At 42.2% G+C, this 71,122-nt stretch overlaps 5 protein-coding genes and 1 pseudogene across 6 annotated transcripts in view; 3 read left to right on the top strand and 3 right to left on the bottom strand.

Annotated features, from left to right (window-relative positions):
* The window catches only part of lmf1 (lipase maturation factor 1), a 19,783-nt gene extending 11,935 nt beyond the window's left edge, over nucleotides 1-7,848 (bottom strand). The window contains exons 1-4 of the mRNA XM_029528218.1: nucleotides 7,610-7,848; nucleotides 6,663-6,972; nucleotides 6,173-6,183; nucleotides 2,643-2,791 (exon numbers count right to left, since the gene is read on the bottom strand). Coding sequence (XP_029384078.1) covers nucleotides 2,643-2,791; nucleotides 6,173-6,183; nucleotides 6,663-6,972; nucleotides 7,610-7,817 — 678 coding nt within the window. The 5' untranslated portion in view covers nucleotides 7,818-7,848. The remainder of the gene's footprint in view (nucleotides 1-2,642; nucleotides 2,792-6,172; nucleotides 6,184-6,662; nucleotides 6,973-7,609) is intronic.
* An 812-nt stretch (nucleotides 7,849-8,660) lies between these two features.
* LOC115060330 (transcription factor Sox-8-like) lies at nucleotides 8,661-10,967 on the top strand. The gene is made up of 3 exons (XM_029528220.1): nucleotides 8,661-9,077; nucleotides 9,790-10,040; nucleotides 10,135-10,967. The coding sequence occupies exons 1-3, from the start codon at nucleotides 8,695-8,697 to the stop codon at nucleotides 10,875-10,877; spliced, it is 1,377 nt and encodes a 458-aa protein (XP_029384080.1). The 5' UTR covers nucleotides 8,661-8,694; the 3' UTR covers nucleotides 10,878-10,967.
* A 3,499-nt stretch (nucleotides 10,968-14,466) lies between these two features.
* Nucleotides 14,467-40,487, bottom strand: LOC115060332 (arf-GAP with dual PH domain-containing protein 1). Of its 2 annotated transcripts, none has more exons than XM_029528223.1 (11): nucleotides 40,272-40,487; nucleotides 29,424-29,551; nucleotides 25,523-25,614; nucleotides 23,387-23,469; nucleotides 20,277-20,389; nucleotides 19,992-20,138; nucleotides 18,470-18,553; nucleotides 18,163-18,225; nucleotides 16,732-16,803; nucleotides 16,423-16,651; nucleotides 14,467-15,481 (listed from the first exon to the last, which is right to left on the bottom strand). In XM_029528223.1, the coding sequence occupies exons 1-11, from the start codon at nucleotides 40,360-40,362 to the stop codon at nucleotides 15,453-15,455; spliced, it is 1,131 nt and encodes a 376-aa protein (XP_029384083.1). In that variant the 5' UTR covers nucleotides 40,363-40,487; the 3' UTR covers nucleotides 14,467-15,452. The 2 variants fall into 2 exon arrangements, with proteins under 2 accessions (XP_029384083.1, XP_029384084.1); XM_029528224.1 differs by having other exon boundaries at nucleotides 29,424-29,507; nucleotides 40,272-40,349.
* A 736-nt stretch (nucleotides 40,488-41,223) lies between these two features.
* On the top strand, nucleotides 41,224-42,256 carry cox19 (cytochrome c oxidase assembly factor COX19). Its single transcript, XM_029528229.1, has 3 exons — nucleotides 41,224-41,407; nucleotides 41,749-41,860; nucleotides 41,973-42,256. Exons 1-3 carry the CDS (start codon nucleotides 41,326-41,328, stop codon nucleotides 42,064-42,066), a joined length of 288 nt encoding a protein of 95 aa, XP_029384089.1. The 5' UTR covers nucleotides 41,224-41,325; the 3' UTR covers nucleotides 42,067-42,256.
* Nucleotides 42,257-43,299: 1,043 nt separating this feature from the next.
* On the bottom strand, nucleotides 43,300-47,256 carry LOC115060335 (RNA-binding protein with serine-rich domain 1-like). The gene is made up of 7 exons (XM_029528227.1): nucleotides 47,212-47,256; nucleotides 46,554-46,700; nucleotides 46,175-46,354; nucleotides 45,961-46,063; nucleotides 45,514-45,667; nucleotides 45,250-45,391; nucleotides 43,300-45,097 (listed from the first exon to the last, which is right to left on the bottom strand). Coding segments are annotated over exons 1-7 (828 nt in total). The 5' UTR covers nucleotides 47,214-47,256; the 3' UTR covers nucleotides 43,300-44,997.
* Nucleotides 47,257-48,391: 1,135 nt separating this feature from the next.
* Nucleotides 48,392-51,564, top strand: LOC115060327 (solute carrier family 2, facilitated glucose transporter member 11 pseudogene; annotated as a pseudogene).
* Nucleotides 51,565-71,122: the final 19,558 nt, after the last annotated feature.

Here is a 71,122-nt window from a genome sequence, read left to right as displayed (position 1 = left end):
AAACTTAAGTCCAAGACCATAAACTCATTAAGAAAACATTTACTGAGCAAATAACTGAAGTGAGAGCCTTAGGGACATCTTCACATTCGATTCAAAACAATCTGGCTTCTATACACAACCAGCGGAGTCGCCAAAAGATGGCCATTAAATAGAATGCAGGTCTGATGCTCTTCATCGCTTGTGACGCAAAGCGTACGCTCACTCTTATATAGAGTCTGTGCTGCCAACACACCATGTGTGGAGCTCAATCCAAACACCTACCTCAGGAAACCCAACCTTGGTGTCAACTATGTAAAGAATATTTTACATATGGCCTACAGCCCGCATCTCATCGCAGCATCCAGAGTCAGCATTCACCTTAAACCGCTCTCTCTATGGGTGAGGCAAGCTCGTCAATAGACTGATGGTTTGCCTTTGTTTGCAATGCAGCCAACTTAACCAAACACCTTAATTCGAAGGCATCGTTAATTGGCGCGTTGATTGTTTGGTAAAGGTTTTAAAGTCACTGTCTGAGCACGAGTCTTCCCTTATTCCTAAATCCAATAGCGAAGTACAATGTGTTTAAGCCAACTGCCACAGCCACAATACATTGCAAGAGGCCATGTCTGTGGTGGGGCGAGGCTGATCCAACCTTGCAAAGTGGGCCAATGTAGTTGCTTGCAAAATGTTATTTTTTCAGAATTCCCCCCCCCCCCCCCCCCTGTCAAGTAAAAAAATACATATTAAGACGGCATATGAACATTCAGTCAGTTAAATCAGTTGTTATCATATATTTTCAGGGTGTGACTGCACTGCAGTCTACAGTGATATCGATATATATTAAATAAAAGGAATGGGAGGCTAAAGAACTGCAAGGCCGCAAATCAGTTAGCAAAGAAAGATGCAGCTTCTTAGCCTTGTGTGAGCCAGTATCTCACAATCAGGTGCTAATGACAACAAATTTAAAGGCATCCATGTAGCTTAATGTCCCACCACAGCGTTTTACTCTGATCGTGCCAATCGGGGGGCACAGATAAAAGTAACATGGTACTAAGTACACAATCTCATTTGCATCATATGTGACATCTGATATTTTTTTTTTCATTTGAATATCCAAAATCTGATCCGCCAAAGCTGTGCGGGAAAAGTCACGAGACCAAGTTTTATTCAGTCTGCTGAGCAGAGAGTCAGTAAAGGGAAGATATGGCACCAGCAATTTCCATAATCTTATTTGAGTATATTTGAGTTTGAGACCAACAGATGCCACTGTGACTGTATGCACCAAGCTGTCAGGACAAATAAAGGGGCATGTAAACAGTAGCCAGTGAGCCTTAGTAATGCATCATTTCACTCATTTTCTTTAACCCAGGGCTCCTTTCAAGCTCATGTTAGGGCAGATCAGTTACTGAAGGACTGTATGTCTCCAGTCAAATATTGTAGATAAAACAAAAGGAACTTTGCCATCATAATCTCATGTAATATCTAATAATGTTCAGTAAACCTTTACCTAGGAAAAAAATAAAACAGCAGAACCTAAAACCAACAATTTACTAACTTACTCTTTGACAGTGTGTTTCCTTTGTTTATGGTGATGTGTCTGGAGGTGACTTCTTCACTAAAACACCAACTGAATGTTATTTTGGCCTTGAAGTTGTGGATGTCGGAAATTCTTGCCAGTACTCGAACGCAGCTTTGTTACAAATTACCCCAAAAATTAAATGAGAGATCAGGTTTATCAGACAATCCCACTAGAACAGATGGTGCTCTATCTATTAAATCTGTTAATTGACTGCATAACATGGTACAGAAAACACACAAACTTTTCATGTCTTACTGAAACTCTCACTTCAGTTTCTTCTACATTGATGAAGACATATTCTTGCAGTTGATGAAGTGTTTTAAAACAAGAAGCACATAACTTTCAACAAAACTCCACATATCAGGGAATAATCCGAAAAGTCTGGACTTTTCAACTGTAATCTAGAGCTGAGGTGCTGCAGCTCTCTTCATGCTCCTAATAGGAAAAAACCCCACTGGGTTTGTGGTAACTGCAGTGATTGGCAGATAAAACCCAGTCGGTGGTCTGAAATTCACCATGGAAACTGTCAAACAACCAGACGTGTTGTTTAGCCGACCATATATTTGGGTTGGATTTCCAAATACTGGCAGGGTTTTATAGCAAAGCTCAGCTCCAAAAGTAACGGTCTAAAATGAGGAGCACAAACACTGGAATATCCAAGGGAATTATGCTATTGAGAAATAGTTTCATTTCTTCACACTGCCTTGCTGGATGTATTCCGATATGAGTGCGTGTCTGTGTTTGCCTCTCCTGAGACAGAAATATCCACGTCTGTGCAGGGTCTCCCCACGGGAAATGTGTTAGTCAAGGTGCTGCTGGCAGTGAAGGGCTTTCAGAGACACTGAAACATTTAATTTCAGTAGTTTTGATTGTGTTTGACAAAGTCAATGACCGCTTTGAGGAGCTCAACGCACAGACAAAGTCAGCAGAAAGCAAGAAGGACAAGTTGATAAAATAATAAAAAGCTTTAAAAAGCTATGAGAAATGCATTTTTTGTGTTGTAATGGTCATGACCCTCGGCAATGTTTTTGACTCTGTTCAGCTGCAGTATGCACTGTGTATATTTCTAAAATGTTTTACTCACAGCTCCTAGCATGATGCGGACAATGAGCCATCTGAAGGTCCAGATGCAAATGAGTGAGGGGGGGCAGCTGCGGGGCACCTGCGACAGAGTCCAGACTGGACACAAGAAAATGGCCAGAAAGGCTGTCTCCAACAGCTGACTCTCCCAACCTGGACACATCAGGTTAAATGTTAAGGTCTTTTCTCAACGTTTATGTATGTGTGTGTGTGTGTGTGTATATATATATATAGTAGCAGTCCAAAGTTTGGACACACCTTCCTATTCATTTGAATGGGAAAGTGGTTCCAAACTTTCAACTGGTACTGTGTACATTCACATGCATATGGTGTGGCCCGTGGTGCTTTAAAGGAAAACCAAGAGCATAAAAGATGGACAGATCCACAGAGTGGAGGATAAAAGGAAGGATCCAGCTTTCTCTGAACTCTGCTCTTTGCCTATAATTTGGGGTATATATTTGTTAAATACTGGTACTTGCAGCGCATATTAATGACATAAACACACTGGATCTATTGGACGTGTTTAACCACAGAGTAACCTGTAACCACTTAATAACTTATCATAGACATATGACAGTGGCCTTTGTTCAGCAGAAACCCATGCCTTTCATCCCAAGGGCGACATTATTCCAGCGTTGTTGTGGTGTTTTAGTGTAGACCAAAGTGGTTCAACTGACCCGCACACCATTTCTGCTATTCCTGGAACCATGTACCCAGCATGACTAAAACCAAATCCAATATAATTTGATTATATTCAAGTTTTCTTTAATAAATGCAATTTTGTAGCTTTGAGAGGGTTTGAGTGAGTGAACAGATTCTGCCACTAATGACGCAAACAGCACAAACCCCTGGCCTCTGGTTTGTAGTCTAGACTTGGGAACAATTGGAGGAGCTCAGTCTGCAGACTAAAAGTTGCCCTGTCAGCCATTGGGTGATAGTAGGTCCAAAAAGAAAAGAGGGAGCGCGGGAAAAAGACAGTGCGAGTGAGAGAAAAAGAAAAAAAAATAAAATAAAAATGTTTTTAAACGAGAGAAATAGAAGCCGCAGCTTCTAACCACAGACATCAGCCTGGCGTCTCTGACTACAAAGTGTCATTAACTAGTCAGAGAGCTGTCACTGACCTCCCCACTTATCTGCGCCAGCGCCCGACTTGTAGCCTCCTCCTTATACTTTATACTTTTCTCTCTGTCCTCCTCCTCTAACGTTACTTTCATAAGGTTTACTGGGTTCACCAACTTAGAGGTAATGTACTGTATCTCAGTGAACTTCAGCTCTGTCAGGAACTGAGTTTTGATTCAATAACTGGCTGCAAACACTCACCAGAAAGTGTGATTCACAAGCATGGGTAGATTTCTGGGCAGCGATTATACTGTACAATGATTATCAACTTAAAGTTGAACTTTAACTGATCTTGTCTCTCTCATATAAAATCATGTCTCTAGGACAGCCTTTTTCCTCCTGAGGAATAATGTTAAAATCAGAAACATCCTGTCTCATCAAAAGGATGCAGAAAAACTAGTCCATGCATTTTTTTTTTAAATTCTAGATTGGACTACTGCAATTCATTACTATTGGATGTCCCGACCAATCTATGAAAAGCCTTCATTTGATTCAGACTGATGCCACGCAAATATTAACAGGAACTTGAAAAAGAGATCTAATTTCTCCTGTGTCAGCTTCTACTCACTGGTACTTCTCTGTGGTAAGATTCAAAAAAGAACTTAAAATCCTTCTCCTAACATCTAACAGGTCTTATGACGAAGCCCCATCACATCTCAGAGACCCTGAACCATCACTTATTTATTCCTTAGTTATGATTTGATTTGTTATGATTTAGTGCTGTATAAATAAGTTTGATTTGATCAATGACTCTACATCTACATGATTACAAATGATAAAGTGATGTTTTTTTGTTTGTTTTTATTTGGATTCAATTCCAAAGAATCCCAGCCTTCCTGGAATTAAGAATTAGAAATACACTGCCCTATATATATATATATATATATATATATTTGATCTTGAGTTTCTACTCTGAAACTAGTCTTTAAAAAAAAAACAAAAAACAACAGCCTGCAGCCATGGAACCAAGTGAAATAAGTGTTGTATCTGGCGTCCGCAGACCACAAACCACTTCAGTCTCCTCAGATTGTGAGGCGAAAAGAGAGGACCAGCTGCAAATATTTGTGACCTTGCTGACAGTCAAAATATTGACTGAGTGTCACGCGCTTGAGTGCCAGAGCGAGGAAGAGAGGGCCACCCGTGTCCGAAGCCTGGTGAACCTGACCATGAGGGGCCTTCCTGACACAACTGACGACAACTCTCCAGATATGAAACACATCACGAAGACAGGCAAGGCCATCCTGATCGACCTGCAGAAGAAGCTCTGCGACAGACGTCTGCTGGAGTCTGCCATTTTACTACAGGACCCAGTCGTAGATGCAGCCATCGTACAGTCGTTGCAAAGTCAAGTCAAATGCCTCTTGGCCAGGCCTCCGGAGAGAAACACGCCCAGCGCTCTGTGGAAGGATGTGCTGCAGGTGGTGGCCCTCATGGCAGGCCTACTCCTCACCCTGGTTATGTTAATGGTCATCCCATAAAGCTTCAGCAACAGCAGAAGAAGCTGCTTCTCGTCTCTCTCTCCCACTTTCTTACCCCCTAAGCTCTGAGCCTCTTTCACCCTCCCCTCCCCCAACACTCCTCAACTCCTCTCCAAACTCTACAATATTGAGATGTTTAATTTTGCGCTACACATAAACCAGCTATTAAGTGTCTTATGTCAATTATCTGCTTTTTTAATGTATTTCTCCTGCATTAATCATAAATAATCCGATTTAAGTTGATATTTTTCCCCATTCTGTTTCAAAACAAACACACAAGCAATTAGTTGAAGCTTGTCAAAGTGCACTTCAGACATATCTGGAGAGTACCAGTTAATCAACATTTGTTCATTTTGCATCTCCATTTTCATCAAGCGTTTTGTTCAACCAAGACCCAACACCAATGCTATTCACTTTGCAATGAACCAAAGAAATATCAAATTTTGCATTTTTAAAATAAATATTGAACTTTTTAAATATGCTATAATACAATACATTTGATCTTCTGGGTAAACAGTTATGATTGGAAATATTGTAATTGAAAACATGGGCAGATCCACATGCAGTCCATACTCTAACCTCCCTAGAGCTCCAGTAACAACAGTTCAATACAAAGAGAGGTTCACAAAAAACAAACAAGGAGCTGCAGAGGAAAACAGCTTTTTGTTTTTTTTTTTGATGATACAAAAAGCCCCATGATGTCTGAGTTTTGGTAGTAAAGTAGATATGTACGCATATGCACTTTGCGCTTAAATTGAATGAATAACTAGCTGGCTACAGGGGGACTGCTCTTTGAGAACAGTGAAAAGTGTCCAAACCTTAGTGTTTAACATAAATATTTTGCCTCTAATCCACTTCTTCTATTCGACACAGAAAATGGGAGACAGCGTTCCTGCATTCTGGAAGTCACTGTATGATGTTCACGAAGTTCACTTACCAAAGGAATACCTAAGAGTAAGAAAAATAAAACAGAAAGAAAACCACAATATCAGAATTCTGATGCAGTCTTCCATGTGATCAAATAGCCAGGATGAACAAAATAAATTAACTTAAATTTACAATAACTTAAAAATGCAATAAATAATGCAATAAATAATTGATATGGTGACTTTTTTTTTTTTTAAAAGACCTCTTCATAATGAGCCATTTTAAAAGTAACATCTGGTTGGATGCTAACGCTATTTTTTTTTATTTTTAGAGAGTTACAGGTGAAGTCACCACATTTAAGCAAACAGTATGAATTGAAATTGTGGGCCAACCAGAGCATGGGTGTGAAGGAAAGGCATTCAGCTTAAAAAAAAACTGCTATACACATGAAAATAAAATAAATCTTTCCTCTGCATTTGTTTTTGTTGGGAAAGTGTAGAAACAAACTCAATTAGCTGCTAATGAACTCAGTTGTATATGAGCAGAAAGCAGTGCCTCACCAGAGCTGCCCCACGTTGACCAGCGAGTGGTATAGCACCCACAACGTCGCCATGATCACCATGTTGGCCATTCCTGTCACCAGCACAAACGTAGACAGAGCCATCCCCACCAGGGCGATGCCATCCAGGTTGGCGTCTATGTCGTCCCAGTCCAAGAACCAAAGAACGGACGGCGTGTACGCCAAGGCTGCCATGCCTATCTTCCCTCCCACAAAGCGCTTGACGCTGTTGAGGTAGCTCTTGCAGGGCATCAGACCGTGCTCACCAATCAGCTGTTTGTTCTGGTTGAATGCAACGCTGAACGCCACCACTACAGAGGCGGAGGCAAAGAACACACGATGGAGTATCAAAGAAACACAATTCACGACTGCACAAAATTTTGTCTAAACTTCATTTGAAGTTATATTTTAAAATGTGGCTCCTATGTCTTTGCCACCGTTATTTTGAGAGGAAGGTGAACTAACAGTAAGACCTGCGTGAAATGAAATGAAGGCAAACACCAAAGTCTGAAGAATGAATGACACGGTGGCCCTGAAGGATCATCATTCTTTTTGCAGCAGTTGTCAGTAATTGTTTGCCAGTCAGTCCATCCAGGTGTTCTCTACTCTGCTCATCCATCCGGGGTGATGTGTCCCTGAGAGCTGCATCTGATTGTGCCGTTGGTATTTACAGCACATGTTGTCAAATTTATGTAGAACATTTCTGAATCAACTCGGGTTTTGTTTTCAATCTAAATCTACGAAGTTGTGTTGAACTCTCTGGGCCACCGTACCAACATCTTCACAGAGACAGGCTGTCACTTAGTCACAATGTGATGAAATACAACTTTGTTTAGGAAAGCACAACACGTGAGAAGCATATCTACTAAAATACTGAATGTCTTCTCCCACAGCAGACAGAAGTTGACTGCGGTTTTAAAGTAACAACCGTAAGTTCAACACACTTACAGTAAATAAAGGCGACGGAGCGCAGCAGCACGATCCGGGTCAGCCAGTAAGTCCCGGTCTGAAGGGAGTCAGGTCTCTGTCCGGTCTTTGTGCCCGTTCTGGACTCTGCTCCATGTTCACATGTGTCTGCGGAGTCTGTCTGTGTCTTTCTGCCGTCCACCCGTCTCCTCCGCACGGAGCTCTGTGGACCCTCACTGTTCACCGCCATGTTAACTAGGCTGGCGGTCACGTGACTCGACTGACGCGGAAGTGCATTATTATTAATATATGCAGTCTCATATGGCCGTAGTATTGATTTTTTATGCAAGAGTGAAACCAATTTCACAGACATTTGAATAACACTGAAAATGTAATAAATAATAAGTACTGCAATAAAATTAATTATATGGATGGTGCGGTGATGATTTGTTTTTATAAGTTAGCCTACAGGCTTTACGATATGTTCAGTAATTTCAATGTCTTAAATTTATTTAAAGTTGAATATTTTGGGGTTCCAGAAATTGCACCATAATATAATATATGAACGTTTTACTTGCTGTGTCACGTGATGATGATGATCTGAAGCAATTCTAAATGTTAGTGGGCATTTTAATGAATAGCCTACAGGCATTTTGTGTATTAAATATCCAAATACTTTTGTCAGCTAAATATTCAAAAGAAATGCTGCATACATGGAATTTTTTCTCTTGAACTTGAGAAATCAAAACCAGCCATAGCATTATTCATCCAGATGAGCCTACTATAGAAGCAGTCCCAAATGTGAAATTGTAAATAACGATTAATATCGATCCTCACACTACCCCTAAAAACGTCTATCCCGAAAAGGAGGAACTCTGGTGGTCAAAATTTGCGAAGGCCAATAAGATACGAGGGGTGGAGAGATGCAAGTGCTGAAGAGGGTTAAAGAGCAAAAAAAGAAAACTGAAGTTCGTCAAACTGTGTCAGAGGAAAGGATTAGCAAGGTCCATGCAAGAAATGTGGGATTGACGTCAATCGGGTTTCCCAAAGGGCTGCGCGTCTTTACGCACCGGAGAGGTCTGCGGGAATTTGGGCGGCGGTGAAACTTTATCGCAGTTTTGACAAACATGACAGAAGAGGTGAAGCCATTGATGGAGCATCCATGCAGTCCAGCAGGCAGCGACCGCTCCATGTCCCCTGCTGGGTCAGATCCAGGGTCGGACGCGCCAGGTACCGGGTCCGGCATTACGCACCGTCCGGAGAGCAGCGCGGAGGACGAGCGGTTCCCGCCTTGCATTCGAGATGCGGTGTCGCAGGTGCTGAAAGGTTACGACTGGTCGCTGGTGCCGATGCATAGTCACGGGGAGAGAGGGCTGAAAAACAAACCTCACGTGAAACGACCGATGAACGCGTTCATGGTGTGGGCCCAGGCGGCGCGCAGGAAACTGGCAGACCAGTATCCTCATCTGCACAACGCAGAGCTCAGTAAGACTCTGGGCAAACTGTGGCGGTGAGTACTGCAGCTGCAGATCAGGAGCCGACCACACTTTGTTTCCAACCCAAACTTTGTTTTCTTTGCAATGAATTTCAATTTCCAAACTAAGTAACAAAATTACTGAAGTCATATTCAACTTAACTTAACTCGTGTAATATCAGCCATGTTAATGAAAGACACATAACAAACAAAAAAAGGAGAAATAACTGCTCTATTTTCAATTTAAGTGATTGACCTCCATTGGTCGGTTTCTGCTGTTCGAATGAAGAACAGAAAAAACTGCATTTGAGGAGATTTATTTAAACGTTTCAGTCTCTCAAAAAATAGCAGTAGTGCAACTGCCAAAAATAAACAAGCAAATAAATAAATAAATTAGGAGAGTTTAGTAAAAACATTGAAAGTAAAAGTGCAAATTAGCCTCTGAGTGATTGACATCAATGTGAATTATGATTACTGGATGTTTCTTCCTTGTGCTTAATATAGCACCTGTTGCAGCTGGTCAAGATGGGGCATATCTGAACTATTTAATACTGTTGGATGGTTTCATCTGTAACTGTGGATCTTATTTAGGAGATTTTTTTAAGAGTCATGCTGTTTTTCAATAACGACTAAAGAGGAAACAAGTCAACATCTAACTGTTTGGAGTGAACATATTCTGTAAGACAAAAACATTTTGCAGTAGTTAAATGAACTTCCACTAATCCAATTACTCTCCTCTGCTTGTCAGGCTTCTTTCTGAAACAGAAAAACGTCCTTTTGTCGAGGAGGCAGAAAGGTTGAGGCTGCAGCACAAGAAAGACTACCCTGACTACAAGTACCAGCCTCGGAGACGCAAGAGCACCAAACCGGGTCAGCGGGACTACGGACCTGGTCCTGTCCAGCAGCAGTATCAGGAGGGATTGCATAAAACAGAACCTGGAGCAGTCAGGCTGGCTGGATCAGGGGATGGACACCATCACTGCCATCCAGACAAGACAGGTGAGATACACTTTTCAATAGGGCATGCATTACGATTGATCTCGCTTTTTTTCTTTCACCTTGAAGGTGTTTCTTTTGTTTTTCTTCCCCCCAGGTCAGTCACACGGACCGCCAACGCCTCCCACAACACCTAAAACTGACCTCCACAATGGAAGCAAACATGACACTCCCCCTCCCAGTCGGCAGAACATAGACTTCAGCAACGTGGATATCTCGGAGCTCAGCACCGACGTCATCGGCACTATCGATGGATTTGACGTTCATGAGTTCGACCAGTACCTTCCCTCTAACAATCCCAGCCCAGCAATTCTCACCCCTCCAGATACATGCAGCACACAGACCTACCCCCCTGGATCATTCATCCTACCCAGCATCCACTCTCACTCCCACACTATTTCCATTTGTACGCCCAAAACCTCTCTTGGCTCTTCCGCTGGAGTGCCACCGTCGGCTTTCAGTCACGACAGCAATGGGCCCCAAGAGGACATCAGCCACAAGCCTCAGATTAAAACCGAGCAGATGAGCCCAGGGCACTACAGCAGCTCCTCCTCCTCCACTCCTCCTCCACCACAACCAGAGTACACCTCCCTCAGCTCAGGTCCCTGCCCTTACCCCAGCTCCTCAACATCTTCGTCCAACCAGTGTGAACTTCAGGGCTCCACTTTCTACAGCACCTTCTCTGGATATCCGGCCAGTCTGTATCAGTACCCGTACTTCCACTCCTCGAGAAGGCCCTATGCTACATCTCTTATCAACAGCCTGGCTTTGGCACCACCTCCACACAGCCCTCCCTCGGCCTGGGAGCAGCCTCTCTACAAAACGGTCACCAAGCCTTGAGGGGGAGGATACAATAAAAATGGTCACAGAGACAAAAACTGTGCACACTGTGTGAAGTGTGAAGGAACACAAAAGACAATCAACAGAGATTTGCTGGCATTTCGTCTTAGAATGACTTATTTCCAAAGATTTAGAGCAGTTTGGATTTCAGAAGGACAGCTTTTAGCAGCTATTGGCCAAATGGCTCATATTGTATGTCAATGTCATGTTACAATCTTTCATTTTCATGAGGGGGGGTGGGGGGGTGGTTGAAAGAACAAAGATTCAGTGTTTTTCCTCTTTTCTGAAGACTCCAAGATGTCATTTATAACCCTGATGCCGACTAATATGTTCCATTAACACCAAATGGCTGGGTGTTGCAGATTTTATAGCAGTTTTTTCCACACTTAATCTGCCTGTGGTAAAACAGTTACCTTCCCCTCATTTTGATGGCATTCTGAAAGTTTTTTTTTTTTTTTTTTTTTTGTATATTTCAGATAAGTGAATGGTCTACACTATTCACTAAAGATAACTTAGCCAGCAAGTAAGCTTGTGGACCCTATCGGCAGATTGTATCGCTGTCTCATTTTTATTACAGAGGGGTGTTAATGAAAAAACAAGCGGTGGAATGAAAAATGTTTCCTACGTCATGGTAAAAAAAAAAAAAACATTGTTCTTCATTCCTTGAAATGTCTCTCAGCATTCTTGCTTACAGCTGTATGAATTAGTTCCACTCTCCTGTGTGCATACTAATTTTTAATTGCTACAGCTAGCAGGCCATAGTTAACTCTATGAAGCTACGGCTAGCATTTAGCTCGAAACAATCAGTTACAGCTGGCCTTACATCTAAATTTGAAATAGCACTTCGCTCTAACTTGAAAGCTTGAACTAGCAGCTAGCTCTAAGTTAAACGTATAAAAACCACAGCTAGCAGGCAGGAGCTAGTTGTTGAGGCCAGTTGTTTCCTGGAGGTTTGTGATAAGCTCTTGTTCTGATGTTTGTTTGTTTGTTTTCTTTGAGATGTAATCGATGAGATACAGCATATTTATCAGTGAGATTTGGAGATGTAGGCAGGCGAAATGTTTGTAAGTTTTACTTATGAGAGTGGCATTCTCGGTGAAGAAAAATGTCAGAGCATTAAATTTTAAAGCAAAGGAACGTCATGTCATCTTTCATTTCCTTTGTAAATCAAATTGTTCTATTATGTCTGTAGCTATAAAAAGATTAACATCAAATATCATGTGATCATCAAATGCCGTTTAGTTTAACCATTGCAGTGAATTTAATATATTTTCCTCCCTCTCGACATGCTTGAGGTCACATTAGGGTCCAATTTAGAGTCATAGCAATAAGCACAGGTTCAAATCCGATATCAGGGATTAAAGGCATGTTCTCTCCTGGATGGACTTCTGATTTCAGATTTCTGCTGAGTCATCCCTGGCTGCTGGTTCACTCTCAGTTCGCTCTCAGTCCAGCAGCTGCTCCTGTGGGCTTTCCTGGGGAGGGGATCAGATAATTTCACAGTCCCAGCTCTGGTTGGATTATTGACTACAGGGCAGCTGGTTTGGGTTTTGCAGATTCACTGTTGTTAATTAAGTGAGACTTCAGTGTGACTTCAGGAAGGTGTAATGAGTTAAAAAAAACAAAATCACCTCAAACAGCAAGTCCTATTATAAACTAAATTAGTATAAAAGACAAACATTTAGAACATAAAAACAACCAAACAATACATTTGGGGTTTTCTAAAAATAATCAGTTCAACTAATATGTTCTGAAGCAGCAGTTTTACTGTGACTAAATGCTGCTTGTGCCAGCACCTTTCTGACCATATTATCTTCGGGACAAACACGGGCTGAGCTGAGGTCCCACCCGCTTTTTAAGACTTCCTGTGCGGGTGCAATCTGGCTGCAGCCGCTCAGTGGCTCACTGTCTTTGCAGTTTGCCATGACAACCTGGGTGCCAACGCTAACACAGCAGCCAGACAGAAGCAACATTGATTTACCCATAAGGCCCTGGAGCCAGCATGTGTATGTGGAAGTTTGTGGAAGAGTGGCGAGATCATCAGGTGACATTTACACCAGCAGGCCTTCAGTCCTGCTGAGAGTGTGCAACTCCACACGTCTTTGGTCTGCCTCTCCAGTGACCGATGAGCGCCATCTGCAGTAATACGGAGCAGGAGAACGCCCTCATGCCTTTTACAAGTAGGACAAATGCTGCATCTGCCATGACTGTCTGCATATACATCCACAACAAACTAATTTTTAGTGATCCAGGAGTCCTAAAGTTGATAACCTCTTGCTGCATTGATTGCAGTTAAGGAAAGCATGGCCTCTATTTGGCTTGAAATCTGGGTGACCCTGGCAGCCACGGCATGTGTATCACTTCATTTTCATGATGTGTGACCCCAAAAACCTGGGACGCCCAAGTCCCAGGTTTTCCCTTCCTTTAAAAGCATCGTTATAAATATGCCTCCTCACTTCCTTGCCGCCGGCTGAAAAGATTGTTACCCCTGTGCATCTTGGCAGGTGTGAAGCAGGAGCTACAGGCCTATTCACCAAGGTTAGCATGAAGAGGGTAAAATGCTGTGCCTACTGATGTCTCAATGGCACATTCATTCATATCATTTTTTATATCAACAAACAAAATCTGAAAATGATAAATCCGCCTCCCAGTGTTACAGTCTACTTTATATTTACCCTGGAGCTCAAATTCTTTAGACAGTGCCCAATTTGCACGCCAGCGTCTGTATTATAGTCTTGAATATACCTACAACTTAAGTAGAAAAAACACGAACATCATCACGTGTTTCCAGAGAAATCTGGATGATTTCTAGCTCCCTCTGCTGGACAAAGGACATGCCACTATTTTTATTAAGCCTAAACAGTACGTTAGACATACTCTAAAAAATATATATAATACGTAATTTTTGCTCATGTAGTGAGTACATGTTATACAGAAATAATTCTGTTTATGTTAACCAAGGTCTTAGTTTGACAGCTTTGGTTGTCAAAGCTTAATTTTAGGTTTGATAACTTTGAACTCACTAAAGTAGCTCTTGTCTGATGATACCATATTGTCTTTGTAGGGCAGCACAATTAATTGAAATATAATTTTAATTATTTTGTGACAGACACCTTTTTTTTTTTTTTTTTTATAAGATAAAGTGCTACACCATTATGGTACATTGTTAGCACGTATTGTGACACCACGGCCTACAAATCCTATTCTCCAGACATTAAGGTTTGTTTGGTGAAAGACCCAATAACAATCCAATCATCATTTCAGTATTTTTCTCAATTTAAATACATTAAAAACATTATCCTCCTAGCTGAAATCACAAGTACAATAGACTCTCGTCGTGTCATGTATAGCAATGAATGCTATACATGACACGACTTTGACTGTATACTATACTGCCTATTTGCCAATAAATATAAGCATTAAATAAATGAAATAATTGTAGTTCTTACCAATCAGAATGATTGCCCTAGTAAAACCCAAGATTTAATAAACCTAGGGTGTTACTCCCTGTGTACTAAAAACACATGTGAAGCTGCTGAAATGTTGAACACAAATCAGACACCGTCATTTGATTTCAGACCCATCTGTATTGATGTTAAGATTTTTTTTTATAATGAAACAACCTATCACTGTGATTTCAGGATCAACACAACAGTGTGTCTTTAAAACAAGATGCAAAAAGTAAATCAAACAGCTGTTGAAGTGTCATATAAATTACAATCCTGTCACATTACAATCCTTTAAAGCAGCAGTAACGTTCTACGATGACTCAGTATGTTCAACAGTACAAATAAATACGAGAACAGCTGTCAGATTGAGGTTTGAAAAGAAACCTGTCTGGATGCAGATCAGCCACCTCCGGCTACGTTAACAGCGACGGTGATCACTGAGAGTTTGTATGTGTTTTTATGCATATTTGTTGTTAAAAGCACTTTGTAGATTTAGGTTTAACAGGGTGTCAGTGCCAGAGGTTCAACCTCACAGTGTTCCTCAACGAAAAAATAAATAATAACAAAAAAAATAATAATAAAATCACAATTCCACGCACACAGTAAGCCACTGTCATCAAAACTGTACATTCAATAAATTAACAATGCATTGTCTTTGTTAAGCAACCAGTGAAATGACTAGATTACATAATTACATTAGATTACAGGTAGAATGAACCGTTCACATGATGAAATCCTGGGGGAAGGGGGGGGTTTGCTGCGGGGGAAGGGTCCACAGGGCTGAGGAGACGGGGGTGGTTGACAGGTAATGTGTAGCACAAGGTTGATAGGCGCAGTAGGGATGCCACCATCGACCCTTTGGCCTCAGATCACCAGCATTTGACCCGATGAGGGGCCAGGAATCCATTTAGATTTTGAGTTTCCTACATTTATATAAGACTAGAGGACCTCTGTGTCATTCTCTTCTTTTTCTTCATCATGAATCATCCCAAAATGCCCACCCGTCCCCCAACCCCATCCCTTCTCATTCTCACCATGGTTTGTGGTTGCGCGAGGGGGTTGTCTCTGATCTGACTGAGACTGGCTTTTGGAGTTTTTAAGAGTTGGTTCTGTTTTCCTGCAGGCTTCAGGGCTTGTGTTTGAAATGGGCCTCCACTGCAGAAACAGAAAAATGCAATGAGGTAATGCAGTAATGCAGATAACGGGAGCAGCAATCGTGTTGCTTTTGCATGAATGTTACTGAGGGAGAACCACAGAGAATAAAGCGCAGCAGCTTTACCGTTGCACCAAAACACAAACTGATGAGTCTGAGTTTGCTCTGCAGAGACCTGCAGAATAAACGTTTACACATATGTTTTTCAGCAGAATCCTGCCAAAACTACTGAACCAAAAGGGGCGGTTGTCACACTTGGAGTCACCTCTATAGATGCCCCTTCAATCTTCAGTGGTATAAATGAAGAAGCCTTAATCTCAGTTTAGCGTTTTCAAAAGCTGCGGACTGTCAAATATGTCTGATGCACTCGTGACATTTGAGGACAGAAAACAAAAAGCACTTATTAGCATAACATATTCAAATTGTTGGCGGTCGATTCCACATTGTATCTGACAAGATACTGCAGAATCAGAGTCAGCTTTCATTTTCACGCCACACGCAACATAACACACGTGCTGCACTGAACATTGTCACTAAGAAAAAGCTTAAACTACAGCTCTAATTCAGACTTTTTTATTGTAACGATAGATTTATTATAAACTCGTTGTGTACTGCCAAGGTGTCTATTCCAGAAATGAAATGTAAATAATATAAAATATAACATAAAATAACATTTTATACCAACACTTACAATAGCAGCCACAAGTGAGCAAGATATGATTATTGTGACCAACCAACTGTATGTTTTGGGAAACAAGGTCTGGCTCTTGATGGAAAGTCTGAAACAGGCCCACTGAGAAATTTCGATCTATGACTTTGTACAATTTGGTGCGAATCCAGATAATACTGAGAGAACGGTTAGCTTTGGCAAAGGTGCGCGCTCCACTGAGTGCCATTTTAGTTGCTGAAACCTTCTGATTAACGACCTGTCGAGCCCCTGTACCTGCATACTCCTGTGGCCTCATAGGTCGATTGATGACCCTCTGGAAGGCGGCTATCCAATCACGTTGCTCGGCTTCTGTCTCGCAGGCAAACAGGAACTTCCTGTCTGGCGTGACGATGGTGATGCCGTGGTTCCAGTGGTAGCCCTGGGTAGATGGGGGCAAGCCGGCCAACACGGTGTAGCTGTTCTCCTTACTGCCGATGAACACCTCACCACGGGCGTAGGCATCCTGGGAAAGCAGGGTGAGGTGAGCGACCCTTGAATGCCGACTTATGTGTCAGAACAAAGCAAAAGCAGATCTCTTCTTACCAGAGGGTCTTTAAAATACATGAGTCTCCTGTCATCCATGGTAAACCACCTCTTTTTAAAGCCCTCTGTGTGCTGGGTCAAAGACAAAGAGAAGGAGGATGATGACATAAGGAAGCAGTAGACGTTGGTTTGGTTAGTTCACCACAAAAAGGGTGGTCACTATTTCAATCTGAGCGGGTGTGAATGAATGGATCGCCAACCGACCAGCAAAGCTCAGACAACTTTGTGCTAATTCTATTGGACACACAGCTAAAAGAAGATTAAAATAACATCTTTGAGCCCATTAAAAAATTGCAATGACTACTGAGGATAAACATGTTGTGGGATGGACACGGACATGGCTGTTCCACAGTCTGGCTATGAAAGAGAAAGCACATTGAAAAGTCTGTGATAGAGGGGGGAGATGATCCGTTGAGGCCTTTAAAAAATGACCGATACAGCCTTAAAATCTATCTTAAAGAGGATTGAGAAGAAGCTGAGGGAGGCCTAGACCAGGGTAATGTGAACCCCGACTCTGGAACCAGTCGTAAACTGGGCTGCAGCATCCTGGACCAATTACAGAGAATTATAGTAGTCGAGCTCCGAGGATGTAAGAGCATCAATGACTCTTTATGTTGATGTGAGGAAGGGATCTGTTTTATTGATGGTATGAGCCTGAAAGAATTTAACTCAGGCCTTTTCCTGTTTGTCAAGCTCGTAAGCAGAGTTGAAGATTATGGCTTAGGTTTGGTGTATGGCTTAATGTAGGTGGGAAGCTGGCCAAGGTTATTGATAAGCGAGATGCGGAGTCCGGTGGGCCAAAACAAACAATTTCCGATTTGTGCTTGTTTCGCTGGATGTGGTTTAGAGCCCAACGCTGCTATGTCCTAAACGTGGCCTCATCTGTCTATCCATGCATTCTCCACACTGCCTATCCCTGCAGGGTCACTGACACGGGGCAGGGCGGGGTGCATCCTGGACAGTGAGCCACTCCATCACAGCGTCGAACACATCGACACTTAAAGAGACAAACAACCCCAAGTCACCAATGAACCTGGACTGTGGGTGGAAGCTGAGCGACAAGTTCCGACACATTTTATACATTTATTTCCTGACTTACCCACTTCCTTTGCATTATCCTTGTGAAATATCAGATACTTTAACCCCATTAGGCCTAAAAAAAGACACTGAACTTACACAACCTGCAGTGGAACAGCTCTCAGTTTACTGACACACTGTGGCGCTGTGATGATGCAAGCGCTGCTAATAGACAAGGCCTCGTTTTAATGTGTCATGAGGCGGAAAGGCTGGAAACCACTGTATTACACCACTCAACCTTTGGACATTTTGGTCGGAGATGGGCCAAAGCAAGAGAGGAAACTAGGTTGTCATGAATCATTATTTTGATATAAAGACTTGGCAGGATCCGGTGAATGTAACCACTGCACAAACCTTTGGGCCTGTTTTCTCCATAAAACCTTCCTTCATGAAGTTTCTGGTGAGCTTGGGCACTAACTGGAGGATAAAAGAAAAAAGAATCACATGGAATAAGCATTATATATTAAATAATATTATTTCTTCTAGTATGATTTATATAAAATATATATTATTAGGTGATTTCACAATGATTCCAAGGTGAACCCCCAGAATATTATTCATTCTACATGAACACAATTTCTAATAATCAGACTTGTAGTCATATTTGTTCATGCGTTCACCAAATATACATGTGGTTCAGGATTGAAATGGTCATCCTCACCTCTTCATCACTCGCTCCAGGAAAAGCCACCTGCAGGTAGTGGAACCTGGCTGCTCGAATAGCGTTGAACCAGTCGACCATCTCCTGCAAGAAAACACACGTGCAAAATAAATAAAACACCACTGGTGCCCACATGTCCTGCTGCAAATGCACAATCACCCTTTTCACCAAATCTATTTTGGGGGTGTGAGCGAAGAATGTGAATTTATTTACAGTTTGTTTGTTTTTTTTTTTTAATCTCTGATGACAGTGAAGGTCTCAGGAGCAGTCGAGAGCACCGGTGCCTGGCGGATGCTGCAGCACTGTCGATAACTCCGCCACACAGCAAGAGTGACGGCGACACCGGACAAACCCGGTGAACTCATCAGCCTTCACTAACGTCTGCAAACCAGCAGATGGGGTAGTCGCTGGCTCTCACTCAATCTCCTGAATGGTAATTACTGTCCGTCTCTGTCTTCTTTCTAATCTTGTTGTCCCCTCCCTCCCCAAATCCACCCACATCTCTCTGAGTCAAACAGTAAACCTCTGATATGTAACAGACACACGTCCATGTTTTACTCCATTAACCTTGATCCTAACCCTGACACGATGCATTCCCCTCTCTTTACCATTACCAGGACACCTGAACGCCCCATGCTAACCTGAACCTGAATTGCCACTTAAAGTTCAGCACTTGCTTCTCCTTTAACCTGTCGAACCAACGCACATGAAAACAAATTAGAGATTCAGAATCTGTCTGCCATCTCTGCTGCTGGTCCATGCAGGAGCACAGGGAGGCTGGAGCCAATCCACCGGAAGACGTAAGGTTCACCGACAACAGGCCACCAGTCTACCAAAGGGCCAATAGACTGTATAGATCGATTTTAGAGTAAGTGTTTCACATGGACCTGCATGTGTTTGGCCTATGGGAGGAAGCCGGAGTACAGGAAGAACACGTAGACTCCACACAGGCTGGCTGCAGGCCGCTGGTCTGAACCCAGAGCCTTCTGCAGGGTGACACAGCTAACCATGCTCCAGCACAACACTGATACATGCTGCTCTGTTTTCCATCGGTGCTTCAGCGCAATCAACTTGAAATGAAGCATTGTCTGAGGCTAAAGTGCTGACTCTGAAACCACAACCCTTTTTTTAAAAAACATACTCCTCCAACATTCAAACAATAGGGCGCATTCACACAATTCACAGAATCTAGATGTTGACATCCTCAAATTAAAGCGAAGTCAGCAGTTGAATTTTTTTTTTTTTTTAGCACAAACACAAAATGTTCCACTCTCTAAATACTTTGTGACTTCACTGTAGCTACTGAGGCCACTGACGCTAGTTGGAAAAAGCCAAAAGTGATTAATTATTAAGGGACATTTCCAAGTCCAAGTGTATTCAGTACAGCAGACAGCATGCATATTATACTACTAACCCAGAATTGCTTTAATCTAAGACTTTATATTGTGCATTTGGAAAGTACATCACTTCAGTGTACAAATGATAATGAATTAAACATATATGAGTGTAAGTAACAAAGTACCTTAGCATCACTGTGGTAGACAAAGATGTTCCTTGTGCTGTTGTCTTTCAGGTAGGTGATCTGCAAGCCGCATGGGTTTCCGATCTTGGCCGGCTGGAAAGTGGCATTGAGGGTCTCAATTTTCATCACCGCTTTGGGATCCCTGGCCTTAGAGGAAGCAGACATAAACAACAACAAGACATAAACAACAAGGCAGTAATAAAGGAAGCAGTAATAAAGGCTTTGGCCAAAGTAAAAATGTGCCAGCTTAAATACAGTTAAAATTAGCTGTGTCATCTTGCTTACATCCTGCTTGTTGAAGTACTTTAGCGCTCCCTCCCTCTCTGACAGGATGAACTTTCGGCTGAGAAACTGACCATTGTCTCTTCCTCGTTTCCATAGAAACCCCTCTCGGTACCCTGAGTAGAGAGGGAAAAAAATTGTATGTGGTTGGGAGGCTGGTATCAAGACGCACATCAGAGAAAACGAGAGATAAAGCATAGCAGACACAACAGAAACCATGGAATGCTGCAACTGCTTGGAGTGAAATTATACTTCAGTTAAGGTGAAAACAAATATCGTTTGATCTTAATCTCATTTGGAGGAGGGCGAAGAAAAAGGAGACGTGTGTGGAGCTGAGAAAACACAGCAAAAGATCCAAGAAACAAACAGACAAGAGAGGAAAACGTTAGCAAGGGGAAGCAGCATGAGGCAGCAACCTGGAGAGAGATTTGATTGTCTGCGTACCAAAGAACATCCCTTTCCGTGTTAATGATATGCTGTTCCATTTATAGCCTGTGATGTTTTCTTCTTCTTTAGCCTATTTTGGTCAAATGCTGCCTACACTGCCTCCATTTTTCTCTTTTCTTGCCTATTTCTGTTGCACTGTGAAGTCTTTTATGTCCAATCTGGATCTATTTCTGTGGCTTGAATGGCATAAGATGCACATCAGTGGATGAGTAGTTCATTTACATGCTGGCCTTTACCTGATGTCTTGAGTTTTTTTTTTTTTTTTTTGGAGTGTAAAGTGTCAAATATTTTCCACACTGAACATGAGAAGGGGGATCAGGTGAACTGAATTCTGTCATGTCCCTGTAGTAGTAGAAGTTATTGATGGGAAGTTATTTTGATAATAGCATCTCATCATGTCAAGATATTTGTGAAAAATTTCACATTAGTAGAAACTATATTTGATAAAAAATGGCTCACTCTGAAGTTGGATCAGGGGTGAATATTAAAGCTGAGAATGATCGAAACTCCTCCCTCCACACTTTTCTCATGTCATAAGTGCCTGATGTGTCATTCCGGCTTTTTGGATTGAGAGTAGTGACAAAGTCGGCACTTCAGAGTAAAAAAAAATGCAAAAGACCAAAATACTTTGCAGAACCCTTTCTGATGTCATTTTAACAGTCACACTCAACTCCTCACCTACCAGTCTCTCTTTCAACAGATTTCCCAGGATTGTGTGCTGGTCCTGGTGAACAGCCTGTGGTTACAGAACGTTAATCAGAATCAGAAATACTTTCTTCATCCCCCGGGGGATATTCCACAAGACGGTGTCCTGAATATTTCTCATAACAGCGCAATGATCACAAACATCAACGTGAGTCATTCACCGCATTGCCGTTTTCACCCACAGTTTGTGTACTGACCCGCTGTTTCCCCGTTCTCCTTATTCACTGATTACCTCACTATCTGTCTGTCCTCTGCACTCATTTACTCCCTCCTAGTGGGCGCGTGCGTGCGCTTGTGCACGTTGTGGCTGTGACTTTCTGACATTAAACATTCACCTACACAGGCATTACCTCATCGATCAATAGCCCTGCCTGTCCCCACCCTCGTCTCCTTCCCTTATGCTCTTTTCCTTCATTCTGTCCTTTGCATACTGGATCAATGATCCTGCTGTGGAGGCCACTAAGGCTGCCAACGCTAAGTCTCAAGTGCGCACACATGCACAGGGAAACACACACAGAAAGGCACTGTACAGAGATGCAGTTCAAAATGAGTGCTGTTGTGAACAGAAACGCACAGAGATGACAGCATGACTCAATTTATGATATTTGTGTGTGTGTTAGTGTGTGCGTGCGTGTGTGTGTGGGTGCGCATGTCATCTGTAACAATAAACGGGTGAGGTCACTGCAAACCAATCACAGAAGTCCATCTCCAACGAGATGTGAAATGTATACTAGGAAATACACACACTAAAGGGCCCAGCTAACACAAACACTGTACTCACACACACACACACACACACGCACAGTCAGTGTGTGTAGCAGCTCCATTTTCCATCACTGACAATTACAGTGTCACATTTTGAATATGCTTTTAAATGCAAACATATAGAGCACCACTTAAAAGAGGAAGGATGAAAATGAAAAACACGGGTGGACATTTCTGAGTTATTTAATTCCCAATACTGACATTTGTCCAGGGAGCTTTCAAGAACCTGCTTATCGAAGAGTAAACTTCGCAAACCTGACACACTACCAGAAAAGCCACTTTTGCTCTCTTTTAGATGTCCACACTGGAGTGACGCTTGTGGATCTATGTTTATACTCTTTTCACTTGCACAGTGGGCGATTACACCTGCTACAAAATAACTGTGCACGAAGGAGTCAGCTGTATATATCTACCTACACATTGGGGGTAGCAAAAAAAGGAAGGCCTCACAGTTATGTTTTTTTTTTCTGAGGTGTTACCAGCTCAAAACGATTTGTTTTTCTGAAGTCTTACGGAGTCTTACGGAGCAAAGTCTCATGTCCTCATTTCTGTGAGCACAAGGCTGGTGAGCATCTGGACAGACTGACGGACAGTCATTCCCAATCGACAGATGAATCCTTAAAACATGTACGCTAAAATGTACGCGTAATAATGCAGTGGAGAACCGAGATGGGAGTCACAACTTTGATTTGAATCATTGGCCTCTTTTGAATCTGCAATGGCAGCATCAGGTAGAAGTGTAGCATAATTCCTCTCCTTCAGCTTTTTCTCCTCAGAAGATGTGGACATCATGGGGCTGGGCTGGAAGGGCAAATTTCACAAAGAACACATCTCCTGCACTGAGAGAATGCGAAGAGGAAAAAAATCTAATGCATTTTTGTCCTTGTCCAATTCAAAGAAAAACAAGAAAACAACACAGACAAAAGAAACTTATCACAATATGACCATTAAAACAGTTTTTCTTCTGTTTGTTGCAATGAATTTTCAATCCTAGATTTGATGCAGGTCATAGTAACAAATAAATAGTAACCGATTTTGAGTGGATATATCACATTTTGCTAATACAGAGAATATATTTAGTTGTTTCTGGGCCACTGTTGGCTCTGCCAGCAGAAGGGTTGGTGTTGGGGGAACAATATAAGCAATCACGGTGTTTATAAGTATAATAGCACAAACATGTGAGCGCACACACCAACCTGCAGAATAGGGCTCCTGTTTTTCGATGAACTCAAACTCGTTCCTTTCGTACTTGGCTCGGATCCACTGCTCCCTCAGCAGCCTGGAGACATAATGAAAAACACACACAGTTAGCGTTCACATCAGTTACACAGCCACCACCTGTCCCCATCCGCACACACAACACGCGTTCTGTTTCTCTGCGAGATCGTCACACACCTTTTAACGACGCAAAAAATAATAACAAATAAAACAAAATAATAGACCAGCAAGCAGCAAAACAATAGTGTTACCTAACCCCAGTTAAAGAGAATCGTGAAGGACGCACATTTGTATCACAATGTCTCCGCTTTCCATTGTTTCTACCAAAACTGTATTTAAAGGACGAAATCTCTTCCTCTTGTGTGTGCTGAAACAAATGGCAACAGCCGGCACATCACCATGCCAACAGTCTCTCTCACCATTTCCTTTTCTACTTCTTCCAACCTTTCAGCCTCCCCTCCAGGCTCCGAACTGCTTTCATCCTTTCTCTTACCACACATTTCTTTTTTTATTGGCTTCTCTCAGAAATAAAACGACTGTTCTTTCGGCACAAAGAGCTAAAATGTCTCACCCCTACTGGATAGTTTTTTTGAGTGACACCTTCAAGCGACATCATGTCTTAAACGCTAAACTCTGGCTCTCGGGGGAAAAGTGCAGGTGAACACAACCACAGACTGAGAGACGCTTCTCTTTCACCTGAGCTCTCTCTTTCTTTCTTTTGTTTCTGTCTAGTTTAATGAAATCCTGCAGGACAGATGCTGACATGCTGAGCGAGAAACGAATGGACAACTTCGCTAATTAAAGGCAGAAAGGAGGAGCAAGTCAAGTAGATTTTTAGAGACAGAAAAGTTCAAATAAATATGTTATTAGTATAGAAACAAGAAGTGGCTGCACATTTGCTTGTCATACTTTGAGGAATATTTTGCTGTTGAACATTGTCATTCCAGGCCACTGGACTGCATGATAATATCTTTGATATACAAAGAGGAAGAGGAAGTGATATTTTAGTCACACAGCTGTAGAACAACATGGTGCCTGTAGCAGTTAAAGGACCAGCTATGTCCCTCAGGACAAAGTAACGACCAAAGCGGAGCTGGTTCAACACTGAATGTCAGATATATATTCACCAAATGGCCAGAAACATGGATCCAAACAGAGGAATCTGGATATTTGTTAGCATTTTAGCACTTTTAAAGCAACCACTTAAAAGAACAGTCACTAACAGAGTTTGTCTGTGACCGCGCTGTTCTTTCATACCTTAACAAAAGCGTCTTCTTTTCCTTTTTTTTTTAATTTAGATTCTGTCAATTACTCTTTAAAATGAATTAGTCAGATTACCATGCAGAACAAAATGTGTGACTCATAAACTTTAGGCCAAACTGGGGTTGGCCTAAAATATATGTCCACCCTGTGGCACTCCAGGAAGCAGACCAGATGCAACGGGTGTGCATGACAGCTGTTCAACACAATTGTGGCAGTCATGTTAGCAGCTTCAAGCAAGAAAAACGGACGCCTCCTGGGGCTCATTTTTCATGTGTGACACGAGCCCTGTGACTCACAGGCGTGTTGCGTGATCTACGTCCAGCATTTCACCTAAATTTCACCTGATGCGTGCCTGGTAGAAAACAATGATGGCATGGTGACATTATATACGAATATGAAACATATGCACATAAAATATTCAAATTTCACAGCATTTTCTGTCAAAAACATCATGAAATTACAAAGAAGATAAGTCAACCGTTAAACTGTGCAAACAGACAGAGCTGGCAGTAAGCGGTGATGCATAACCAGGCAACTGTTTGCTGACACATTTGCCATTTGGTTCAGAATGAGGCCGCATCTGATCTTGTCGTGGAGCCTTTATCTCTGAATAGACATTGTCTTTGACTCTGTTATCCCGGTCACAGTTATCCAGTGGCACACTGAGATTACCTGAGGTGACTTGTCCGTACAACTAAAACACCAGTAAGGCCCTAAGCTCTGTGAGTATTTTCACCTATATGACACAAACTGCATCATGAAAACCTCACGAGAACTATTATATCGAAAACAGCGCTGCCCCTTTATTTTTTATACTTTTTATGTGGAAAAAAAAAAACAAACAAACTTACTTGCAGTCAGTGTGTGTTGGTCTGTAATAGAAAGCAGGAACCTTCTGCTCGTACTTGGCCTTGGCTGCATTGTTTCCCATAGCAGCCATTAACTGAAAGAAAGTCAGAAGTACATATAACCAATATTCTGTCTGGTAGAATACACAAATGATGATATACAAAGTGTGCAATTCATATTAATTTTATAATCAGTGTCTACTTGTGTTGTAAGGAATGTAAAAACCAAGATTAAAAAAAAGAAACATAGCCAGGAGGCAATGCATTTCACAAAAGCAGCCGAAGAGCTAGAAAATAGTGAGGAGAATTCCAAAGGGGGAAGAAATTTTGAATATAACAAAATAAAAAAAATAAAAAACTTTTTTGTGACTCCTTCAGTTGACAATGAGGCTTCTGCTCATCTGTAGGATTAATTGTGGAAATAGCTTCACTGCATTGGGACGTGTCTGTCTTCCCTTCATCTTTTCGTTTCATCCGAAGATAATCCCTGAGCCCAATCCATTTGGCTGAATCCCTCCACATGCCTCTCTTATCCTCTGAGGGGCTCTGAAAGGGAAGCAGCTCCAAGACGTCTCTCTTATGAAGGTCAAATAGCAGCAGAAAATGTACAAACCTCTGAGGAAGTCACAGAAATTATGATTTTGTAACAAATTTGCTGCCAAAAATGTGTAGCCTCTTCCACCTCAGATGTGACATTTAGAGCATGACATCAATATCATCACAGCAAAATATCAGGAACTATTTTTGAGCCATTTTGCTTAACCCCCCCTGCTCAGTATCCAATTCATATATTACGCCTTCCGAAAAAAAAGGGTGAAGGATTGAATCACGAGCGTCTATAGAGCATAACATCCAGCGACTGTTTCATAAAAATAAGCGTCTTGATGGGAATGCGGCATAAATGGTGACACAGGCCCTTTTTTCCTTCCTACGATGACATAATAGGAAGAGCTGGGTACTTTTGTGTTAAACATATTCACTCCCACCTTCAAACAATAACGATGATAAAACTCCTTTGTTCTGCATCCCTCTGCACAAAGAGCCTCACCTACACACGTGCCAAATGTGGCCAACCACATCAAAAAAAGATGGAAAATAAAGGGTAAGCTTGGTAGCATGCAGCTTACAGACTTCTGGACATTAGTGTCATTAGTGACTTCACTGAGGTTAACCTCACAGCACCCTGATCCTCGCTTCCCTTCAATGTCCCCTGATCACTTTTAAAGCACGTCTGAGCCTGACTCCCGTCCTCCCATCCCACATGAGGCCGGTAGGCAGCCTTAGATCCTCAGGCAGAGCCCGTCTGCTCGTTCCACAGTCGAAGCGTAACTCCAAAGGTGGTTCTTTCGGCTCCAGAGCGACCTGCCTGAGGAGATACAGCTGACTTATTTTGACTGTCTTCCGAAAACTCATTTTTATGGACTTGACTTTATGTGACGTTATCTTTGACCTTTTTACTCTGTTATTCATCTATTTATTAGAATTACTTATCGTATTTTTTCAAACAGTTTATAATTCTTCTATGTGTCACCCTTTTATGGCTTTGACTGTGTGTGTGTTTGCGTACATACATATTGAAGTATGTGTTTGTCTTCACTCTGTAAAAGCACCTCATTTTGATTTGTGTGTTAAAGTCCTTTGGAAGTGCTTTATAAATAAAGGTCTGATTATTATTATGTCAACTGTGCTCCTGTTATTGTGTTTTAAATAAAATTCATAACACTTCTTTGTGAATATAGATTGATTATTTTGTACTGTCGTTAATAGCTTATTAACAAAAACAATGATTGGGAAAAACAAAATAGATGCAGGTTTTCTCAATATAAACCTTATGGACTGTCTACGTGTTATGTAAGGATTTATTTCATGCCAATAATGTTTCATGAGCACCTAAATTTGATAATATTGTGATGTAAAAAGATTTTCCTGTTCTTCAGCTCTTTGATATTACTCCAAAGACATTTTATTGTGTCCCTTTCAAGCGTTTTCACTTTGACTTTTCCATTCTTCTCCTTCCCTCTCAAACTGAAGATAATATTATCCTATCTGTAATACTTCTTCAAACCATTAAAGTACTTTTCAGATGAAAACGCATATCTATTTTCAGACAAGGTCTTCTCAAGATAGTTCCAAGGACTTGAGAGTGACTTTACGTCATCCCTCAAACAGCTTTGGTAGGAGACCAAAATTTATTTTTTCATTTTTCATAAAACTGTACATTCTAGGTCTATTTAATGAAGCCAATTCTGAAGAGCCTTAACTCTGCATTCTATGTAATGACCATTAAAGGGAGACACCAATAATGATCAAAAAGAAAAGTCAGATTGTATTGAAGTAAATGGGAAAATGTCCCTACTTCTCCCTTTATTTATTAGCTCAGTAAACATTTTCCAAATGGGTTCATTGTCTAAGTCTTCAGTATGACATGATGTTCATGTTTTAAATGATGGTCCCAGTTAGTAGAAAATGGATGGATTAGGGCGTGGCTACTGCCTGATTAAAAGATTGTACCACACAGTTAGGAAGGAGTGCAGAGCAGGTCAGATCCAGCTCTCACTCCAGCTCCACTTTCTCTTTCAAATATGGTTTTTAATGGTTTCGAAAAACCAAGATGGCTGCCAGCCAAATTACAAACTGAGGGCTTCAAAATGGCAGCTCATAAAAAAAATAAAAAATAAAAATGGGTGGAGTCAAAGTAGGATAACAGTTGGTTTTATTGAAAGTCAGTGTGAAGGATGACCCTTGTGGGACATCTGTCTTAGCTTATTTAAATCAGGATGGCTAACGAAGCAAATATTGTTGTGACTGTTTGACAAAAAATGACAAAAAATTATTGAAATGGGACCATAAGAGTTCTAGAAGTCTCAACAATAAATGCCGGCATCTCAAAACGAACCGAAAACTTTCCCAATAGGGGAATTGTAGAGGCAGGAATTTATCACACGCCAACACACAACACCCTCACAGGGCTTTATTTTTTATGTTGCAATCAAATCTAACCTGATGGATAAGCGGTTGGAGATGAAATGAAATGAATCAAATCCATTCATCCACACATCTAATTCTCTAATGCGTCTGCTTGGTTTTAATCAAACACGGATAACTGGGCTGTATCATTCCTTTTGCTTTATATCACCTCTCCACTTTCCTCTTAAGTCAAATCCACTTTACATCCCAATCATTGCTCTCCTACATCTCAACAAAATCTTTTTTTGACGTTCAATGGTGGCATTTTAATGCTGGTATGACACATTCGAGGGGCGACTTCACATCTCGACTACAGATCCAAAGATTGGAACCGGGTCTCACCTATGACAAAGCTTTGCATTTCAGTGATTACACTTTAGCACAGAAATCATATTTCTTGATGACAGAATGCTGCATGCATGAAGGGGTCAGCGAGGGATGCAACAGCTCAGCTTCTTTAAACACCCAGGAGAAAAGTGTAACCAGTCGCACTAATGAAATAAAACTTTATTGATCCCTGGGAGGAATTTCTCTTCCTCCACAGGGCCTGGGGATCAGAGGTCAGGGTCATGTGATGGTCATTGTTATTCAAGCTGATAACAATTCATTGTCTTGGGACTAGAGATACATTTAGTGGCCGGTATCACAGACAGTGAAAGCGTTACTAAATAATCAATATTGGCTGTGTTCAGCCAGATAAAATGCTGATTTTTTTGTCTCGATGCTAATCTGCTGTTCCAACTGACCAGTACGCCTGAAAAACAACAGCAAGCTAAAGAAAGGGCTACAATATACTATTAAATACAGTTAATGTGCAGCATGAGGCCCAATGTCACATATAATACACAATACACAAATATCAAAAAGAGGGGTGATGTTAACATTCTTTAAATTTCGAGACTTTTCATTTTATTGTATATTTCCGTGACTGCCCTACCTCCACCTCACTGGATTCCCACGTGTCCTGGACAGACTTGACTCGGCTGATGTGGGGGATGCTCCGGTGGAGGAGCGAGCAGGCCTGGCAAACAAACACACCCAAAGTCAGCGACGCCCAGTCTGGCTCTGCAGGAGAGAGAGAGGGAGAGCCGGATTTGAAGAAAGAGAAGATGACGTGTAGGAAGGACAAGCGTGGAGGTGAAAAGGAAAGACGTGAGTTTGGGGAGGGAGAGAACAGGGGGGAAATGAAATTGGGTAAAGGAGGATGATGGACAGAGATTAAAGAGAGATAAGAGAGGAGATGCGAGAAGGTCTTGTGATAAAGGTGCCACAACAAAAAGAACAGCAGCTCAATGTTCAGGCTATAAATACTGAAAGTTAGGAGGTAACAAGAGCAAAGTAAATGAAGCAAATATGACAAGGGAGTTTATCTGAGTGTGTCCCTGCTCGTAAAGCAGAGCAAGGCAGCAAAATATAACTTTGGGGAAATCCTGTTTGGCTTACTGAAACGAAACAGATCACCAGAGATGTGATCAAGTTATTTTCATCATCAAGCTCCGGAACATGCTGTGATCACATCATCACACATATGCAAATGAACACACCCCGAAAAAGAGAAGATGCAGTATTTTATGTTTTGAAGATGTGATTTACAGTGCCAACACAACCTGGCACACACACACACACACACACATCTGTTGCTTACTTCCAATAATACCATATGATTAAACACGGTAGAGACAATGTGCGAATAAGTGGGGGAAAAATAAATAAATAAATAAATATACTTTTCTCTGAAGCAGGACCCATAAAAAGCATCTGTGGGTGTTTCCGAAGAGGAACATCTGAGTCATTGTATCAGAGACTTTGAATAGATGCAAAATTGATGAGTCTGGGGGTGACTGAGTGTGTCAGAGAGAGAAACACAGAGGGCAGTGAGAGGTGAGTGACCACACAGCATCATGACGATTGAAGCTCAGTTGTTGTAACTAAAGAGCTGCTCATTAGGAAGCTGGTTAGAATACAGGGACAGACAATCCTGGTGAGAAGGCAAATCACCACTGGTGTGATAAGGAATTAATTCTTTTAAGTTATGTGTTCATAATAACTGAACTGAACTGTCGCTAGGAGGCCTCCAGTTCGGGAAATGGATGCAGCCATCTTTTTTTCGAAAACCAACAGAAAAAACTATTTGAAAGAGGATGAGGAGCTGAGGAGGAGTGTGGGCTGGATCTGACTTGATTTGTATTCTTTCCTAATTGGTTGGTAAAGTCTGTCAATCATAATGAGGCCACGTCCTAATATATAATCTGCCCTATGGCCTCTAAATGGGAGCATCATTTATAAACTGAACATCATGTTGCTTTATAGAAAACCGCAAGCTAGAGACTGAGGTCGTAAAGTCATCAGGAAATGATTCCCATCAACTTCAATACAATCGGACCAGCGCACTACAGCTATCAACTAATCAAACAATTGATTGGTTAGCCTTTTGTAAAAACACAAATATCTAACATTTTAATTTTAATGTGGCTATTAAAGACTTAAGTAATGGTCATTTCCAAGTGGTGGGTTTTACAGTTATGAATTAACTACAAATTAGGCCTGCATGACATGCGACAACAATCGATGCGTGATTTGAGTTGAGAAAATCTGTTATGATATAAATCGTAGCCGCAGACCACAATGTTTATGTTGCTAAGAATGAAAAAGAGTTTTGTGACACATTCTGCTTTGATTAAAGAATAGCAGGGGCTGTAATTTAGGTATGGCACTTGGAAATGTTGTCATTTTAAATACATTCTGGTTTGGTTGCGTAGCAACATATCTGCACGTGAGCATGGCCACTGGTGACCAAGAATGTCATGTCCTCAACAGGCGGCGCACAAAAGTCACTGCTTTCTCGCCACCTCAGTCCCTCTGCAGCTGCCATTTCTCACACAAGGACCCTCGGCTTGGTGCACCAAGACCACGTGAACACACACACACACACTGTTTGTGAAGAGTGGGTATTACTCAAAGGGAGTCATACGGGAGCTACAGGGGGAGGGGAGGGTGGAAGACAGCAAAAAATACAATTCTTCCATTTCTTTATCCTCTTGAGGCTGGAAAAAGCAGTGACTGAGATGCCAAAGAGTCTGGCTGGGGATCAGTGGACAGTTCAGGGATGAGGAAATGATGGCGGAGGAGAGGTAGGAGGGCTGGACGAGGGTAAGGGAAGAAGACAAGGCAAGGCAAGGGAAGGTAAATTTATATATGAAGTGCATTTATGGGGCCTTTCTGTGCTGTTCTCTCCGTGCCTGTGTGGGTTTCCTCCCAACGTCCAAAGACATGTTTGGGTTAACTGGTGACTCTAAATTGTCCGTAGGTCTGAGTGGTTGTTGGTCTCTGTGTGTTGGCCCCGTGATGGACGGGTCACCTGCCCAGCGGTTCTTTATCTTACAGAGAGAATATATGAGCTCACAAGATCCCAAGGAGTGTTATGTAACATCGCTTTGGTTTCACTCTTTTAACTCTTGACCCGCTTGCAGTATGTTTATGAACGTCAACTCATCCCACATCATCATCATCACTCTTGGTTGTGATCGAGCACAGAGCAATGGGGAGCGGCACGTGATGAAGTCAAACCTGTTCCATTTTATTTCCGTTGTGTTTTCTTTCTGCTGGCAACAGAAAGACACACACACACAACCTCACTGACACCGAAACACACAGCCAGTCATTCAGTGGTGAGGTCACCGCTGTCTGAGTCAGGCCTTACAGAGACGCAGACAGCACTCATGGAGATTACAGTTGCCGTATGACTGAACCACACACGCACACACACACACACACACCCCATGCAGATGCGCACACACAGGGTTTCCTCGTCTACATGTACAGAGAAGATGTTGCTCAACAGGATCGCTGTGAATGACAGATGCACCGTCACAGAGAACAGGAGGTGGAAAACTCCTGATTCAGTGTGACTGCCGCTATTTCTCTCTCCACAGTGCATATGCTGTTTGAGGCGTATTTGTCAAAGAGCTGCATCTTGGCTCCATCTCCAAGGAATTGTTTCAGGGGGAAAAAGAAAGAAAAAAAAAAAAATCAAGCTTTGCTGTAGTTACAGGCCTCATTGGGTGGAGAGACAACAGAGCTATTGATTCTACCACACAAGGTTGAAGAAAGAAGTGCCTGTGGCGTTACCGCAGGGCAGATGCAGCGTAAATGAATGAGGGGGCATTTATACAATAGCAGCCCCTGTGTGTATGTGCATTTGCAGGCAGTTTTCTGCATCTGCGCCAGTTTATTTCTGCATCTGGACATTTACACATCAGTCTGTTGCTGGCTGCGTCACGGTGGGGGTTAATGACCAAACTGAGGGCCCAGCTGAGATTGTGACCCTCTCATGTCTAAATTCAGCCACTCGGGCAACATCACCACATTTTTGTTACGTAGTTAGAGTTGGTTCTAACATTTTCTTTGCATTTAACCTCATCTTGACCCTGGTTCTGTAAAGTCTCACTAATAACCTGAGGCTTTTATAGTAAAAAGGGCCAATGATGAATTTATTTACACGGTCCACCGCTTACGCAGCTATTGAGACACACTCAGACAAACACTAACCAGCTTCTTGTCTCATTGATTTCACCGTGTAAACTAATAAACTGAAGTGGACGGCAGATATAAATGAACTGAATTTCAAAATCCAGCCAAAACTTTCTAACAGTCTGGTCTGTGGACCACAACTGGTCCGCAAGTCACCGCAGATGCTCAACGAGATTTGTTAAAATCTCCTGTTTGATGTTTAAGCTCAGTTAAACATGTCAAGTGACAACAGAGTCGACTACGTGTTGTTGTCAATATTAAGTCAACATATATGTCAATTCATATGCAAATAAGTAAAAAGAAAAAATATGCATGCTTGTTAGTTTACAACAGCACTCCTGTAGACGTAAACCTGCCATCGGTCCCCGTTAATCACACCGATATTCCGACTATCAATAGGAATTAGAATATAATATAGGAAGGTAAACAAAGCAAAAACAAAATGTAATTGCTAAACTCAAGTCCAAAGGAGGACTTGAGTATCTTCTTTGTCTGCACGTTTTGTGTTTTTAGAAAATCCCAGGACTATTTTCTACTGCAAGCAGCAGATCCATAGGAAATCTATATAAAACAAACACCCAGTGTGTTTTTAAAGGATCCTGGTGACGTCTGCGTCCCAGCTGTCTTCCTGGTTGTCAAAGTCATCTGTTATTTGGCTTAAGTGTCCTAATTTCTGTCTTACATCCAAGGCTCCTCATGAAACATGTCAGTGTTTGCTGCTGCACTATAATCAAGATGTGTAATTGCATAATATGGAGGTAACCCTTGACTGCAAACAGTATGTTTATTTGCTGAGTTAAAATTTTATTTGGCTGGAGTGTTTGCAAACCAAAGACACACTCTTTTTTTTTTTTCATATTATAATACATTTTTGGAAAGATTGTGGTTTCGTGCAGTGGAGCTGTGCATTACCTGGTTGCTATCACTGGCTGCTGAATCTGCTGCTCGGCTGCCATCTGACTAGCAACATCCAGTAATATTCACATAGTGTACGTTTTAGCCACTCTTACACCTCTCTCTGACTGCATTGCCACTGCATCCTCCTCTTTTTGATGTTATCATGCAGCAGAGTTCTTGTTGCGGTTTGGATTCTGTTCAAGTTCCCACAAAGACTGAAAAGAATTGGCTTCTTTAACAAACTGTTATGTGGCTTGTTGTGAAAGGTAATTGGCTGGAATATTGGAACGGCTGGTAAAAAGTTAGGGGTTATTTTCAAAAGTCCCTTATTAAGTATTAATGAAAACCCTGCATGACAGCAGTGGAGCTGGCTGTTGGTGATGGTCAAAGACTGCAAACACTTGGATGAGATTATGCCGGTGTATCACAAGTCCAAGTGTAACCCACCAGTCATAATTTCCAGGGGATTTGGGGCAACTTGAAACCAAAATAGATATAGACCAGATTTGTCGGTGAAAAGATCAACCTGGGGCCGGGGTGAGCTACCAATCCTCAGTAACGCCATTGGAACAGGAACTAGCCAAAGTCAGAATGGCCATCAGGACTAATAATCCTTGTGGGCCACAGTGGACAGGAGAAACTTCACTTGCTCTGTTTGAAGGAGCAAGAATATAAGTATAAAACAAGGCAACGATGCCCCAGAGTGAGATTGTCCACTACCAAACACTTCCTCACAGGCCTAATAACAACTTGTACCATTCAAAGTGCCTGATTCTAACGTGAAAGTAACTTTACTGATGGAAACTGGGAGGTGCTGTACTTTCTAACTTTAAGAGGGCCCCACCAGGGATGGTAGTTGTGGTATCTCTAAGGTTAGCTGCAAAAACTTAAATTGGCACTACCCTAAATCCTTTCTATACGCCAGGAATAAATTGGTTCCACATAAAGTGGTGCTTGCATCTGACTGGGAAGTAAAGAACAAGCTGACAAGCAAATAAAATTAATAAGAACAACATTTCCAAAAGGGCACTCACATCCTCTGTGCTTGGGCCCTAATTAACAGGTTTTTCTAAACTGGCTGATAAAAGCTGACCCCTGTTACAATGCCTGTGAAGTTAGTGTGTTGACATTGAGAAAATATATTTAGATAAATTGTTTTTGGTAGAAACAAGCTTCTTCTTCTCTCTTTTTTTTTTTTTTTTTTTTTTTTTTAACTTTCCTGTATGTTCATCCCGCATTATTGCTGCTTTACCTCTGCTCAGTAGTTAAAGCTGCAGCCCTGAAATAAGCTTTAAAATCACAGACGCCACTAACCAAAGTGTCTCACGTGGAGGCGCTGACTCTGACAAGACCAGCACCGGATTGTAAAACTGCATGGGGCGACACCGTGTGCAGGTTTACATGTGTTTAAAATACTTGTTTATACCGACTCAATCACCACTTGTTCTCCCTCTGCTGTAGAGGGCAAAGGTGTGATCAGATTTTCCTGTTGGAAGGTGGGAAAGGTTGCGTTGCCACATCATTTATTACCCAAAATGCTCTTCGAAAAGGGAACATGCCTATGTGGCAAGCTGCAGGGGAAATGCAAGATATCTGTTGTATCTCAAACTTTCTTCAGGTATTAATAAGGAAACCCATGGGCGAGCTGCCAGAGCTGAACCTGCTCCTATCTTGTCAGAGTTCCTTTTTGCTGTTGAACAAACACCTTCTTCGCTGCTCGGAAGACTGCTCAGGCTGCTCTCTGGAGGAAATAACTTGTTTGTGTGTCCTCAGCGAAGGGCATCACCACAACGGTGCTGAGCTATAGAAAAACCCTGTCGTATAAACCTCCAGCTCAGCCTCTCATCTGAGTACACCAGCAGGGAGAAGATAGAGAGGGTGGGAGGGGTGCAAAGGTAAGGTAGGACAGAATAAGAATGACTAAGCGTAAAAAATGCACAACCACCCAGTGTTGCCAATTTTGTGTTTTCAGACCAATTCCAGCAGGCTTTCTGTCAGGTTAATGGATGTTCTGTGATGGTTACAGTAGATAAAAACAGGGTGAGGGAGGATGGCCAAGTTGCTGCTGATGACGGGATGGTCTGCATTCAGCCTAGCCTTAAAGAGTCACTACCCCTGCCGGGATTTCAAGTCACAGAATGAAGCAGCATATCACTGCAAAGATTTCACCGGGAACAATCGATCATGGATCAGACTGAATTTTTGCCTTGATCATATCCTCCTGTTTGCTTTAGGAAATCATTCTAATTCTTTTATTAACATATTTTCTTGGTTAAACCAGGTACTTTTCTTTACAGGCTTTTTTTTTTTTGGTGTGCACAAGGAAATCTTCACTTTTAACAAAACACTGACTGGATCTGGTTGGGTATGTCAGCTTCCTGCCACAGTCCAAAGACATGCAGCTGGTAATCAGTCCAGATGACTGTGTCCAATCTCAGCAGGGATTGGTCCGAGTGTCCTGGTGATGCTATAAGAAAAAGGTAACTGTAGATAACTGCAGATAACAGATGGATGATCCAGGACCGTCTAATGAAAGTACTGTGCTTGTGGAGCAGGATTAAAAAACGAATTCAGTTATCCGACAGCAGAAATACAATGATGTGTAAATGAGAACAACTACATTATGAAGGTGACCACGGACAGCAGGAGAGGACTGGACGGATGTGTAATGGGTTTACACTCAGCAGGATCACAGTCAGCTGTTTGGCTGTGAAGTTAAAAGGACAACATTCCTACGTCTCTGACCCAAAACATATTTTAAATGTCGATATGGTAAATCAGAGGATTGTCATTAAGTTACGTCGCCATCATGAAATAATAAATAGCTGGGCTGTCTAGACCACTCCTCATTCAAGTTGACTGTAATTCACAGATTGTCTGACATGTAAGAAAGTATCAGGTGGTTTTGGTAACATCCTTTGATTTCAATGTGCTTTTCATTAAGCGAACACACAAGTAGTTTTCATAAGAAAAAGCTCTTTTGGAATGTTTAGTACTTAATATGAGACTGTTGTAGTGATTCCAATCACTTTCATTTGGTCATTTAGTCTTTGCTATTCCACTGACTGGTTACAACCAGGCAGTGTAGGGTAAATTATTATACAGTTGATGTTGGTGCTTGGGGATTTAAAGTTTTGATGGTCAGGATTGATCCAACAGCGCATGCAAGGATCTGTGTTTGTATAGAGTGTAAAGGTGGACTCATTTTCTGGGATTCGTTTGCAAAATGTGCCAGGATCAAATATTTGAGGAACACAGTGAGATCTCACTCAGCGTGACGAACAGCTAACGCAACACAGAATGGCGAACATAAAATAAATTGATCCCTCTCGTCTCACATGCCGAAGTTACCACAAGCCTGAACTTGTGCAAACAAAATAACTCAGTCAGTACTTTATTTTATTTGGAAAGACAGTGTGTCTCATATATAGGCTCTACTTGGACAGCCTGCAGTGGCAGATTAAGAGCTGCTTCGGCAGATAAAATCCCCACCGTCGACGTGGGTAAATCTTACATGAGAATGGGGAATGGGGAAGTGAATGGGGGACTTGAGGCTTCTTTGTGTGCAGCCAATGAGAGCCCACATACGAGGTGTTGAGCGAACATCCGTAAATTACAGCTACTGCAGATTACCAGGGTTAACCCCTCCCCCTATAAACTGCATTTCTTGCATACATGCTGTACCAGTTCACAACATGCGGAGGGCCCTCTTTGTGTCGTATGGAATAAACGCTTCCACAGTATGGTGAGTTAAACGGAAATGCCACTGTCTTACAGTACGCAAATGTTAACTCACTTACTCAGATCGAAGATTAAGTGCGACGCAGCTGAAGATTTTCGGCATATGGAAGCATTTTCTTTGTACTGTGGTAGTTTTTCTGAAGGATTCACCACTTCCATTGCATCCATAAATCTCATTATATATTGAATTGGAACCCCTGTGTAGCAGATACATATTATACTGCCAGATTCTTGCCAATAAAGACCCAGTTATAATATAATCTATGTCTGCACTATCAGTTTGGTCCTACTTAGTTATTCAGCTTGTTGCTCCTCAGTAACATTAGCTCATTTGTCGTGTTTTGATCTGTAATGAAACTGATATTTTTCCAAAAGAGCCACTGAGATAAAATTCCGCCCCACTCTAGATTGGAGCCACCGAAGGCAGCATCAATAATTCATATGGTGACCATTATGAAGTATGAATAATGACCCTGGGAATTCCTGATGCGGGACCTGGTGGGGTGATGGATAGGTATCCTAACAGCTTTCATCTGTGAACCCTGCTCTCCTGGAATTTCGTGAAATGTGGCAAGTGAGTATGAATGCAAATACAGAGCAGCAGCGTTGTGTTTTAAGTGACTCTCTTCACTTGGAGAGTTAAAAAGTGCGAGTCACTTCACCAGCTGAGATCTTAATCAGTCACCCTAGAATTACCTGCTTCTCTAACTGTACGGCTACATCAGCCCTCCAGCCAGAGCTGTCACATCCCAGATGTGCTTTGCACAGGTGTGGAACACATAACATCTGTCCCACTTTAAATTCCCGGAGGCTAAATTTGATTGTGTAATAATTGCACAGGTGTAATGTCGTGTACTTGCCAGGCAAAACTGGTGAACAATCTTAGCTGAATCACTGCAGATCAGTTTAGAGAATCCACATGAAAGTGTTATTGGTAAAAGCAGGGTTCTTGTCTCTCTAACTGATCTCAGCAGCTGTGCCGCAGGACACACGGTGGGATGTTTACACCTTCAGGTCACATGTTGAAGTGTCTTTGATCAAGATAATGAACCCAAACATCTATCTATTGCTGTTCAAGTTTGGCCCATGAATAGGACCCAACAGATGCCCGAGCTCGGGCACCCACCACACATCCAGAGAACCCATCCAACAGAAGTACCCAATGCCCTCCAACCTACCTCCTGCATGCATCAGACACCATGCTGGCATTGTTTAAATTAACATGAGTGACCGACCCGTGTCAGGGGGACCTACTGATGTCTTTTGCCGTTTGCACCTCATGGTATGCAAGTCTAGTCTGTCTAGCACACTTATATATTCAGATTCACTGAAAACATGCATATGTTCAATTAAATATGCATAACACTGTCTGAAAGTGTGTGCTATCATCTGCATATTTCAGGAATTACTGCAGATATGTATCCACTCTACCTCAGCACAGCTACAAAAACACAGGAACAAATGAGGCTGATGGGAATGCAATTAGATTTGCGATTTGGGGACCAACAATAGTTAGTGAGATTTTTGGCACACTAAGTGACAAACTGACATTTGCATCACTCAGTGAAAACCCAAGTGTAGGTAAAATCATCAGGTAAAAATATGTTTAAGACCAAAATGTGAATGAGAGTTGATACAAAAGATTTGAAGTTCTGGCTTTAAGCTGAACCGTGTTACACAATTACTTTTGAAGCTGCTGTAGTTAACGCACAGGCAGCAACAACCATTAAAGGAGACACTTCTCTGCTTATTTCTCAAGAAGATAACACCCTGCGGTCAAGATGAAACGCTGCTTCAAGTGTCCACCTCTCGGACCAAGCTATCTAATATTGCGAAACCGCCACTGGCTTCAAAAGCTGCTACAATACAGCCAGTCCTCAAAGGAGCTGTAACCAGGGCCAAGGAACAGGCATCCTGGGCGGGCTCAGCTCCAAGCACTGGGCGTACAGCCCGTGCTGAAGCCTCGGTGGCCACTCACTGGTTTATTGCCATTTCAGTGAGGAGAAAGGAGTGGGAGGAGGGAGGGAGGGGATGGAGCAGAGGAGAGGGGATAAAGAGGAGAATTGGGAGAGGATGGAGAGATGAAGAAAGGAATGAAGACAAATATGCTTTAGCTTCATCTGAGGGAATAACATAAGCTGGGTCAAAGTAGTGCCTTGTGCCGGATGGATGGGTAGCACTTCTCTAAATGAAAAACAAACATGTAAAGCAAAAATACTCACACACCAGTAATTACTGAGCAAGGTGGAAGGTGGCTGCTGACACCGTTAGAACATAACAACACCAGACCACAACATCAGCAGACACACGCCGTGCACAAACATGATGTCAGTTGGCATGTCTTCGTACAACCTCAGCCACTAAAACAGACACACACACACACACACACACACACACTGAGTGTTTATGGCTCAGACTAAGTCCAGAGTCCAGTCTGTTTTGAATCAGGCCTCATTCTACCTGCACAAGAGCTGTTTCAGGTAGTTGGTCCCTGCCGGGCCCTGACTGCCATCACATCTGGACCAGATCCACTCAGACTTGTTGGGTTTTGGAGGAACATCCTCCCACCTTCCATGCATCAGTGCTGCAGCTCTCCAGCGCTCGGGGTCTTTCTTACCTGGGTTGCCGCAGTCCGCGCACGTTTCGTTGCCAGCTCTCACCAGCACGTCCTGCAGGAGCCGGTTGCTTCCCTCCGGTTCCAGCGCCATGGTGAGTTGATCCGTCCAAACCTCACCGCGGGGGGGAGAAGCCTGCACAAGAACATCCGCTGGACATCCACAGAGAGGCGGACTGTCCGTTCACCTGCAGGCAGCCTCCGGAGCGGACTGGAGGAGCGACAGGACCGGATAGAGAGGACTGGCTAAGACTGACTCTCTCTCTCTCGCTCTCTCTCTCTCTGATTGCTCTATTACCTTGTCTCACTCACTGCATAATAATCAAGCCTGTAGCCTGTTCCCATCTCCTCCTCCTCCTCCTCCTCCTCCTCCTTCATTGTCTGGCTCGCTCCCTCCATCCAGCTCTCATGTTTTAGGGAAGTCTGACATCCAGTGGTAGATCAACTGAAATCAACAGTACATCATAGAGCGAGCCTACATTTACCACTGCAAAACTGCATTTAGTATTTCTGTAAAATCCCCCGTGACCAGGCTGAAACCTGAAATACTTCACTCTTACTTCTTATTTCAACTCATTTTATCATCGATTCTCTTGCCTGTCTCTTACAGGAGTCAGTCATATCAAATAACATTTTTTTAATAGCACTTTTCATGCAGACGAGCAACACAAAGTGCTTCACAGGTTTAACAAAAAGAAAGAACACACAAAAAAAATGCCTACAACATACAGAATACACACGAGTGTGCATTTTCCTTAATTTAAACATTTTAAAGTATTTTCTTTATTCTATTGTTATGAACAAAGTGCTTGTTCGTCCGGGAGTTCATACGATACGTACAATTCATTTTTATATTTTATAAAAAATAATTGGAATGGAACTTTGTAATTATTTAGCTGATCGATGTGGTCGACTCGATTGCTATTGTCTGTCTGGTGCGACGGGCCCAAGTAACGTCATCTAGAGGCGACAGCTGAGCGACGCTCGGTGATAGTACTTTCCTGCAGTCCAGAGGACCCGCACCTCTTTAATCCAGGCTCCTGACATTCAGACAAACATGTCGACGGCCATGAACTTTGGCTCCAAGAGCTTTAAGCCTCGGCCCCCGGACAAAGGCTCTTTCCCCCTGGACCACTTCGGTGAGTGGGCACATCTGTCCAGCATGAATACACACCGAGACATGCAGTCGTACAAATCATGGAATGTTTTGCAAAGATGCTAAAAAAAAAGAAAGAAAAGAAAAACCTTTAAAAAAATGACGCATTTCCAATCGTCACTGTGAAAGTGACAATAATTTCTGCAAATCTGCTCAGTGGGTTTAATATGAGGACGAACAGACTGCACATCTTTAGGCCTGATCCAGCAACACATCACAAATTAGTATCAATAAAGAGACAAAGTAATGTTCAAAGAACAATCTAACCACAGCATGACAAGTGTTGACATGCGTAAGGTTGAAGTTGGCTATTTTTAATTTCAGGGGAGTGTAAGGCCTTCAAGGAGAAGTTCATGAAGTGTCTGAGAGACAACAGCTTCGACAACTCCCAGTGTCGACTACAGTCCAAAGACTACCTGGAATGTCGGATGGAGAAGTAAGAATCATCTTCCAGTAATTCAATTCAAACCTATGTTGACTCAAAGTTCAACGTGTTGTCATTTGTAATCAGAGATGGATGACTTTCCTTGTTGTTTTGCACGTTCCAGTCAGCTAATGGCCAAGGAGCCTCTGGAGAGACTGGGATTCAGGGACCTGATGGATCCACCTCTTAGCCAAGCAGACCAAAACACTAAACCCTGACCTTACAAGGGTAACGCTTCTGAATAGAAGCACTTGGTTGAGTGCTTGGTTGGTAAAGTCCTAAAAAAAAGGGATTTAAAGACTGCTGTGAGTGTGAGGCTGAAAGAAATGACTTGTTTTCTGAATCACTTGTACATAAGAAAAACGTGTATAATGTATATAGAGATGTTTTGTGTGACAATAAATTCTCTTTCTATTTAAGCTAAACTTTGCGTCTGGCTGCTGGAGGCTCAACAGTGTGAGCACATAGCTTAAACATTTTGACAAGTTGAAAATTGAAGTAATTGCTCAAGACCTTTAAACATTTTATGTAATGACCTTCATGGGGGAGCTCCACTGGTTGTAAAAATGTCGATTAGAAAATGGCCCTATTTCTCACTTGATATTTAGCTCAGTAACATTCTCCCAATGCATTTATGTGTGAAGTCTCTAGTTTCAAGCCTTCATTACAACATGTTTGTTGTTAAGTCATGGTCTCATTTAGTGGAAAAATGCATACATATATCAACACACATCTATATTTTGCCTGACACCACACCACCAGTGTGGCCGTATAATGTAGCTAGTGTTGGTGTACTTACACGTAAATATGCAAACAGTGAGGAGATGCCTCTTCTCTGCTGGAGGCTGGCATTGATCACCAACATTAGATGGGGGAGGGTGGGGGCTACGACACACAGCCAAGTAGAGTAACAAGTATATTTAATTACTTTCCTGAAAAAAAGTAGTTACAGTAGTAATTGTTTCCATGTGTTATAAATCAAAGTGATTTTAAAGCCGTTTTAACTCTAACTAAAGAACAAAAGCATCAAGTTCACAGCTCCCAGAGGGAGGCGCCTTGTCTCCTCCACACTGGAGAAATCTGACAAGTGAAACATCCACAGCCTCATTCTGGGCACTCACTGACCCGACACGTCAGCTACTCAAGAATGAAGCTCTGGACTGCACAAAACTCTTTTGTCTACATGAGGGCACTGGCACACACAAACACATACCTTTATCTCTGGGAAACAGGGACCAGCTGTAGTTCTGGTTGGCTGCTCAACTGTCCATTAAAAAAAACTAGGTTCATGTGCCACAGTGTGATGTAGTGACAATCACTGAAACACAAAGACTGGACAAACACTCGACCGCAGGTTTTACTGTGATTATCGTCACACAATCAACAGTTCATTTACCTGATCATGGTTAGCTTAAAAAAAAAAACGCCTCGTAGTCAAGAGTTTACAGCGTCGCCCAAAAGACAGAAATGCTTTAAATACTCAGGTGTACTTGGTATGATGTGTCTTAACCATAAAAATCAAATGAAACCAATTACTCAGATTTGTATTTTTTAAGTTCAAACAATTACCTTTATTGTGACACCGCAAGTCAGACGGTACACTCGAGCCACCGATATAAAATGAAAAACACGAACACACACACCAACACTCCACAACTGAAGAAACTGTCACCCCAAAGCTGACCCCACAGATGTGGATCAGGAGTTCACCGCGCAACATTAAATAGAAGTGAGTGGGAAAAGGAAGAGAAAGTGACCGTCTGAGCTCTTTTCTCTCATTTATGAACTTTGATTAAAATGGACAATCACTAACTGTACTTTTTCTGATTATACTGCATGTATAGCTGCCATTATGATTTACTGTAACTCTGCTAAGACATCTTACAGTAAATTACACAGGTGTGTTATTACATGTATGGGAGTCACCAGACTGCCTTTCACTGCAAGACACTTCGCTCCTGATGTGAAAGGCCAGAGTACGGCTTTAAACCTCAGTATTTCTATATGCTTCAATTAAAACCAGCAGCACAAGTTAAAATCCTAAATGTATTAAAATAGCAGAGAGCGGCATTGAACGTGAACATCTCCGCCCTGCCAGAACGATTTCAGAGAACAGTTGACATGTTGTACAGCAGGACCGTTTTCAGAATGTTTTAGTGGCTCAGCGATGAGAGCACTGACATGAGAGTCACACATGTTCATCCAGTAGAAGATTTACTCCATGCTAACATGACTGCAGAATGTGATGGTGACAACAACAATTTTCCATCCCTATAACTGCATTAACATCATCCTCTGCTCAGGTTTAAGGATAGACTTTGTGTGCCTCACGCACAACAACAACAGTATTGGGTGGAAATGTGCAAATTAGTTTTTTACTTTGTAGATTTTCATGATATTTGTGCCAAATTTGCATAAAAGCTAACCCAGCTAACTACAGTGTCCGCTTCTGTTTACAACACAATAAAAGGTTTTAGGTGAATCTACAATGATATATTTGCACTAGCCCTCATCAGTGAGGCTTGTCATACATCTACAAATTAGCATAGATCAACCCATGCTGGCTCACTGCAGATGAATTGTATGCCATCACATAAATTTGAAAAAACAAAACAAAAACAAAACTTGCTGTCACTTACTACTAAATAGTCTGTAATTTTCTCCAGCAGAAGCTCTGAAATGTATTTCTACATTCAGTCTGTATGGATCTTAGTCATAGTAACGAAAAACCTCAAGGGTCTGTTAATTTATGTGTTAATATTAACTTCACATATTCTGAATGCACATAAATTGTTATTAGCACCTTATATTTATTTCATTTATTGTACGCTGACACTCTAGAGTTTGTGTTTATATATATGTGTGTGTGTGTGTGTGTAACTTATTAAGATGACTATCATCATTTACCCTTTTCAAATATAGTTTGCTTCCCAATGAATACAGTGGAAGCTCTAACATTAGCATGAAACACTGAATAAAACAGTCTACTGAGTGACATAGTAATGAATTTGATGCCCATGCTCTCATCATTCAGAGGGTGTTGGTTAACTAGAAAACTCTTTCTTTCATGTTTGGATGGTCACACTGACACTGATCAAAAGGACACAGTAGAGGAAGAGATCCAGAGGGTTTGGGGTGGTACGTATTCACTAGCGGGAGGAGTTGGAACTGGAACGTGACCGGTGACGGCGGCGGCCGGGGGATCGTGACCTGCGCCGCACAGGGGAGCGTCGCCGTGGAGACCGAGATCTATAAGAGACAGTAAAAAGGCAGAGACCGAGAATTAGAGTGTTAAAAGGGAGGTCTTGTGCCACAGCAATAAACTTTGACTCCAGAGATTCTATCAGCTGTAAGATCTACATTTTTTGATTCCTAAATCAAGCACTGTGGTTCTTTCTTACCTTCTTCTCATTCGAGGTGGAGTGCGCCGCCACATCGGAGGGGGTGGAGGCATCCTACGGGGGGGTGAGAGCCGGCGAGGGGGAGGGCGCACAGTGGGAGTCAGCACAGCTGTGACTGTGATCTCCTGACCGTCAATCTGCCCTGAAGAGAGAAAAATCATGTCAAATCTATGTGTCCATTTCATCACATTAGTAGAAGAACCACTCCAGTGTCAGAACATAGGTCTTTTGACATTCTGCTCATGTTCCACCACATCTTCTAACCTCCATCCATGTGTTTCAGAGCCTTCTCCGCCTCCTCGGGTGTTTCAAACTCCACGTAGGCATAGCCTTTGGACAGGTGAGGGTGGATGCGGTTCATGGGCATGTCGATCATCTTTATTTTTCCATAGGTGGAGAAAATCTCCTGGATGTGTTCCTGCAAAGGCGCAAAATAAAACATTTGGACATTTGCACTATTGTCTACATCATAAATTTAAAGGAATTGGCAGAGACATGCAGAATGTTTTTTTTTTTTTAACAACATATAGAATAGAATTTCTATAGAATAGAAATTTCTAGTTAGTTGGCAGTTTACACCACGAGGAAAGTTTCAGATAGCTTTCAAACAGAAACAGAAAGCCAGAAATTGGCATATTTCCATTATTTAAAGATCATAATCAACAGATCTACAGATGTCCCACATGCCCAGAAACATGGATTAGCACTGACCTTGATGACGTTTCTTGTCAGCCGGCCCAGGTAGACCTTGGTAGGTTTTGGTGTAGGGCTCCTGCGTCGTCGGTCTCTGTCATCCTTCTTTGCTGATTTTGACCTATAGTGACATTTACCATGCAGTTATTATCGGTGTTGGAAGAGGAAATAAAATCTGATGATCTTCATTTATTCAAAAAGAAACAGGTTTTAACTAAGGCCCATTCCATACTTTGACCGCGAGCGTCGTCTGTTGTTGTGGCGCTGGCGGCTGGGGCTCGGCGAGGAGGATGAGGAGGAAGAGGAAGAGGAGCGGGAGCTGGACGAGCCTGAGTGGCTGGAGGCAGAGGAGCTGGAGCCGCTGGAGGAGCCTGAACTGGACCCTGAGCTGCTGCTGGAGCTGGAGCTCGACCTAAACAACAGCAGGTTTTAGAAAAGGAGCAAGTGGCTGAACCAGCATGTAGTGTAGAAATATCAAGGACAACCCGACTCGGTAATGACTGAGAAACATTCAGAACTCGTTTAGATGTCTCTCTTCTTCACCTGAAAATGACACTAACTAACAACATGGTAAAAAAAAACAAAAAAACAACAACAACCTAGCTCCTGACCTGCTACTCCCACTGGAAGCACTGCGGCGTGAGCGGTTCTTTTCCCGGCCACGGTCTTTATCAGTCCCTTCTTTTGTGGTCCCAGATTTCTCCTTAACTCGTTGTTTACTCTTGTCCTCCTCCTTTCTCTTTGTTGGGGAGGGCGCCCTGTTGGAGAAGTAGTAAACAAACAACAGTCAAACTTAGAGGCTTTGGTTGTCACAGTTTTTAAACCAGACTCTTGTACAAGAAGCCAGAATTAGTTATCTATTAGATCCGATTTTTGCAGAAATTTGAGTAACATTAAAGGGAAGAGCTGACTGCTTGTTAATGAGTAACCATACAAATTAGTGCCTGACATTCAAAATTCACAGCTATCAATGTACAGAATACCGCGAATAAGCCTGCAGTTTACAAGCACTCCCCAATTAATAAAATGGAGCCGTTTATTAAACACAAATTAGGCGGTTTTGCTGCACAATGAATGACGCTCCTTCAAAGCATTAGCATTGCGATTAGCTAATGAGCTAATACTGGTTTATTATGCTGTGCTGGTCTACCGGTGTGTTGTTGTTTTAAACCAAAACTTTGTACTTTTCCCACTCTGCTCTCGTGGTGGTTCCAAATGTTAGCTATAGATACGCATAAGAGAGAGATTAAAACGGTGTCGTTTACTTACATTTTATCGCCTACTCGCGGCAGTTACAGTCGCAGAGAGATGATGTAATACTATAAGCTTCCTATCAACCAATAACAACATCTGACGTATAAAGGAAGTGACATGTAATAGAAGAAATTATACCCTCAGAGTTGTCTGTCAGGTCCTTCTCGTTTTATAAAACGGAAAGGTGAAATCTTGCAATCTGATTGATTGATATAATGAGCGAATATCACAGCTACTATTCTAAAGCCTTTTCACAGCACATCATTATGCTGTTTTTGACGACATTAACAATTAGACTAAATTAGTTGAATTCACATGTTTATGGATAATTTCCACCTCCATGTAGGGTTGACAACAGGAGAGTGAACTGAACAGTGACTTTCTTCCAAAAAAAACAAAAAAAAAAAAAACAAGGAAAAGATAATATCTATTTCTGATTAATTAAAAATGACATTAAATAGATAGTGTAATCCTCTTATATATTTTCATTATTGGTAACCGTTTTATAAAAGCAATACATCACTTAAGGCCGTGGTATACGCTCATTATATCACAGCTGAGGGGGTTAAATGCTTAAATATATATTAGTTATTGAGCGATAATATCTGAAAACAAAAACGAAAACACTGTCCAGTGTTTTACACACTGCCGTCTTAAACACTGATAGGTGTGGGCATTCAACGCAAAGTCATTCTGGATAATAGAGTTGGGAATAACAACTGCAACAACCAACATCTTCTACATTCAATGAAAGGGTTCGCTCATTGGCGTAATATTTACATGTGAACGTGACTATGAATGAATAAAAAATGCACTACCGCTAAGATTAAAGAAATATGTATTAAAGTTTAACAATATATATCCCACAAATCTAATAGTTACAAAAATATATTAATCAGCCGTTTCATGTTTTCAGACATTTAGACAAGTGACAAGTAATTTTTACATTAATGAATCAGAATCTTTGACACATGTACGTTTACTAAGATATATGCTGTCACTTGGTTTTAACTGAAATAAGTTATATTATATTAAAAATCTATAGATTTTATTTTCACACTGATTTTACATAAAAAAAAACTACTTATGGGCTCACTTGTTCCACATTGCCTGTCAGGTCTTACTGAGGACATACAGTTCGTTTTGCAGTGACGCCGGTAATACAGGAAGTTGATCTGACTTTCATATGCTGAAGGCACAATGCTCAGAGAGAAAACTTTCTGTACGAGCCATAATTTATTCATCAATTCGTCCTCAGGTAATAAATACGCGATCGAGTGCTGTAGGACTCTGAACATCTTGGCTAAAGATGAACGCAAATGCTGCTGATGCAGAGGAACCCAGCAGAGGCCCAGGCAGTGCCAGGATCCTTGCTCTGACTGTGTGCTCTGCAGCCATTGGAGGCACCTTCCAGTATGGCTACAACATCTCCATCATCAACGCTCCTACCAGCTACATCCAGGCCTTCATCAATGATACCTACGTGCAGCGCTGGGGCACACATTTGGAAAATCCACAGGTCACTGTATTGTGGACTCTTGTTGTATCAGCCTTCTCACTGGGGGGTCTGGTTGGTGCACTTCTCGCTGGGCCTATGGCAGTCCACAGCGGGAGGAAGAACTCACTGCTTCTGAACAACTCTTTCCTGTTTGTTGGCGCCGTGCTCGTACTAACATGCCAGCTGGCAAAATCATTTGAGATGATCATCCTTGCCCGGTTTCTGGTTGGGATGAACTCGGGAGTAAGTATGAACATCCAGCCTATGTATTTTGGGGAGAGTGCCCCCAAACACCTCAGGGGGGCTGTGGCTTTTTCCTCTGCTGTTTTCACTGCATTTGGGATTTTCTTGGGTCAGGTTGTGGGACTTACTGAGCTGTTGGGATCAGAGCCTCTTTGGCCCTACTTACTAGCCAGTAATGCTGTGCCAGGGCTGATCCAGCTGCTTACCCTTCCCTGGTTCCCTGAAAGCCCCAGATACCTCCTCATTGACCGGGGAGACAGGGATGCATGTGTCCGGGCACTTGGGAGACTGCGTGGTGGGGAGGCTCCGGTTTTGGAGATGGAGGAGATGCTGCAGGAGCAGCAGCAGCAACAAGCAGCAGCCTTAAATTCGGGATATGCAGCTTCTGCCAAGACACCCTGGTCCCTTTTTAAGGATCGTGACCTGCGAGCTCAGCTCCGAACAGTCATGTTTGCCAGTAGTGCTATGATGCTCTGTGGCAATGACTCAATTTACTTCTATGCTTCTTCCATCTTTCTCAAAGCAGGGATCCCTCCAGACAAAGTCCAGTATGCTGCCATTGGCACGGGGGCATCTGAGCTAACTGCCTCCATACTAAGTAATCTCCTGATTGAACGTGTGGGGCGCAGGTACATTCTCGTTCGTGGGTACATTCTTATGTCTTGCTGGACTGTAGTCTTCACTGTAGCTCTCAACCTCCAGAGCCTTGGGGTGGCAGGGATGCCCTACCTCAGCATGGCGTGTGTTTTCGCCTACATCCTTAGTTTTGGCTTGGGCCCCGCAGGAGTGACGGGGATCTTGCCGGCAGAGATCTTTGACCAAGCAGCTCGTCCGGCAGCATACATGGTCGCAGGCTCACTTATGTGGATCAGCCTGTTCTTGGTAGGAATGCTTTTCCCGTTCCTTGTCAGCGCCTTAGGGGACTTCTGCTTCCTGCCTTTCCTGGCTGTGTGTTTGGTGTCTGCTCTGTTTTTTGGGCTCACCTTACCTGAGACTAAAGGCAAGACGCTCGCTGAAATTACTGCAGAGTTTGGTAGGAAAAATGGAAAAAAGCAAGAGAAGCCTGGGAGGCAGATGGATGAGGTCAATACAGACCACATCCAGCTTAATACAACCTGCTCAATCACTAACCTAACACAAGATCCTGGCCATACCTATAAAAACAGGAACTGAAATGATCAAGATTACTCCAGAGATACAATCTACATTTCTTGATTGATGAAATATGATCTCAGCGTAATGACTCATAATTTCATTTCATTCTGGTTTCATGAGCTTTAAGATTCTGTTTCCACTGACCAGGTTTATGAAGTATTAGATTGTCCTGCTCATTCAAGTTAGTACCCATGGAAGCTTATTGTTGTATTTAAAGGAGCAAAAGATGCTCTCTTTTTATTGTCTCTCTTACTGTGATTACAGGCAGTGTGGACACACACTGATATGCGCAGAAGGATGATCTTTTCTCGATAAAATGTCCACACAATACCCATAAAGTAAACGACGAGGCGGTTTACTAATAAGCCACTCTCCGGTTTCATTCAGTACACCCAGCTTTAGCACTTAAAAAGGAGTGTTGAGAAATGCCCTTTACCCCAATCAGCCATTTCTGCTAAATGTATTTTTTACCTCATAAACACATCTCAAATGAAAAGGTTACATTGTCTGTACAGGTAAGGGGGCTCTTAACCGGCTGTAGTGTCTGCTGTCATTCATTCTGAAATCTGTAGTATGTTATTGACTTGAGTCTTAATTTGTCTTTCTGATGATGATTCTTAATTAAGGAGTCAAGACAATACTATCCCTCAAATGTATCTTCACAACCAAAATTCATACCCTCTCAAGCTCTTTTTCTTTTTCTCTTTTGTGGTCTCTGTAATAATAAAGGCATTCGCTGTAGAGTGGATAAAATTTCATGTATTAAAGGATCAGAGGTCTAATTCAATATAGCTGCACGTTTCACTTGGTTGATCTGACAGTGTGCAACTTGGGCCGTTCATGCATGGACAGGACAGACAGCTAATCCTTAGACTTCTGTAAATTATCTGTATGATGTCAATGAACACATTTATTTCTTGACCGATGCCATTAGCTGCTCACAGAATGGCGACCTAGCTGGTTTAAAACTGTGCCTGTGCACTCAAAAGACTGAATTTATGAATGCAGCGCTGCCAATGGTCCAGTAGGTGTCCCATTAACTCTGTTCTTTGCCTGCTCTCCTTGACGCACCCTAATACTGTACAAAGCTGTGTAAAACCAAAATTAATCAGATGTAACATGCAAAGGGAGGATGGCACGTCCAACACCTCTAAGCTTACAACCTTTCACACCCCACTGTTGACCGTCTGTCATGTAGTCTGTATTATTTCTTATGTAAGCATATATTTATGATTTTTAAATTGAAGATGCTTTTCATTGAAGGGAACAGGAAAATGCAAACAAATATATACATATTACATGTAATCCAAGTTATGCTTTTGTTTTCCTGATTAGATTTCAGGGAGGAAAAGCACTGTTGTAGCATGCTGAAGGTGCTGTGCACTGACTGATTCACACGCTGTGTGATGCTGTTTCAATCCCAGATTTGGGAAAAATCACTTTGTGGAATGCTCAGGATGTATTTAGTAGATTTTGGCGCTCTGTTATTGAGTGATATTTATTCAATGCAAATGACTGCTGTGTGCACAATAATAAAATATAGAAGTGCTGATCTACACCATTGTCTTTGTGATTTGGTTAGTTTGACTTGATTCAGCCTGTCTGATCCAACTGTTCTCGTAATTACATTTAATCCCATTTACTTTGGTTCCCTTTGCTCCTTGGTACTTTAATCAAGCTGTTTCTCCACATGCCCATTAAAGCTGTGCGCGTAATGCTGTTTATTTATGGTTACAAGTGCTGTTTCAGATCATCTCATTGTAAAGCGAGAAAAGGTCCAAGAACGCTGTTTCGCTCTGCTCAGTTATGTCATTTCAGAACTATTTAACAATGCATCCTGGTTGTGAAAACTATAAATAGACGATAGAAGAATAGGATTTATATTTCATTGTTTTCCCAACAAGCTGTGAAAACACTAGAAATCTTAGCTGTAAGTGTTTTTAAAACAGAAAAGGGAATAGGATATAAACTATGTGCTCTTGCTGTCCCCTGATATCCACTGACCTTTTAATAGTAAAGTAAACAAATCATAAATAAATATTCCTGTTAAAATGGAAGAGAGATTAAATGGTCAGTGAGCCTCTAAAGGCCAAGTCAGTTTATATTGCACATCAGAGAAACAGCAAATCTTGTCCTGAGAGATGAATTTTTGTAGACAGCTTCATAGGACCAAGTCAAATTCTGAACACACACTGGTTCTATTTGGCCACTAATGATCTTAGGGATTTTGTGTGTTTATCAGCCTGAGGCGACTGTGAATCGTCAAAACACAACTTGGGAAAAGACTACTTTGCTACTGCAGCACATTCTCCATCCTCACAATTTGGATTCTCCCAGTAGCCTGTTAAATGTGAGGCCACAGCCTGGAGACAATACCCCAAAGTTTCCGGCTCTCTGGGATTCGACCCTCCAGGTGACCAGTCCACCGACCTCTAAACCAAAAGTAACCAATAGCTGCTTCTGCGTATGGTATAAGTGGATCACAGGGACATTATCTTGAATCACAATGCAGATATGTACAAGAAATTAAGCTCATATTCCCATGATACATTATACTGAAACCTCCCCACATATAAAACTGAAAAAGTTTCATAAAAACTAATGAAATGTTTCCCGTACACAACTGAATCACTCACATACAAGTAAAAAAGCTCACATACATATGAATATTCAATAGCTTACATGCAACACTGTACACACACACACACACATGCACAGTAACTCTAGGGCATGTCTCTGACGGCCCCGAGAATCAGTGAATGTCACTGATAAGGAAATCTGGATCATGGAGACCAAAAAAAATACTGAATTAGGTTTTTACTACACAAAAGATATATGTTGCATTCATATATTTTTTTATGCATTTGGTTTGTAGTAAGTGATTGACAATTTTTAAGCCGTCTGCGTTTGTTTTTTTAGTCCTCCTGCTTGAGGATAGAGTGCAAATATCCTTTAAGAGGAACCAAGGGAAGATGTCACCGAAAATTTCACAATACACGCAAAAAGTTAACAATAAAATAAATTAGGTGGGCAAAAATAAGAACAATATGAGATTTGATGCAGTTGTGTCAATCATCGTGCCATTGGAGTGTTGTTGATAACACGTTTAAATACATTTGCCACGGACAAGAATAGCTTGTATGTGAAACCCACCTGTGCCCTTTCAAAGCAAATCAGACTGATAGCATTACAAGAAACTGGCAGTGGGTCACAGTGGACCTGCAACAGAGCATGATCATCATTACCGCCACCTTCGGCACAGGCCAACCTGTGCCTCAGACACGAGCGGGTAGCATGGAGTAACTGAGCCATTATTACTGTTTGACCTTTTGTTTTGAGAAGGCGGAAATAGAGGGAAGGATTATATTTAGTGCTCAGAGCGCACAGCACAGCATATCGCACAAACTAAGCCTGGTTTGATCTGTGTTGGCCATCTCATATATGACGGGTGAGCATATTCAGTGATACCCTGGATTTAGGTGCTCCCTCACAGAGATATTTCAACAGTTTAAAGAATCCGTTTATTTGTGTTCCATCCAACAATGGAAATGAATGAGAGCAATATCAATCTCAAATCTGCGTGTTAAAGCCACATGAATCAGTACTTGTATATTAACTATTGATTTAGTGATTAAGATGCTACTGGCAGCTACAGGGAGGGTTTATGAGGTTTTTGCTGGGAGTTGGTTCCATCGAAAAGGAGCCTGATAACTGAAGGATCTGCTTCTCAATTTATTCTTTGAGACTCCAGGAACCACAAGTAAACCTCCATCCAGAGAGCGAAGAGACCTCCTGGGACAGTAAGGAACTGTGAGTTCTCTAAGATATGACGGAGCTTTGTCATTAAGAGCTTTGTATGTTTGAGGAAGAATTTTGCTGGGAGCCAGTGAGGAGAAATTAGCGCAGGATGTTATCCAATCCCACATCTTTTGATGTTTAAAAGAGACGCTTTTTGAAATCAAATCGAAGCTGAGTTGTATGCAACCAAAAAAAATTTTCAGGGTATTTATTTTCATTTGAAAAATCTTTATGTTGCTTAAAAATGGCTGGAAACGCATACGTTAATCAACTTATTAGCTAATTCAGTTGTTGTAATTATTTTTTATTATTGGAGCTTAATGAATAAGCATTTCGCCCACTTCAGGCAAATTCGTACTGAACGGGTGAAACTGTCCTCTCACTGAGAGAGAGAATAAAACTCGCTTGACTCCAGCTGTTGTATTTTACTGGGGCTTAAGAAACACAATAATGCAGTCCAAGTATGGGCCAGATGTGTCTTGCTATCTGGGAACTCACATTGGAAGAAAACAAGGATTGCTTTTCTTTGTATCTTGTGGACACGTCATGTGAGTATCTTTGGTTTATGTGCGTCTTCCTTTAGCTGTCAAATAGGCGAGCACATCACGAGCACTAATGAAGAGCAGGTATAAAAGTAATCTGAGCTGTGTTGGAGGTGCCTTGAAATAGGATGCTGGACTACCCAGTTCACAAGTCCAAGGCATAATGCAAAAATAAGGCCTATGATTGAGCGAGGATTATCTATCCTCAATTCAAAGTCACATGAAGCTCATGTCAGAAGACTGACATAAAATCAATGGAGGTTTTCACCTTAAATCTATTTCTTGGGGAGTGAAGAGTTTGGACTGTAAACTGTGGGTCTGGATTTCTCATTTTCTGTGAGTAAAGATATTTAGGCACTATGACTGAAAATTTTTTTGGTTAGTGCAGCTTTTCTTCTACCTTATTTTTTGACCTCATAATTGTATAGAAAAAGTGCATAACATTACTCACAAAATCCTCCCCAAATTCAAGCACTGCAAGATGAAAAATCTGTGCTGCTTTAATAACACTTATGAATTTTGAAACTTGATCAGGCAGATCGCTAAGCCGCTTAAAAACCAACTGTGTATGTGAGAGAAAGAGAAAGGGGGGACTTTCAGAAAAAACTCTCTTCCCTCGGGGCCCTGATCTGTGTGTCTGACACCAGCAATGTCAGCATGCATTACTCAGGAACTTTAGGGGAAATGTAATCTTATTTAACCACACTATTGATTTCCTGATGGCTTTATTGATGCTCTAATGAGAACAACTGATAGATAGATGAAGAAAACAGAATGATTAAAAAAAAAAAAAAAAAAAGATATCCCTTCTCCTAAATGTCACCTGTAGCAGAATATTTTATGTGTTGTGCTGTGGGCAGTCAGGGGAGCCCCAGGGTCGTGACTCCATCCATCCATCCTCTACTGATTTTCAGTTTCTGGGTCGCGGGGGATGCTGGAGCCAAACTGGGTGAGGGCGGGGTCACCCTGGACAGGTCACCAGTCCATCACAGGACCAACACACAGAGACAGACAGAGACCAACAACCTCTCACACTCACACTCAGTACAACGGACAATTTAGAGTCACCAGTTAAACCAAACGTGATGTATCTGGACGGTGGGAGGAAACCCACACAGGTACAGGGAGAACATGCAAACTCCACACAGAAAGGCCCCACACTGGGAACTGAAGCTACAACCTTCTTGCTGTGAAGCAACAGTGCTAACCACGACGGTGTCATGCTGCCCTGGTGGTGACTCATTCTGTACAATCAAGAAGAGGACAGTCACAGCAGGGGAGTTCTTCTGGATACAATTACAGGATGATGGAGAAAAATTGACCCATCACTCTTTTCATCATTCCCGAATCTGAGGGAATGCATTTAGCGCTGAATAATAGCCAGCGGAGGCACAATGAGACACCTGGTAAGCACTCCAAAAACTGATTGTCATTGAAATTATCCATATTGCTCATCAGCTCAGCATAATAGAGTCAACCCACCTGCACTGGATGAGAATGGTGTTTCGCTTTTTGAACAAATATATTTGCTTCTGTGGTTTGATTTTTCTTTAAAGGTGATAGTTTGCATTTAGACAGCTTTCCCATGTGGTCAGTATTCAAAGCCAGATGAGATGTACAAGGATACAAATGGCAGAAAGCAAAATGTAGCTGTGCAACAACAGACAAAGGAGCAAGACAAAGGAGCAGGCTGAGCATTTGTTCAAAAACCCTTCCAATCAACGACAGCCAACAGGAGCAGTTTCCAACATCCCACCTGAGAATTTCACTTATCTGAAGTATATATGTCGGTGAGAAGGCTCAGTAGGTGTCTTGTTCCAACTTTGCCTCTATCAAAAGTTCAAGAGCAAGTACTTAAAGATCACATTAAAATGATTTTTAACCTGCTAGCTCCTGAAAATGGCAGCATGCCCCAGATGTAACTGCCTGAGCCAATGATTTTTTTTACCCCCACTGTCTTGGCTCAACCCTTAACATCATCAACAAAACCCGCAACAGAATAAAACGAGTAAGTGTCTGGCAGTGACTTGTTTCAAATGAAGAGATTAAAACCTTAATACATTGAACCTGCTTTTAGTGCACAATGAGCACTTGATTTTTTTCAACAAGGTCACAGATTAAGTGTATACTTTGTCTTTACGGTGACGGCCTTCAATAGACCCTGCTCAGCCTGCGTCCCTGGCATCAAAATAACAACTTCCTGCTGGAGTTCGGGTATCGGATAACGGCATTTTATTGTTCATTTTCATTCATCTACGCCAATCTTGAGTGAAATGCTCGACTTTCTTCATTTTCAATGTGGTGCAATTGAGGCAATTTGTGACTTGCGTTCCTGTGATGCATAAAATATCAAAATCTTCACACCAGATGTGATGTGTTGGCCAAGTGCGGCGAATTTTGGGGCATGTTTAGGCCGCTAAAATGACGCTTGTTTACGCGGAAAAATAAAGATCCTATCCTAGATTTAATAGGCCCGTCGCACAGTTCAGTACTCCAAAGACAATAATGCAATTACTGTCAACACAGCGCAAGCATTTCTGGTGGATGCATATATGAGAAAAGAATGAAGACCAGGTATTTGCTGTGTATGTGTTGTCAAATGAGATGAAAGGCTTTTGGTCTGTTTGTAAGTGTTTTCTTGTGCTGGACTGCATCGAGCTCTTTACACAGCAATATTTCGAAAGAACTCAATAGACCAATGTGACAGCTACCATCCCACGATGACAGCAATAATGATCGACTATCATATTTTGGCATCTCTTCATGCGGCTTATCTTGTACACGGCACATGAAAAACATGTCCTGAGAAAGAAATGAGCTGATAGCTGCTCTGCTCAGGAGACATTTGGTTTCTGTTTCATACTCAGTGCCACGTAGAGGGAGAGAAAGAAATGCCAGAGCACTGCAGCACTGGTCACCAGTCACTGCTCTGGTCTTAATGGGTTAGGAATATACACAGAGGTGAATTCTGGTGCTTCGTTAAAATTTTTCGTGGGTGGCACATTTCCATTTCTTGCTGGACACTGTGACCAAGGCCATACGGCACATCACATCAACTACAAACCTCAAAGGCAACACTTTGAAGTTGCCTGTTTGGCTGACACCTTTAAAGCTCACAACAACAACAACAACAACAAAAACATTTTATCTTGTTCTGTATCAAACTAAAGTGTAAATGTGTAATTTTTGGCAATTAAGGGGATAATTTGTGAAAATGTGGAAAAACTGTGAAAGACATTTCTGACAGGCTGTTACACCAGAGTGTCACGCCAGCCCTTGCTTATGTGAGAAAAGTTGTTTCCCTCTTTCGGGTCCTGCCTTCAGCCTCAGCTGGGAGTCCAAGCAAGACAGTATGATGGCTTTTTCTTTCAGGCAAAACGAGGGTTCATTTGTTTGCAATTCGGTTAATCCTTTGTTTATGCCATATGTAGCCACGGTGTACGCCTCAGCTCCTTCTCATTTCTTACTGTTTCTGTTTTCCCTTTCTTTTCCCCCAGGCCTGCCATTTTCCATCCGCCCCCGAGCCCTGGACTTGTTTTCTAAACTCACTCACCTGTTTTACTTGTCTTCAGTCATGTACTTTTACTTCCACTGACATATCTTAAGCCAGTTCCCTCATTACAGAGGCCAATACCAAACACCAACCGTTTCCCCCTTTTCATCTCCGTTTGTTCCTGCTCACGGTCTTCTTCCTCCTTGTTCACATGTCAATCTGCTGCCTGTGTGTATCATCCTGTTGTCTCCAGTGCCAGCAGTCTGGGTTGCATACCTGCTCGTCCACTTCTAACCAAACTATTTAATGAATCATCCCGTCTGCGAGTCTACACTTTCTGAGCTGAAGGTGAAGTTTGACACAGAGGTTTGACTTAGCTGTGTGGCAATGCCGTTTCATAGCCAAAAAGTTGGAGGTTTATTTCTGAGGCCTGCAGCCCTTCTGTGTGGAGTGTTCGTGTCCTCCCTGTGTCTTTTTTTGTGCCGTGTAAAAAAGAGATCACATTTGCAAAGTGCTTCTTCTGGTAAACATGCATCAGATTCACGTGTACTTCAGCGACCTGTAGGAACAAACTTTTTGTGGAGAATATTACACGCAGTCCAAAGACTCTGACTTGGTGTCTGGTTTCGGTGTCTTTATGTCAGCCCTCTGATAGCCTGGCGAACTGTCCAGGGTGAACCCTGCCCCTTCGCCCAGCTTCAACTTGGATTGGCTCCAGCAACCCTGCTTGGGTAAGTGTTATGGATAATAGGCGGAGATCTGATCTCATATGCTTTTATCCCCATTTTAAAATCAAGCCGTGACTTTGCTGCTCCAAATAGTCATTTTCCTCTGTCCCTCCTCTCTGCCCTCACTAGCAGCAGGAAAAACAAGGCTGTCTGCTTGTTGCATGTAAAGCCTTTGCCGCTATGTCCTCCTCCCAGCCCAGACACCAACCATCTGGCCAGTCTGTGACCTCCAGAAATGCATACTGGGTTGTATGACCCCCTTTGAAAGCATTTATCTGAGTTTACAGACCAGCAGACTTCAAAACATTCACTGGAGAGATTTTGAGAGGACATAGTAGCTGAAGGGGTGGGAGGTATGAAGAGGGAAAAGAGTGATGAGGAGATATAATGACTAGAGAGCACTGGGGATGAGAAATTAGCCTGTTTTGCTGGGCATCCACGTAAAAAAAAGGACAGGGGTGATTCAGCTGAGGGGGGAAAAAACCGAGTCGTTGGATGAGTCACCAGAAACTGAAAGCTCTTCATTTTCAATCCTCTTGCCTTCATACTTTAGCACTTTTCTAAATGTGGGAAGAAAAAAAAAAAAAAAAAGATGAGACAAAAAAAAGCTTAGGAACGCAGACATGAGGACAATAAATGAAAGAAAACGGCAAAGTGTCAGTAATATAAATCAAACAGAGAGGAGCTGGAAGAAATCTGGGAGTGCACTCTGTGTGAAGAAGGACTTATCTTCATTAACTTCATTGTTAACGCGATCACAAATCCGTGGTGATTTGTCCAATGAGTGAAAGTAATTGAGGAATGGTTATCGAAACGATGCACTTGCATTTTGCAGAAAAGCCTGTGTGTAATGAGATTAATGTTAGTAAATCAACAGCAGCTCAAAACGTATCCCATAAAGATTAGCGGCTAAAGATGAAGCACCAACAGACCAGCTGGTGGGATAGTGTTGTGAGCTTGCGTGCCCTCAAGACTCAGCCCCAAGTGTTGCTTTCGAGTCCACCTTCTGGCCCTTTGCGACATGTCATTCCTCCCTCGAACTGTAACTTCAATCGAAGCAAAAAGGAAAGCTGAAATAGTCCTGGTTTCTTTATTTTCCTCTCTTCTGTGCTGAAACGTGAAGCCAGAGCTGAAGTGCCTTAACCGTGCATCGAATCTAATGACCATGAGGGGGGAAGACATCAGAGCTTATTGAACTCTTTGGGAAAATGGTCCTGCTTCTTACATGACTTGTTAGCTCAGTAAACATTTTCCCAATTGGTTTATGGTCTGTAGTTTCAAACATTCCACAGTGCATCATCAATACATTTTTTTAAATTATGGTCCCAATATGCATTAGGGGGGTATTATGTACCACACACTCAGGACAGAGTACAGAGCAGGCCAGATCCACATCGCTCCTTCTTGTTTGTTTTCTTGTTCAGCTTGTTCAGAGTTGAACCAAATAACGCTTGTGCTAATTTTTCTGCATAAAGTAACCCAACATTCAATACATAAGGAGAGGTATAAATTAAAACAGCTAACGGAGTTGAAAAAAGATAAAAAGACAGGCAAAGCACTTTAATATATCTGTGTTGATGTGAGTAAAGTGTGAAACTGTTGCATCAGTTCTGCTGCGGCCTGACAAACCAATAAAGAACACCTTTCATAAGCAGGAACTGGAGTCTCAAAGAGCATGATGTGTAACTGACACCAAATATAAGAATACTGTGAAATATTACAGATAAAATATTTATTCTGTTATCTGCTATTCCATTAGGTCCGTAAAAAAAGAGGTCACATCGACAAAGTAGATGTGACAGCGTCCGGTTACATCACTGCCGTTCGTGGTGTAATTAGCCAAACTTTTGGCAAATACAAAAATACAAAAATACAAAATACAAAAAAGACTACAGCTTCATCATTAAATCAATAACACTCACACGGCTTTTACAAACCCGCTGATTCGAACACCATTTTGGAGGAGCATGACCTTCAGCATTTCAGGGCAGATTTGTTGGCACTCTACCTGACACGCTGAACAGAGCCGTGTGGCGCTCATCACTCGCTGCACAAAATGACCCCAGTCACTGTGTTTGCAGCCAAAAGGGTGACACACTGACGATAACCTCACCTACGGTCAGTTAATCTGCTGCTATTTCAACGGCGCATGGACGCCGGGCTAAATGTTTCGCAGCAGGAAACAGATTCCGTTCAATTATAAGAGGCTGCCTTAAAAAAAAAAAAAAGAAAAAAAAAAAAAGCAAAGCAAATCTGTCAGAAAGCTGTTAAGACGATGAGTTCAATACACATAAAACTCACAATTAGTGTTTTGTAATATGGATTTCTCACGAGAAAAGGTTGTAACATTGGGAGGAAATTAGATCATGTTGCCAGAGCTCATCTTTGTGGCCACTGAGTGAAACTCCCTCAATCCCCCGACTGTCCTCTGTAATGAAGTTAAAAGAGAAATGGGAGAGTGAGTGAAAGAGTGTTGGCCAAACCAAACAGGCGATGCAATAAAGGGCTCCCAGGAGGAGTGACCTTTTAAAAAATGCAGTTACGCCGAATTAAAACCCCATAATGCTGTTATTTTAATATGTTTCAAATTTGCACTCCTATTTTCTAGTTTGAAGGTAGCCTTCTGCGTCAGATATCAATTTTTAAAACAAACGGTGTTCCAATGAATTGTCTTGGATGTATCCCATTATACACAGAATATAACATTAATAATACATTGTACTGAGGATTGGCTCAAACTAATAACCCTCTTGCTGTGAGGTGACAGCGCTGACCACTGCACCACTGTGCTGTAATAATGAAATCACAAATGCCAGAGATGGGGGCCAGGGAGTGCAGCAGTTTTTAAAAACACGGGATCCCTGATCCAAGCGCCTCATTTAGAGGCTGGACAGCTCCAGGTCAGTCTTCCTCTCTTCAGGTCTCAGCAGGTGATCACATCACGGAAAGACTCATCGCTGACGGCGGCGTCACTTTACAGACAGGCAGAAACACACTGATGTAACAAATCTGTTAAATCTCATCTGTGGCTTGTTGCTCCTATAAAAGTGGTAGAACCCCAGCGAAGCCAAAGTGAAGGAAAGTGAAGGAAAGGACACCACAACTGAGGATTTCAGATTGCATTGAAGTCTATGTGAAAATGACCTTACTTCGCAACATGGTCCTTTTTAAGATAGACCATGAAAGCATTAGGAGCGTGGATACCACGTGATTTACAGACTGTACCACACAGTCCAGAGCAGGTCAGATTCAGCCCCCACGCCTCCTCAGCGCCACTTTCTCCTCCAAATGCGGTTTCAAAAGATAGAAGTGGCTGAGGGCCAAATTGCAAACTGGAGGCTTCAGCATGGCAGCTCACAAACAAACGGGTGATGTCACTGTGGGAGGACGCTTCAGTGATGCACTTCTGCTTTGAGAGCACCGTCTACAGTGAGAAAATAGGCGAAACTTTGTATGTTCACTGCTGATTGGCAGTCATTTGGCGAGTGCCTGAATGCAGATTAGTTAGTTTCAGAGAAACTAAGAAAAGGAGCTAAAATGTGAAACTGATTCATCTCTACAGAAAATGTAGGCTTCTGTGTTCCACCGAAACTCATGTCGACAGCGTCTATGCTTCCAAGACATCAGTCAGGGAACACACATTGCATAAATGCACATTCGTTTGCTGTCTGCTGATCATGATGGGCACATTTATCTGATCCACAACACAAATGACATTTCGGGAATATTCAAATCTGATGTCTTGGTGGACGGGCAGTCCTCCAACTATAAAGGTTACTGATTCATTATTTTTTCCAGCAAACGCATTTGTGTTTTGGATTTTTTATTTTTTTTTTCTTTTTGCTGAAAGACTTTCTATTTCTCGTGTTGTAGAATGTTGTCATGACACCTCACAGTACACGCAGGCAGATATTACAGATGAAGTGACTTTGAGAAGGAAGACGAAATACACGTGTACTTGCAAAATCTCATGGCTCGGACCTGCAACTGCAATTTAAAGGATTTAAAATGAAAACCTCTTCGGATGTCCACATCCTTTGCATGGACACGCACACATACATTTCACAAACGCACTCGCTCAACAACCAATCCAATCCTGGGGTTTCGCTCACACGCTCCTCATAGATCACACTGAGAAGAGAGAGGGAAGGAGATACACAGACCTACTTTCTATTTCCCTTCCCAACCCTCAACTCTAATCTGTACACACCACACACAGACTAACTGCTAGACTGAATTATTCATGACTTTTGAAAATTGAACCACAGGGGGAGAAGAAATTCTTTCAATGACAAAAAATAACCATGCAGTCCTTAGTCCTTCAGCTGCTTCCACGTATGAGTCATCGATCACTCTGGATGCAATTGTGGGAACGCTTTCCCATTTCTTTCCCTCTCTGTGACTCACTCGCACCGAATCTTTCACTTTGTCTACTTTGCTAAGAGGAATCAATTCCCAGAGATAATTACCTCAAAAGGCCAAACGAAGAAATAACACCCCCAAAACAGTCAAACTCCTAAGATTGTTTGTATGTGTGTGTGTTTTTATGCTTTTCTGTCTAGCTAGATGATATTAAGATCTGCTTCATATTCCAGCTTCAGGGTCTACGTTCGTTTTTCCATTCTATGTTCTTAACTAAGGGATGGATACGCTGCAGATGCTATAGAGGATATATAAAAGACAACGCCTGTCACACCATCCACTGCACACACACTCACACATACAGAATGGTAAGAATTTACTGAGTTGTGGAGGGGATTGGAAATTCACTGGGTGCATTACAGCTCCTACTCATGAAGAGTGCGGTAGGATTTCAGAGAGTTTCCCTCGACCAAAGGAGGAGCTTTACCTCCATGTCCATCTGTCTCCTCCCCACTTCCACCTCCACCCTCCCACATTGTTCTTTGGACCATGCAAGACTTCCCAGCTGTCGTCACTGAACTGATCTCTTGTTGCTGACCTCGCCTGCCTCCGACCAGCCCTCTTCGTCTCTGCCCCAGAAAACACACCTGCTTTATCAACCTGTCTTCGATCTTTGCCTGCTCCGTGCCTTTTCCCTGTCTGCCTGTGCTCCTTCCCCAGAGGGGTCGGCTGGATCGAACCGTTGCCACTGATTTTGGTCTCTTACGTGCGAAGATCTGGACTTCTATGTGTCAGGTAGCGAAGGACCGGTCTGTTTGCTGGCGTGAACTGTCTATCTTTAGAGTAAGCCGGACTTCTGCATCACTGTCTCTCTGTGCCATATCTGGTATATCCCTGGCAACGAACAATGTTTGTGAATGCACATTTTTTACAGCTGTGTAATCAGTAAAATAATTCTCATTCCAGTATTTTATAGAAAATGATTACATTTAATTATCTTATTGCTTCTCAACATAGTTTTCACCTTCACAGTTACACAGTTTGTTCATATCAAAGAGGACAGTAAATACATTCATATCTGATGGGAAAGTCTCTGAGGGAACCCAAACAGCTGCTGGGAAGATCGTTTGCTCACATAACCCAAACATATGTGAACATTAGCTGAAGAACACAGAGGGTGGAGGGGCGAGATGAAAGCAGCTTAGACGAGGAGCGGTGTGTCAAGTTCAGGAGCATGAGCAGGACTGCAATGACAGGCAGCAAGGAAATCAGCACGCCAGCGTTGGCCTGGATGATCAGCTGTACTTCCTAATAATACAATAACAAAGGAGCTGCAAACAATGAGCCCAGGTGAGGGTGAAAGAGAGAGGCAGAGAGAAAGCAAACAGCCGTGTTCATCACACTTCCTGTCAGCAAGATGGATGAATAGGTACGTCTAAGGACGTCCAAGCAGCCCAAGCTGCCTCTTCTCTCTCAGTCATCTCTGCCCCTGCACCGTCTGAGTGCCACCCCCCCCATGATGTGACCCACTTTCATGCAGCACACAGGGTCCTCATCAGTCCAGGAACCTCACATATGGGGAAACGCACACACTCGTGTACTCGTGTCGTACAGTACTTGTTAACACTATTTTGCTCAACTCCGAGGAAAGAGCTTTGAAATAAATACACTCAGTGTTTATGAAATATATAGTGTACAGTTGTATATGAAATAGCTCGATTCACAACATTCTCTGATGAATTACTATTGAAATCGATAACTATGTAAAGAATCAAGGGGGCAAAACATGTTCAGGGGTCTGTTACATCAAGCTAAAGAAGCTGTAAATATATCAAACTTAATTATTGCAATGACGAATGATGTTGACTCATTTAATAATCTTCTACCGATAATCCATTTTGGGGTTGTGGGGTCACCCACACTGAGTGAGGGTGGGGTACATCCTGGACTGGTCACCAGGGCCAACACACAGAGACAGACAGAGACCAACAACCACTCACACGCAGACCTACGGACAGTTTAGGGTTACCAGTTAACCCAAACATGATGTGTTTGGATGGTGGGAGGAAAACCACACAGGTACGGGGTGAACATGCCAACTCCACACAGAAAGGCCTCGGGCCCGGGAATCAAACCTACGGCCTTCTTGTTGTGGGGCAACAGCAACAGCAACGGCAACAACTTCTAAAAATAAAAAAATATGGTTGAAAGGCGTTACGGTGCTCTGAGAGGAGCTACAGCTGGAGCAATCAGACAGCTATATTAAGAATCAGGTTCAACTTGCCGTGGATATCTTTCCATCATCTGACTGATGTGAACTGTCCTTCCGAGCTGGTTATCAACTGGCACAGCTGTGTCTTTCTATCCAGCTCTGAGTGCATTCGTGCCAAAGAGGCAAAACGTTTCATTGTTGCGACAAAACATTTTCACAACAATCAAACTTTCACTCAATGGCCCAAATACGGCATGATTTTAAGACTAGAGCAGCTTGGCTGCACATACAGAAATTGTTCCCACTGTTTGTCAGTGCCGGAAGATAACTGGGGGAGATGTGGACAAGTGTCGGACTCAGGCCGAGGACCCCGACATATGTTTGGACAGATCTTTTATCTTAGTCTCATGTTAAAACTGTGGAAGATTTTCTAAGCAGCTGCAAGAATGAATGGTTTTAAACAGTTCAGCTGACGGAGAAGCAGACGGATGGCTTTGAATAGAAACTGCATCACGCTGTAATTTCGTAGAATTGCACAAAAAAAAACAAAAAACTGAAGAGGCAGACAGTCTTTTGTCATTATTCCACGTGGCTGATCAATAGTGCTGATTGCATCCTGGTCTGGCGGGGGGTTTGTCACAGGTGAGAAGCTCTCTGTTGCTGTTTAGCCGGCTGCTGTCAGCCGATACGTTCTCGCTGTCTGCGGAGCTGAATTTGTTTGGCATGATTGCTTCTGTTTTTTTGACATCTCTCCCTGGAATATGTGTAACGCTTGCTCACACAGGTGCCACGCAATTTGCGAGAATGCGCATTGCATACAAATTCATCTCTAAACTGTGATTTCACGGCAGTGGTTTTATTTCTGAATGGTGAAAATGTCTGCGCATAATCTATTCTGACATTGCTGAGGGTTTTCTGCAACGGCGCTGCATTGCACATCCTGGATAGTTTGCAATCTGGCAACTCGTCCCTACAGCCAGCAGGCACAAAGCACCATTGTCGTTTATGTGAAGTCGTATTTCTGGCTGGCTTTGGTTTGTTGCTTGACAGTGTTTATCAGTGCTTTTTCAATTAAATCAACTACGGGTGGAAATAAGATCGGTCCAAGTACGTCATTTGTCTCTTTCACCCGCATCGACTTTCATGTTATAGCAACTTCCAGTCAGACAATAGTGAAGCGCACTGATGTTTCCACAGACCTTTATATGTGTTTGGCCTTGAACATGACCTTTTCATTTACTTTGAATGTGATATTCCCTGCGGGTTAGATTTGTTACCTCTTCCTTTAATACTTACTTACATGGCATCCTGGACATTTCTTTCTTGGAACCCTGTAAATGCTAATGAACAAATAAATTAAATTAAACTGTTTGAAACTTACTTTGGTTAACAACACTCATGTGTTAGTGTAAGATTTGAATCAGTGTGGCCTTTTGCTTGAAACATTGCTGCTTTACTTTGTGTATATTTAATTTGAGTATCATCCACCATGTTTGACTGCTGTCATTACAGTATCAATACCACAGAGATAGTTTTCTGTTTTTTCTTGTTCTATCAGCTACTAACCTGTATTACAGTGAACAGAAGGGACATATAAAACTACCTGAGGCTGTGCTGATTCTGAATAAGAGGAGGACTTGGTGACAGATTTAAAAATGCCATATTTCTATTATGGTTGATAGATTTCTTGTAACTTGCTGTTTTGTTTTGTTTTGTTTTTTAAACGAGGAAAAGTAAATAAATAAATAAATAAAAGCAGCAGACTCCAAGACCATTACCTCGAAAATGGTCCTATGTCTCATTTGATTTATTAGCTCAGTAAACGTTTTCCTAATGGCTTTTTTTGGTCTCGGTCTATAATTTCAAGTTTTCTTTGATACAATGTGATGTTGGTTTTTTTTTAAATGATGGTCCCATTTAAATGAAATGAGAGCATAATGCTGGGAATTATGGACCCAGCACACCAGATCCACCTTCTCCGCCAAATGTCTTTTCTTCAAAAAACCAGGACATAACAGCTGCTGACATCACGAGCCGAGATGTTTATGCTTCGTTACCATCGCATGACAGCTCCTACAACAGCTAGCAATGGGTTTCCTGACAGAAACATTTCAAATGCAGAGAATATCACTGCATTATCTCTGTAACTCGCCCCGACTCCCAGCATTGAAAATGTACAGTTTGCTGGTATTTCTCAGCTCTCACCCAAGTCTGAAAAACAAAACTTTTCCTTATTCCATCCTCTGCTCTCTCCCCGACGAAACGACCACCATGTTGCTCACACTCTGCATATGGACAAACCATCTGACACATATGCTGGCCAGGCAGAGCAGGATCTGGGTGATAATGACTGTTGATGGGAATTCGCACCTCGCTCTCGACGGCTGTGGGCGAACTGGTGAAGAAGCTCAGAGTTCTGTGGGCCTGGATGAGGAGCCATTCTCTCTACCACATGGGATGATGCAGAGAGGGCCTGTAGGCGTAGCTGGAGTGCAGCTTCATGACAGACGAAGACAGGATGATAATTGTTACATTAGAGTAGACACTTAGGTTTATTCTTCTCTTTTTCCAGATGAACGTGTGGACAGATCCAGGAGGGGGAGGAGGCAGCGGATTCCTGTTACAGTTGTGGATGAAAAATAAATAAATAAATAAAAACAGAGCAAGCGTTAAAGTTGGACACATTCATTTATTTTTGTTTTATTTTGGGAAACTTGTAGACTTTCATTTCCAACCTGAGACCTGTGGAGAGGAATTGGCTTTCCATATGGGTAAGCCAATTTCAGCAGAGGATGGAGGCACATACAGAATAACCTCACCGGAGACACTTGAGATAATTAAAAAGGCTGATGTATACTGTGCAGAAAATTAGGTTTATCAATGCACACGTGCACAGTCGGTGTAACAGAGCCACGACCACGCACCATGGAGACAAACAGATCTGTGCATGCCCACGCTTGCACAAGCTCTGTTGCAAGTTAATGAATCGCGCAATATGCAGCCATACAACAGGAGGATCAATATCAAACCCGGCACTTCTTCTTCCTCTCCCCCTCTTGTCTCCGTTTCCCAGACAATCCAGGAATGCACATCCAACCCACCCACACACGAACTCTAAGCCTGTATGGCAACACAAAAGTTCAATTAATGCCATAAAATGTGACGTTTTTAGAGAAATGAGACATCTGCTTTGCTTCTCATTTTTCATATGAGCTGTCATCAGACATGCAGCATCGGGGAGCTGGTTTGAAAAGGTTCCCGTAATAACACAGCTACGTGGACACATAGAAATAGCTCTCTGAATCTGTTAGAGAATAGTGAGTCTAATCCACACCAGCCTTTCTAAATATTCATTCTGAAAGGGGTTTTTGTAAAACAATGCTTTTGGTGTTTGTTGGAAGCCTGCTAATGTTTCCATTCGAAAATAAACAAAGAGTGACATGTTACCCACAAGTGACGCTGGCTAGTCCACTGAGGCTGATGTGGCTGATGTGTCATTACTGTTGGAGCAAAACGCTGGTGTGGAAGCAGTTTGATTTTCTCCTGCACACAATGAGGAAAAGTGACATATTGTGCTGACAGCATCCAGCTCACTGTGCTCAGCCGGAGGAAGCCGGGATACGACCTGAGACATAAGAGGCCGGAGAGTATGATCTAACAGGACTCACCTCTGACTGTTGGAGTGTCTTCCTCCTTGGTCTTTATTGCTGAATATCCCCAGAGTTTCCTCCAGCTGCTCAGCCTTTTGCTGCAGGCAGTTATGATTTCCTCTGCCTGTGAAATTCTCTCATCCGTCTCCTCAATTTTTGCCGGGTGTGACGGCAAATCTCTTTTAACGCCACTGAAAGGATCCAGCATTTCGACAGACTGTTTGGCTGATTGTTGCTTTGGAGAGCGATCTGCCTCCAGTACATTGCGGTTGACTCCAGCCATGCCAGTTGTGCTGTTTGGTGGCGTTTACATTTTTTGATGACAAAGTTATTTGCAAAGCTTTTTAAAAATTAAAGTTAAAGTTATCTGACATTTCAGTTGTTTTTGTGATGTTTTTCCAAGAAGTTAGCCAAATTTTTGCAACCTCCAAACTGATTTGTTTTGAGTGCATTCGTTATGCACCGTTAACAATTTGCAACAACTGCAACTTAAAAGAAAATGTGCAAGTAGGAAAAACATGAACTAGCGCAGGGAAACATTTCATCTCCGATAATTTGTGACTTTTGAAGTGAACAGCTTTTGAAGTGAACAGCTTTTGACAACAGGCGCACATGGATATACAATGAATACATGCAAAGGCTTGTCAGCCAGATCGGGTTCACTTGCTTGGTCATTAATAGCTTCTGTGTAAAACCCCTATATATGAACTCACCACTTATCATGTTGCATGCACACCGGATCCTGCCTGCAGAGAAAATGATAATGGTCAATTGAAAAGCTGCAAAACCATCAACTATAACTCAGTGGGTGCAGAGGCCGAAGCAGCTTCATAATGGAACAACTGACTGTGACTCTTTGGATGTGTGTTACACCAAGATGTTCGATGGAGAGGAATGGGATCTACGACAAAATCTACAATTCAAATGGACTGTCAAAGAAAGCGTCAATGTATTATTCCTCTAAAATCAACATGCTGCAAATGACCCTCTGTGAAAAGTGTCTCTCAGTTTCATTCATTTGTTGTTGTTCTTACTTGTCTATTTATTTCACTGTTTTATGATCAATTCATACAGGAAAGGTTTTTAAAGATTGGCTTCTTGGGATGAAACATCTCGTCCTCAGATGGTCCTGGATTTTCCTTTTTCAAGGAATTCCTTCTGCACACACTTCTCAAAGGCTGAGTTCCATGAAGCAATCACCAGTCTGCCCAAGCACTCGACGAAACCTACATGGAAGCCTGGATCCGTCATCCTACCTTTAAAAAACTCCAGCCTTACATTATTTAAACATTGCAGGTCCATTCATAGTCGTGTCCAAATGCAAAAGAAGAAATTATTTTTCTAATTCCAGCTTGACAATGAAGACAGTAAAGTATCTGAACAGTAAACCTGCCCAGCCTGTGGTGAGTAGTACCCCCTTTCAATTCACAGCTTCACACCCAAAGTTAAATTTGCATGTGATGGGTTATTTTTCTCACCGTGGATGCCAGCCCAGTAGAAAATACGCCGTCAAAACTCCAGTCCGCCCATATGCCAAGATGAGTGGGACTGTGTGCCAGAAAGCGCAGATGCCAGCCAACAGGCACTGACCCCAGCGGCCTCCTCCCACATAAAGTGTCATCTCAGGACGTAAGAGGGTACGGAGGGGGAGAGAGGAGAGGAGTCACAGTCATGGGCAGAAAGGGGAACAGGAAGTGACCTAATGTCAACCAACTTGCCCCCATCGCAAGGCAGGGAGATATGTCGGATTGTGAATCCGAGGATGTAAAGGGAGAAGAAGTGGGGGAAGGAAGTCTGGATAAATAGATACTATCTTCAGCCACTGAAGGATCCATGGCAACCTTCCTTATTTAGCCTTCAGAGCAGCGCTTAAACACAGAGGCAGTAGATGGTGCACAGAGAACCAATGCTTGACACAAGCAGGCAGTTGTATTTCTGAATGTTTTTGAACTGCGTGACATTGCGTCATCGCCCCCACCACCAGCCATGTTATCATGAAGTACTCTTGCGCTTCAAGGGTGCTCATTTTATACTCACTGCGGCAGAAATTTACCAACCGACAGCAGGAAAAATGGGTGTTCTATGCTTCTGAAATATCTGTGCTGCTGAAGTTATCAGGTGTTTTATTATGTCAAAACAAAAAGATTTTTCTGGTCATGGCATAAAGGTCACACAGGCACATCAGAAATGCTCCTTCCTCTGCTGCATGTAACAAAGGAAGCTCAGACCTAAACCAAAAAGCAGG

Source organism: Echeneis naucrates, chromosome 19, assembly GCF_900963305.1.
Source record: "Echeneis naucrates chromosome 19, fEcheNa1.1, whole genome shotgun sequence".
Classification (NCBI taxonomy): Eukaryota; Metazoa; Chordata; class Actinopteri; order Carangiformes; family Echeneidae; genus Echeneis; species Echeneis naucrates.
This window is presented reverse-complemented; position numbering and strand designations above follow the sequence as displayed.

Coding starts and splice junctions, on each gene's coding strand:
- LOC115060335 (XM_029528227.1), bottom strand. Junction 46,355..46,553: donor GCTTCCAGTGGGAGTAGCAG/GTCAGGAGCTAG, acceptor GCTGTTGTTTAG/GTCGAGCTCCAGCTCCAGCA. Junction 46,064..46,174: donor AGACGACGCTCGCGGTCAAA/GTATGGAATGGG, acceptor ATGTCACTATAG/GTCAAAATCAGCAAAGAAGG.
- LOC115060332 (XM_029528223.1), bottom strand. CDS start 40,362: ATGGCGCTGGAACCGGAGGGAAGCAACCGGCTCCTGCAGGACGTGCTG. Junction 20,390..23,386: donor ACAGGAGCCCTATTCTGCAG/GTTGGTGTGTGC, acceptor CTCTCTACTCAG/GGTACCGAGAGGGGTTTCTA. Junction 20,139..20,276: donor AGTACTTCAACAAGCAGGAT/GTAAGCAAGATG, acceptor GCTTCCTCTAAG/GCCAGGGATCCCAAAGCGGT.
- LOC115060330 (XM_029528220.1), top strand. CDS start 8,695: ATGACAGAAGAGGTGAAGCCATTGATGGAGCATCCATGCAGTCCAGCA. Junction 9,078..9,789: donor ACTCTGGGCAAACTGTGGCG/GTGAGTACTGCA, acceptor TCTGCTTGTCAG/GCTTCTTTCTGAAACAGAAA. Junction 10,041..10,134: donor CTGCCATCCAGACAAGACAG/GTGAGATACACT, acceptor TCTTCCCCCCAG/GTCAGTCACACGGACCGCCA.
- cox19 (XM_029528229.1), top strand. CDS start 41,326: ATGTCGACGGCCATGAACTTTGGCTCCAAGAGCTTTAAGCCTCGGCCC. Junction 41,408..41,748: donor TTTCCCCCTGGACCACTTCG/GTGAGTGGGCAC, acceptor TTTTAATTTCAG/GGGAGTGTAAGGCCTTCAAG. Junction 41,861..41,972: donor CTGGAATGTCGGATGGAGAA/GTAAGAATCATC, acceptor TGCACGTTCCAG/TCAGCTAATGGCCAAGGAGC.